At 29.6% G+C, this 53,623-nt stretch overlaps 3 protein-coding genes and 1 long non-coding RNA gene across 5 annotated transcripts; 3 read left to right on the plus strand and 1 right to left on the minus strand.

Moving 5' to 3' along the window:
- The first annotated feature begins 9,494 nt into the window (after window positions 1-9,494).
- Window positions 9,495-11,683, plus strand: LOC111292619 (NAC domain-containing protein 2-like). Its single transcript, XM_022885076.2, has 3 exons — window positions 9,495-9,806; window positions 10,153-10,430; window positions 10,836-11,683. The coding sequence occupies exons 1-3, from the start codon at window positions 9,647-9,649 to the stop codon at window positions 11,292-11,294; spliced, it is 897 nt and encodes a 298-aa protein (XP_022740811.1). The 5' UTR covers window positions 9,495-9,646; the 3' UTR covers window positions 11,295-11,683.
- A 3,039-nt stretch (window positions 11,684-14,722) lies between these two features.
- Window positions 14,723-21,710, plus strand: LOC149516423 (uncharacterized). The gene is made up of 2 exons (XR_016345775.1): window positions 14,723-15,790; window positions 21,081-21,710. It is a non-coding gene; the product is annotated as an uncharacterized LOC149516423 (long non-coding RNA).
- Window positions 21,711-29,870: 8,160 nt separating this feature from the next.
- LOC111292767 (uncharacterized) lies at window positions 29,871-34,423 on the plus strand. 2 transcript variants are annotated; one of them, XM_022885325.2, is made up of 4 exons: window positions 29,871-30,026; window positions 30,615-31,727; window positions 33,371-33,445; window positions 34,057-34,423. In XM_022885325.2, exons 2-4 carry the CDS (start codon window positions 30,822-30,824, stop codon window positions 34,171-34,173), a joined length of 1,098 nt encoding a protein of 365 aa, XP_022741060.1. In that variant the 5' UTR covers window positions 29,871-30,026; window positions 30,615-30,821; the 3' UTR covers window positions 34,174-34,423. The 2 variants fall into 2 exon arrangements, with proteins under 2 accessions (XP_022741060.1, XP_022741059.1); XM_022885324.2 differs by having other exon boundaries at window positions 29,879-30,026; window positions 30,542-31,727.
- Window positions 34,424-36,456: 2,033 nt separating this feature from the next.
- On the minus strand, window positions 36,457-38,640 carry LOC111293316 (uncharacterized). Its single transcript, XM_022886097.2, has one exon. It carries the CDS (start codon window positions 38,331-38,333, stop codon window positions 37,422-37,424), a length of 912 nt encoding a protein of 303 aa, XP_022741832.1. The 5' UTR covers window positions 38,334-38,640; the 3' UTR covers window positions 36,457-37,421.
- Window positions 38,641-53,623: the final 14,983 nt, after the last annotated feature.

The following is a 53,623-nucleotide window of genomic DNA, read 5'->3' on the forward strand; positions in this document are numbered from 1 at the left end:
CTCAAAACAATTTCAAATGACACTAGATAAAATTAGGTGTTTACAGTTATCAAATCAAAATGATAAAATTTTTTAGAATTATTTTAAGCCATAAAAGAAATTGTGAATTTATATATATTTCTTGAAAAAGAAGCAAGTATATGTGTTCTTATCATAAAATCATATTTTATGGTCCATATTTCATGATTGCATTTTATTGACAAGAGAATAACGCATGATTCATATTATTTAATTTATATGATATTGTTTAAACAAGAAATAAACATATTATCTAAGATAACTTTAATTCAATTGGAGAAGTTATGTATTTTATTGAAACTAGTTAAAATGCTTAGTGAAAAATTTCATGTATTTTATAATTTGGACACAAACTTTATAGCATTATGTGGTTATACATGAAATTATATATGGTGGTTCTTAATGACATAAATTGTGGTGGAAATGACTTTAGTTTCTATGATAAAATAATTTTTAAATATCCAAAAGTTGGCATGAGAGTTACAAAATGAGATTATAGAAAGTATGAGTTTAGTAAAAAAAATTTTTTTTAAAGGTAGTTTTATTTGATATCATATTTATTGATGCATATTCTCATATTGAGTTGAAATAGAAGCTCTGAAACTTTATGAAAAAGAAATATTAAGATATAAAATATTTACTAGTTATCTTTCACTAAAGGTAGATTTAGAGGTCTCTTACTAAAAAAAAAAACAAAAACAACCTCCAAATAATGAAAACATAAATGAAATAACAAATTGATTAAAATATATATGATATCTTGATAATTGAACGGAACATTTTTTTAATAAAAGAATGCATATTGGCACATGGGGAAGGTGATGATTTCTTATAAATTTTAAATAAAAGAAATAAAAAAAAATTGCCACCATAGTATTGTAAGATTTGGGTATAATTTTACTATGTGTAAATAATACAAGATAATATGTTTAATACAACTTATTAATGAAAAATCATTAAAAAGGTCATTACCTATCTTAAAAGGACTAAAATGGTTTGATCGATCTTTCAATTTATGCAATTGTACTAAAAAAATAATTGTATTAAAGATCGATAAGGATGTAGAAATATAATGGCAAAAATTTTTATATTAATGAGTATAGAGTTGTGGCTACAATCAATATTAGCTATTTCTTAAAATGACAAGAATAAGGCAATAGTATCTAAAGCATATAAATGATATGCAAAATGAAAAGTTTGAACATGTTAGCCTATGAAGTGATTATATTAGAGATTCAATCTCAAGTGATTGTAATTACCATAAAAGAAAATTAAATTCCAAGATATTTGGTTAGTAGTATTATAAGAAGAGTGGATTTAAACCCTTATTATTAAACACCAATAATGAGAATTCAACTTTGAATTGGAAACCTATAATTACAAAACTTAATTGATAAAAACAAATTATTGTTATGTGTATGTTAAGCACTAGTAAAACCCATTCATTACTAAAAAAACCATTTTTATCGATAGAATTTTCTGTCGATAAAAGTTAATTTTTCATTGGTAATACTTTACTGATGAAATTTTTTATCAGTAATAAGCAAGTTGACATTGTCTTTCTGTCAGTAAAATTGATTTTTTTTGGGTAATTTTTTGTTAAATTCTATAGATAAAAAGTTGGTAATTCGATGAAAAAACTTGTTAATAATCCATCGGTAAAATTCATCAATAATCCATTGGTAATTAATTGAAAAGCGATCACTAAAAGGAATTTTTGTCAGTAAATCTATCAGTAAATTTGTTAATAATCCATCGGTATCAATAAGTATTCAATCAGTAATCTGTCAGTAATCAGTCAGTAATATTGAAACTCTGTCAGTAATAACGAAATTCCATTTGTAAAATTTATCAGTAAAATTATAATTTCATCTATAATTATTTAAGAAACCTGTAAATTAAAATTAAAACATGTGTAATTGTTTAAAAAGCTTATTATTTATATATTATTAATAAAAATAAAAAATCTACATAATAACCATTAAATAAATCCAAATTATAAAGTTAACATTCTTAATATCTTTAACATCCACAAAATATAATATTAAAAAATATTCATAACTTTCATAAAAATATCCATAACATCCACAAAAGTCCTCAATAAGAGCTCACTTTGCTGCTACATCTCCTGTTCTAGAATCGATGCTCCCATCATCAAGTTTAGAAAATTGTGTTGACGAAAATTGTCTAGACCTCAATAATTGCATCATTTGATCCATGCAAGACCTAAGCTCAATCTTCAACCCAGTCCTCAACTCAATCTTTTACTTATCAATCTATTCTTATATCTGAGACTAAGAAGGAACTGATAACACACCATAAACAGAGTGAGACATTGCTACTGCAACAGTGGACTAACTTCAGAAAAATAGGTTCTTAGATCTATTTATAGATCCAAAGCCATATATATGAGTGTGCGTAACTTCAACCTCTCCAATAGCTTCAGTCTATGCTTGTGGATTGAAATTTGGATAATTGTAAGAGTTTTTACCATATTTTTGAGATAATGCAGTAGCATAGTTTTCTTACAAAAAGTTTAAAATAATTATCATTTCAACACATACACTATCATTCTAACATAGTTCAATACCGTTCGTCTTACAATGTTTAGGCTTTCAATTACTACACTATCTATTTCATCAACAATCATAACACACGACTAAAATCACAAAGCAAAACATGCAATAGTTTTCACCTTCACAAAGTCATTGCATCTCAATAAGCACAAAACATTATATAGTTTAATAACATTCATCTTACAATGTTTAGGCTTTCAATTACTACACTATTTACTTTATCAACAATCACAAAGCAAAATATGTAATAATTTTCACATTTCACAAAGTTATTACATCTCAATAAGTACAGTATACTGTATAGTTCAATATTGAATTTCCAATAATATTTAGTTTTTCAATTACTACACTATCTATTTTATCAATAATCACAATATATCACCAGAATCACAAATTAAAATACGTAATAATTTTTACATTTCACAACATTAATCTCATCTTAATACATACAAAACACTATCTAGTTCAATAATGAATTTCTTATAATGACTAGGCTTTCAATTATTACACAATCAACTTCATCAACAATCACAATACCCAACCAAAATCACATCACAAAATAAGCAATAGTTCTCATCTTTTGTAAATGTCATTTCATTATAATATATTATAAAGATAATTCATCAACAATCATAATACATAACCAGAATCACAAAGTAAGATACGTAATAGTTTTTACTATTCATAAAATTTTTGCATCTTAAAACATATAACATATTATCTATTTCAATAAAGCAATATAGCAATTTGAAAGTATTTACAAAGTTATTGGAAAGTCATATACATTGACAACTTTGGACTTGTTGTTAATGAAATCACCACGTCCTCTTAAATGTTTGTGAGTGCAATTGAAGATTTCTATAAAGATGGGTTCTTACTGCAACTCAAGGGGTTCCATTTGTTTAGATATATTCAATGAAATATGTAACAATGCAATTTATATAAAATTGACTATTGATGAAAAAATAACTCGTGAAAAAATATCATACCATTATCTTTTTATGAACAAGAAATACAACCAAGCCACTAATGTGCTTCGTAATACTCTTTTTTTTTTCTGACAATTTTGTTTGGCTTTAACATAGATGTTTTGCCATTTTGGAGTGCTCCATACATTCTCAATAAGAGCATCTAAATCAAAGTTGCAACCCCCTTCTGCTCTATCCTTCTACAATATATAATGTTATCAACTTCACATTTTTTCCTTATCAATTCTCTCTTACTGGATAACAAGCCTTTCAATCGATTTTTTAAAATATTTTCCATACCCGTTGAATAAGTGCATCATTTGACTCAGCCCACTAACATTTTTTCTAACATAAATAATAGTAAAATACAATAAGTGGTTGATAAGAATTTGAACTTTTCATTCAAATCAAATAAAAATATATACAAAAAAAATCCAATTATTAGCTTAAATTTATCAAACATTATAGATTTTACTGGCATAGGAACTTTACCCCATGTCAGCCAATAATCAGTAAAATTTGTTTAAATTATTCTTGAAATTGTTAAGCTAATCATGGATTGCTCAAAATAACTACCAATATCCATTTATTAGTAAGATTAGTTAAATTGCATGAATTTTTTAAAAAATAAATAACGATAAGAAAAAATTAATTATAAAAAGAATGCCATACCTTCTCTTAGCGAAGTAATCCACAATCGTTTGTCTGGATTTGATGAAATTGATAATCCTTTGTTTGTTCCTCTAGTCCTTTACCTTGTTATTGTACTTTTTTTCTCTAAGCAGTGGTTCGTCGACAAATAATGGATTTATGTGATTCTCCATGAATGGATCATCCATCATCGATGCAAAAGATGATCCGTATGATGGATCATGCTGTATTGATGGTGAAAATGACCTGTATCGTGATCATAATGTATCGGTGCTAAAGAAGATCAACATTAGGGATCATGTTGTATAGGTGTTGCTGATGACTCGATAGATGAATCATCTTTCATTGATCTTACTGTAAAACCTCTTCGATGAACATAACTCTTTGCATCCCATCATATTTGTCATATAGAACATAAACATTTCACAAGCATTTAAAAAGCATAAAAAAAAATCCAAAAGCATCTTTGTCCACTTTCTCAACCCTAATTGCATCATCATAAAGATTCAAAAATTATTACTCTTAGTATATTAAACTGAAAAATAAGCAATTAAAGTCTTAAAAAGCAATTATTGTATTTTAACACACGCACGCACGTATGTTTTGGAGGTGTGTACACGAACAAAGGCTCAAAAGTCACATTGTTTGTATTAACAATTTTTTTTATATGTAAAAAAAAATTATTTCGACATAAATTCTACAACATAAGTACTTATACAATAATATACTGTTTACAGTTAGAGATTGACATTTTACTTTTCAACAAGAGTACACAAATTCTCCAACACAAGCATAAAAATGCTTATTTCCACTTCAAATAAATAAAAAAAAATATTGATTTCAAAACATATTACAAAATTTCAACACATGACTAGTCCAACAACAGCAAAATTCAACACAAATTTTTCAACACAAGTACAATTTAATATACAATATTGAGATTTTATTTTACAACACAAATATTAAAATTCTTATTTCTAGTTCAACACAGTCACATAAATGCCTATTTCTAGTTCAATTAAATAAAAAATAAAAATACCCATTTTTAACAAAACAACAATATTTCAACACAATTTCAATATAAATACTCAAATTTAATTTGAATATTGATTATTGAAATTAATTTAAAAGATTTAATTTATCCAATCTTTCAATGGGTACAAAGTACAAGTCAAGATCAATGTCAAGATCAATCTTTCAGTTTTTTTATCATTTCAACATGTTTTTGTAAAGTGAAATTTCTAAAACTTTTTGGGAGTTATGTTGAATTTTCATTTGAATTTAAAGAATATTTATAAATTCATTCTTGTAAATATTAAATTTATAGGCAGGTAGTATTATAAGCAATTATAAGAAAGCTAGACCAAGCATCATGTAAAGAAATTGAAACTCGAAAAGAAACATTGATAACAAACACAAGTCTCTCAAAATTTCATCTCCAACCTACCAAAAGCTAAGGGCTCTTCACATGCAAGGGGTCAAGATAGGGATTTAAGGGCTTTAAAGGCTCTTCATAGGGAGGCAATGAGAAGAATAAGGTATGGACCGACAGTGAAAAGAGGTAGACTAAGCAGAAAGAAGAGAGGAGATGAGAGAGGAAAGGAGAGAATGGAGGAGAAAGAAACTGAATTAAAGATTTCAGTAGAGAAAGAAAAGGAAATGGGGAATGAAATTTTTATATTTAATTGACTTTTAGTGATGAATTTTTCGTCAATAATTCAAAATTTTTTTAACTTTTAATGATGGATTATCGACAGATTTCGTCGATAATTTTGACTTTTAGCAATGGGTTACCAATAGAATTACCAAAGAAATCCGTCGCTAATTAAAAATTTTTCCTCCCAATTTAATTCCAAAACGTATTTTTATTTTTTCCAAATTGAAATTTTTTTACCAACGAAAAAAATTCATCAGTAATCTGTCAGTATTTATTGATGGATTTTTTTGGTCGATAAATTGTATGTCAAATCCTTATTTTCTTGTTGCAACTTCACCTACAAAATACCAACAGATTATTTTCTATCGATAAAATCTGATGGTAAAAAAAATCTAAAATTTTTGTCTGTAAACTGTAAAAAATCCATCGATAATTACCAATGAAAATTTTTCATTGATAAAATTCATCAATAGTAAATAGAATTATGGTAGTGATTCAAATTTTAGAAACTAATGTGATCCATTACATAGGGAGGATGGGTTCTTATATTCTTAATGGAATTTATTATTTAAATGTTTAAAGTAATGAAAACATAAAAGAAACTCTACCTAGATAAATATAGAAGTAGTGTCACTTTAACAAGAAAAATCGATGTATCTCTTGTAAATGTTTATGAATAAGATAAGTACATACCCATAATAATACTAAAGTGGTTATAAACCTTTGATAGAAGATTACGTATGTATTATGTATGTTATATTTTTAATTTTAACACTAGGAGTTGAGGTTTAGTTTGTAGACACCATCAACTTCATTAGAATTTTAAGGTATACACATTAATTGAATGTTTAAATCGAAATATATCTTTTTGTTTTATAATATTTATTTGTGTGAAAGGTTAAAGATTAAGTACCAAGATTTCAAACTAGTAGGGAATTATTGATAGTTCAGAATGTGGTGTATACCACATTTAATAAAAAAAAATTAATTATTGATGAATAGACTTAATTTTTGTATTAATTTTATTCATATTCTAAAAAATTATGTTCGAGCAAAAATATTATTATATAATAAATGGTCATAATTTTTTTGAATATAAATAGATGATTGTACAAATGTTCATAACCATTTAAATAGAAATTTATGTTTGTTTATTTATTATAAATAAAATTTTCAGTATAATCATTTTACTATTTTTAATTAGAGAGTTTGAAGTTTTATTATATTTTGGAGGCATAACTACCTTTAAGAAAGTGTTCGTCTTACCTCAAAACCAAAATTCATTTTTATTGTTTATATCCTTTTATTTAAAATTTTCTAACATTTTATTTGTTACTATCACTTTAATTAAATTAAAATTGGAAATAAGGAAAAAAAAAGCTCATTTTAAGTTAAATATATAGTTCTTTTGTATTCAAGTATCAATCAATTTGCGTTTATACTTGGTGGGAGTTTGGCTCTTTTTGAGTTAAAGCATTTGACTTCAATTCCTTTGCCATGTTAATTAGAAAGTTTGATCAAGTTGAATTTTGGGTGGGTGAGACAATTTTTTTAAAAATACACTTTAGCTTACTAATCTTTGGAAAATTAATATAGAGTACATTTTATTCTTTTAGAATTCCAAAAGATACATTAATTTATTTCCTTAAAATTTGCATAAGTAGGAGGCTAAAGATTACTAGATGGAAAAAGTGACATTCCAATGGAGAAGTTAAGTATTAATTATCTAAAAACTGATGGAAAATGTAGTTGGATTATATATCATCAAAGGTTTCTTGAATATTCAAATCTGAGATCAAATGGTATATAAAAGGAAATTAGAAAAAAGAAAAAAAAAGGAGTTGTAAATTATGGCATAAGAAAGAATATTCTAACTTCCATGCTAATGGTCAATGGATATGCATGTTCAAACACTGATGCCTTTAGTCATTTCAAAATTCAAGTCAAATGAAAAGTTAATAAAAATTATATATATCACGTTTTTTAATCTAATGAAAGAAAATAATTGTAGGCCATGAAAGTCAATCCTTATCTTTATACCCAACGTTCATACCTTTGCTGTTATTGCTGTTCGGGGTTTGAATATACATTTTGAATGAGATTCAGTCATAAATTTTCCCTTTTTTTAATATATATATATATATCCACTTTTCCAGTCCATTAGGGGCGTGGCTACATTGATAAAATAATAATAATAATAATAATAATAATAAATGTTATAATTTAATTAATTTGAGTGATATAATTAATTCGCATGTGCTTAATACTTTGTTTTTAACTAAAAGTTCAATCTAATGCTGTAATAGTTTAAACTTTGTTCCAATTCTCCTACTGTATTATATGTTAAACTTATGTAACACACACTAAGTTCACTTATAATGCATGTGTAATTTTATGAAAATAATAAGAGAAAAAGAGAAGCCACTTTTAAACAAACCTTAAAAATGAAATCCTTTCAAATTCTTTTTTTTTAGAATAAAAATATACTATAAATGGATTAAAAAATATAAAACTAAGCAAACAAATTGTTGTAGCAATCGAGTAGGCGACAAACAAGGGCCACATGTCACCGCATATAAAGTTTGGGTGTTTGTGATTGGTGGGCATTAGTCGACCAGGTATGGGATTTGTCAGTAATACCCAGCAGAGGGATGACGTTTTTTTTTTTACGTGAGAGCCTGTTTGACCAATGACGTCTTTTCCAGTTCTGTTCAATTACTTTTCTAAATCTGCGGCCAATCACCTCACCGTTATCCATCTGCTCTCCTCACTCGTTTCCCCATGCTTCGCCTCCACGTAACTCATCCCCTCCGTTCATTTATTTTACTCTTTAATCAGCACTAACAAACTCCTTTCATTTTATTTTTTTATCCATTTTTTCTTTAGATGTTTTCTTTTTAACTTTCTAAACATCTAATGCTCTTTCTTTTTTATATTTTTAATTTGTTTTTATGATTTTTTTAATTTTTCAAAATTAAAAATTTTAATATAAAATGTACTAAAATATATTTTTAGGTAAAAAAACACGAATTCAATCGATAATTATTCTTTTTGAAAATGAAGTTAGATTTATTTGGATGCAGTATTGACGTGGCAGCAAGGAATTAGTATATAATAAAGAAAGGAAACGGAGTAGAAGATGGTAATCAATTTAATTAATTAAGATTATTATTTTTGTAGAATAAATTTTAAATTCAAATTTTATTTGTGATCATTTATTAAAATTATTTTAATTACATAACTTATAATTATTTATCTTAAATTATCAAATATAATATATTTTATTTTAATTTAAAAAATTAAATAATTTATCTGCTTCATATTTAAAAAAAAAAATTTAGAGTAACAACCCAACGACAGTCAACGAAGCTGAAGAGGCGTTGAGCGGACTTGAGGAAAAGTCCAAAGTCCGTGACGGAAGCGATGACAAAATAAATCTTCATCCATAGAGACGCATCCACGTCACCCGTTTTCTCTTCCCTTTTTCACCGAGGGCTGCGGCCGGTTCTGCTACGAAAAGAAAACGGTCGAACCGCTGCTTAACCCACGTTTTGGTTCTTAAGAGTTAAGACAGCTGCACGTGCCTTTTTTCCCTATAAAATCTCTCCCGTCACTTCTCTCTTCGGTTCAAGCTCCATCCTCCACCAAAGCAGCAAAGCAGAGGAAAGCAAAGCAACCAAAGAAACATTTAAAACAGAAAAGGAAAAAAAAAAAACAGAGAAGCTCGAGGAAGTTAGTCAAGAAAAAAAAGAGAAAACAATTTTTTTTTCTAGAGAATGAAAGGAGAATTAGAGTTGCCACCGGGTTTCAGATTCCATCCCACAGATGATGAGTTGGTGAATCATTATTTGTGTAGGAAATGTGCATCTCAGCCTATTGCTGCGCCCATTATTGCTGAGATCGATCTCTACAAGTTTGACCCATGGCAGCTTCCAGGTACTTTTTCTTTTTCATTTTTTTCTTTTCCTGATTTTACATAATTCGATTTTGGTAAATGGGTATCTGCGATTCGATTCTAATTTTCTCGGGCCTTCGTTGTTTTCATCATTAAGACTACTGGGTATTTCATTATTCAACAAAAGAAAAAGAAGGATTTTTTTCGCAATTTAGGAAAAATGCAGCCACTTTCGTGCTATTCATCCCTTCAAGTCCGTTCCCTAGTTGTGAAATTTGAGCAAACAAAAAATTTTCAATTAGTTTTGCAAATCGAAATTGGGTTTTTTTTTTTTTTCTGGGTTAATTTGGGAGAGTGATTTATTAATTTGATTTATATTTGGTGTAGGCATGGCGTTATGCGGTGAAAAAGAGTGGTATTTTTTTTCTCCAAGGGATCGAAAATATCCGAACGGATGTCGGCCGAACCGGGCGGCTGGAAGCGGGTATTGGAAGGCAACCGGGGCGGACAAGCCAATTGGGAAGCCCAAGACACTGGGCATAAAAAAGGCACTCGTTTTCTACGCTGGCAAAGCCCCACGCGGTGTCAAAACCAATTGGATCATGCATGAATACCGCCTTGCCAATGTTGATAGGTCCGCTGACAAGAAGAACAGAAACTTGAGGGTAACTTCAATCTTTCTTTATCTTTTTAGCAAATTTTGTTATTTCCAAAAGCTTTGCTTTTGTTTTAAGGGGGAAAATGGACATTGAATACTTTTTAGATTAAAGTTGCCACCTTTGAAAGCAAATATAAAAGTTTTCAACTTTCTAGGTTTTGGAGTTTTCAATATTTGGAATTGGAAGTCCAAAATGGCAAGTGGCCTCAATGGATTTTATCAATTGATGACAATTTGCTAAAGCCAATTTAACATTGGCTGTATTGCTTTTGCAGTTTGCACCTAACACCATTTGATTTTACCAACGAAGTACAATTTTTAGCTCTTCATTTAGATTCTTAGCCTATTGGTTGGTTATTTTTTTTTTGTTTTTCACTTTTTCTAAATGGTGTTTTGCGTGTTTTTATTGCAGCTTGATGATTGGGTACTATGTCGAATATACAACAAGAAAGGAAGCATTGAGAAACATTTCCCAAGTGAACAGAAAAGGATAAGTTACCCAGAGATGGAAGATCAGAAACCAAACATTTTAATGAATGGTCAAAATATGACAGCACTGCCACAAAAACAACCTTCATCAGTGTCCATTATGAATGATCTCTTTCAAACGGATGCTTCAGATTCTGTCCCAAGGTTGCATGCAGACTCAAGTTCCTCGGAGCAAGTTCTGTCACCTGAAATCACGTGCGGGAAAGAGGTCCAGAGTGAACCTAAGTGGAATGAGCTTCAGCCAAGCAATGCACTTGATTTTCAGTTCAATTACATGGATGATGGATTCCAAGATGACCCATTTGCAAGTCAAGCTCAGTACCAGATGGAGCAGCTTTCACCATTGCAGGACATGTTCATGTATCTACAGAAGCCATTTTGATCATTACATTATAAACACAAACCAAAAAAAGTGGTCCGAAACAATTTTAATAGATTTATGTCATATAATATTGGATTCATGCACATGTTAAACAAACGTGCAGGTGACATATTAAGTCGTAGGATTAGGAAGCAAACAAACAATTTGTCAAATTCAATGGGGTGGGTGGCTAAAAAGTGCTAGAGCAGAGCAGGGTGGCTTGACTAAAGAGATTGGGTATTTCGTGGGTGTAGCATTTATTGGTTCGTTGATCCAATGGCAACTGTTAAATTTCCTTCATGTGAATAGTTGATAAGATTATAGGAAATTCTTGTATGCGTAAGATTTATAGAAGAAATTTTTTCAAAGAACAATGAATATATACGAACTAGTATATTGCAATTCAAGAACGGATATTCCAATTGGATTTTTTGATGGGATTGATTTGAGTTTTGAATAGGAATTGGATTAATAGTCCTAATTTCGTTGCCAGTCTAGAAATTTGAAATTTATTCAGAGCAACAGTAATAGGCTTTGCATATGGTGCTTTTCTGTTGTAGCGCCATAATCAAAATACCCCAATGTTCGTTTGACAATTTTAATTGTTTTCAACTAATCTTCTCAATATTGATTGGATCAAAATGATTAAAAGAAATAGACCTGAATATTTTAAAACAAGATAAATTCTAATGTTCCAATTGCAGTTTTTGAAGGATGAACATGGACGGATGAAGAGATTTTTTAACTTTCCAAGTAGTGGCGTGGCAAAAACCCAGTTTGAATAACCCTCTGAAGCGCCTCTAATAAGATCATTGAGCAATACGTCGAGCAAGGATACATTATTATTATTTTTTTTTAAAGAGATTTTTATTATTCTTTCTATCTATTTTGAGGATCAAAGTGTTATACCAAGATGGATCGACATTCAAAAGAAATTATCCAACCGAGTGTAAATTTAATGACATTGTTAGCTCTAAGATTTTGTAAGGATTTTTTTTTTAATTTTGTTTTTTCAAAAAGATGAATATGAAATACCATATTGCAATTGAAAAATGGAGGAAAAATGAATTTATGAGGGGATGGAATTGATTCAATTTTGGAGGGGATTAACCTGGAGAAAACGATAAAAAAAATTTAAAAAGTAGTGGCATATATTCCAAATTCTGGTGCAGCTGAAATCTCAACCACAGAGTATAAATGGAGTTTGGGGTTGGTAGACATACAGTTGCCACTTGCTGCTTTACAAAATTGAAAATTCTGCAAGGCACCAAGGCCTTCCATTATGATGCTTTTCTGCCGAAGCAGCCGGAATCTGGAATATCCATGTTTGGCAATTTGACTGAAATTCAATTTCTCTTTGGGGACACTAATATGAGAAAAAGAAAGATCTTCTTGAAACAAGATATAATAATATAATTCAGATGCTCCAACTTCTTTCGCTTTCCATGACCGGAAACAAGCAGCAAAATATTGGATTTGCAAAATTAATAGGTTATTTATTTAATTTGTAGTGCCGATTATATAGTCCTTCACAAAGGCAAGGACCATGCTCAATAGACTTTTTATCTGGGTTATTAGGTAAAATGGCTTTTATATTATATAATTTTTATCACTTCAGTATTTTAACTTTTACCACCAAGTTAACAAAAAATTTTTAAAATAAAATCTGATTTAAAAAATAAAAAATAGAAGGAAAAGATCGGGGAGAGAGGGAGAGAGAGAGAGAGAGAGAGGCGGAACGGGTGGCATGCTGGTCGACCTAGGGCTAGATCGGGATCGGTTCGCCCTAGACCTGGTGGTTCAGTGCTAATCTAACTTAAACAAGTTAGGTCAGCATCGATCCAGCGAGTCTGGGGTGAACTGGCCCTATCCGATCTTGGGCCGACTAAAGGTGCCATTCCAACAAGTTTGGGGTGGACCAACACGATTCGATTTCGGGCTTGCTGATGGCACTATCTTTGCTTTTTCCTTTCCCTCTCTCTTTCCTCTTGTCTTTCTTGCTTCTCCATTTATCTTTTTCCCCAATTCTTTCCCTTTCTTTTTTTTTTTTATTATTTTTATTCTTAAAAACTTTTGAATAAAAAAAATATATTTTAAAATTTTTTGAATTTTTTATTTAAATGCTAAGATAGAAAATAAATAATATAACAATGATTGAATATTTATGTCATGTATAATGATTTTATTGGATATTAATACCTCATAAGTAATTTGACTAACAATATTAATCAAAATACTAAAGTACTTGACGGAATAAAAATTTGTGTATCAAAATAAAAATTTTATTTCTTTAAATACCACAGCATAAGATGCGTTTTCACAAAACCACTAGTGTTTTCCATTATATTATTCTAGTATAATAATAAATTGTATGACGTCCAAATTTGGGAGTTTTTTTTTCTATCATAAAGTAATTAATTTTTTATTTTCCAAAATAAGGCATTTTTAATCGTATTTGTTAAAATAGAGTTTTTTTTTTTTTTTGCCATGTAAGCACATAATGACCACATCAGCTCATGACCTTTTCCTTAACATTTGTTATCTTCCTCCAATTTGTTTTCTCTTTTGTCATCGACTGCCATGCCCAACCATGTATAAAAATCCATGTTAGATTGCTTTTATAGGCAGATTTATATACTTGAAAAGAGAGGGACTCGGATTTTTCTTTAATTAGATGAGATCAATGGAGATTTGTTTTGATAGTTGCTTCCCAAATGTAACTAATAATCTTCTATTTGTTTACAATTTCATCATGAATCTGTTGCTTTGAATATTTTATGTTTACAACCTCATCAATCATCATGAATCTGTTATTTGAATCTAACCAACAATCCAAATCTTGTGTTTTTTCTTTGAATATGTTGTTTTATTCTAAATGTTTTTTGTCTTTAATATATTTCTTGATTGTTCTAAAAAAACCCAAATGTATTCACCATTAAACAACCCCTAAAATTGATGTAAATATGTTTAATTCAAATTGGAAGTTTCGAATTGGTTCCACATACATGGAAAAATAGCAGCGTTTTCTTTTAGAATAATAAGACTGATTAAATTCATTGACGAACCACTTGGCTACAATCTGCAAAAATAAACAGTAAAAAATTTAAGACATTTTTCTACCCAACAGCAATTTGCTTCTAAGTTCACTCCACGCTTTGCTAACTCATTCGCTGCTCTGTCTTCTATTCGTCTAACATGAGATAAGTTACATTGTTGAAACTCTTTTACGTGCATACAAGCCTCATCAATGATGATGCCATTTGGGGATAGATCAATTTCATCATTTCTCAACCGACTTATCACTCCTAACGCATCTCCTTCCAGTATAACTTTTGTGAACCCATGTCTTTTGCAAAATCTAGAGCTTTGACTGCTACCCAGCTTTCCACGCTCCAGGGATCTAAAACTTCCTGTATTTTAGCAGCTATTGCCCGCAGGACAATGTCCTCCGAGTCTCTTATAACAACTACCACGTTTCCAGCTTTATGCTTTTTGTTCAACTTACCATCAAAATTAATTTTTACTAAAGGTGTAGATGGTGGCCTCCATACTTGCTCAACAGCAGAATCGAAAATAACAGTTTTTTTAGCAAAATATAAACAGGAAAACTAATACTCAATCAAGGTACAAAAATTAGAAAATAATAGGATTGGAAAATGAGTGTGCAAAACTGCAGGTGATATGGTGGAAGCTTTTATAATGGCTTTGATTTTTAATTTTTGTTTTAATTAGTTGTAATTCAATGGTGGTTGATAGCCGGCCATCTTTGATGAACCAATGATGAGATTAGGAAAAGAAAAAGAGAAAAAATAAAACGTGGCAAGTTTTTGTCACATAAATCATGACATGGCACTCGTGTTAGAGAGTACCTTATTTAAGGAGATTAAAAGTATTTTAATTCGAGAATATAGATTTAAAGTAATATTGTTTGGGAAAAAACTCCCAAATCTTGATGTTCTTTTTTTTGGGTTAAATATTTATTTGGTCCTTATATTATATAAACTCTGTTAGTTTGGTAGTTAGAAAAATAAAATTTTCATTCAAGTATTTGAATTTTCTTTTCATCGTACACTTACTTTTGACTAATACCGTTAGTCAAGTTGCTAACGTTGCGTGAATAAAGTCATGACATGTGACAACAAAATGCTACATCATTAGTGGGTCCATTACCATGTCATTATTAAAAACTTAGTAAAATTTAAAAAATCTAAAAATTTTAAAAATCAAAATATAAAATATAAAATTTTTTATTCAAAATTTTAAAAATTATAAAAAAAGAAAAAAGAAAGAAGGGAAATAAGCTAAGAGAGGGGTAGGGAAGGAAGGAGAAAAGAAAGAGTAGAGAGTAGGAAGGGGGAAAGAGGTGCCAATCTGGCTTTTTTTTGCCAGATGTTTGTGTTCTTTTCATCTTTGTTAGCCAGTATTTGTGGAGTTTTAGGCCAGACAGTAGAACAAGAAGGGGAACCATATATGGAGTTTGCCATCTAGACCTATTGTTCCTCAACATGGAAACAATGGTTGGTATTGTTTTTTTCTTTTTGTTGATTCTTTCTAGGTTTTGATCTTTGGGTTCATTTCTTTTGAATTTTTGAGAGTTTTTCACTGATCTTGGGATCTTTGGAGGATTCTCATTGTTTGCTAGTTCTGTTGTTTGATTTTGATGCCATTTCTTTTGGTTTCTACGAAATATTTCATTGAATCAACTTTAGGATTTTCAGGATTCAGACGAGTTGTTTAAATCACTAGTATTTTTTTTTTTTTAATTTTGAATGATATTCTAAGACTTTTGTAGTTCGATTTGCTGACTTCCTTTTGTTAAATGTAGAATTGTTTGATTAGTTTCTTTAGGCTCTATCTGGTTCATGAAAAAAAAAAAAAAAAAAGGAAAAGAAAATATTAAGTAAAATTAAGAACAAAAAATTCTTATCTGGTGATGCATGGAAAAATAAGGACAATTTTTTAAAGTTTATTTCTTATCTAAAACATAAGAAAAGAACACTTCTATAAACGTTAAATCAGCAATAAGGTTTATTGGGAAAATTATTCATTACAAAATCTTTTGATATGTTCTATGTTCTTGACTTTTGGGTTTCATTTTTTTTTTTTAATGTTGGAGACAACTTTATTTTTATATTGGTAGAGTTTTTTCCACAATTAGTATTAGTATATATGTAAGGTTTTTTAAATTTTTATTAGTTTTTCTTTTAATACTAATGGGGTGATGGATTCATTAATTATGTGGCATTTTTTACCATATGTCATAATTTTATTAGGTATTTATACCACCTCAGCTATTTAACTAACGATATTAATCCAAACTACTATAATGTATAATGGAATGGAATGAAAGTTCAAATACCTAAATGTGAATTTTATTTTTTAAATACTAAACTGAGAAAAAATTATAGAGTAGAGGGACTAAATGGAGAGTTCAAATCTCCAAACCAGGAAATGGCTGACCATCAGCCTACCACTATTTCCTATCGAGATTCCCTCATGGGAAATCAAGATTCATCACCATTCTCATCAGTTAGTCAACCGAACTTCATAGATGAAAGTTCAGACTAAGAAACCGATGAAGGGGATGAAATCCCAACAATCTTTTTTTCGAAAGAAGAAAAGAACAGAATCAAAGCCCCTAGAAAAATGCTCTCATTGAGAAGACTTTTGGAAAGACGATAGGCTAGAACTTTCTTTACCCCAAAGTCAAGGCACAACGGAGACCAAAATGAGGCATGGATTGCATTGACCTAGGACATGATTTCTATTTTAGATTCCATAACGTGTATAACTTTCAAAGTGCCATTGGTTTATGGGGTTACATTACCTTACAATGAGGAGGTTATGGGAGTCTAGATTCTTGCCTGATACAACTACTGCATACACTACTGCTGCAATGTAGGTATGATTACCAGGCTTACCCATTGAATACTTTGACAAAGGTATTCTGCAAAGTATAGGTAACCAACTTGGTACTATGTTAAAAATTGACATTTATACAGAATTGAATTCTCGTGGAAGATATGCAAGGATTTACGTTCAAGTGGATTTGGATAGGCCTATGGTGCCTAAAATTAGAATTGGAAAATTAGTACAAGTCATCTTATATGAAAGAGTTATTTCGCCTGTGGTTTCATTGGCCACAGAAAAGAAGTTTGTTCCCTTAGTAAATCGACAGAGGTCGATATGTAAACAACACAACAGCCACATGAACAACCCCAAGAACAACAGGAGATGACCAGTGAAGCAGGTGCCAAATGGGAGGAATATGGTTCAAACAAGGGAACGAGCATAAGTCGGGTAAGGCAGACCCAAAACCAAACTTGACCTAAAACCTGAAAGACAAGGGCAAGAACAAAGTGGTGGAACAACACGTGGCAGAACTCCCTTAACAGTTGAAAAATCAAACCTCTAGTTTTGTTGGGCAGAGTTCCAAGGACTTGCATGTGAGTATCGTCTCTGATGCATTTAATGCAACTCTTTTCCCCCAACAACTTTGCTTTCCTAACTCAAGTTCCTTTACTTCGGTCCCTTCTGAACTTAAACAAGAGGGCTCCTTCTTCTCATTCCAATTCTCTGGCTAACCAAAAAGCTTCTAGAAAGGTCCTAACAATAACTTTAAGAGCAGTAATTCCAAACCCAACACCACAACCAACGCCTCATCTCCTCGAACAATGGAGAACTTTCCAAAAATCTACTCAAACTTGGAACCAATATTCTTCCACCTAAGAGGAAAAAAAAATCAAGATCACAAGGACCATAGAAATTCGATTCGACCATAACCCTTAGAAGGGTTACTAAAGCAAAAGAGTGATCAGTCTAGCTTGGAACAACTTGTTGATCATTATAGATATCTCCAAACTCCAACCCCACCTGCACTTGGTAAAAAGCAACCCAAAATGTTCACCCCCAAGCTAATGGCGTCACTACCACCTCACATGGGCATGGCACTAACCCAAGTCTTCTGACATAGTGAGGAGATTGAATTTAGTAGAAGACAACAATACAGCTCTCTTGTTCAAGACCTTCTGATGATAAATCCCGTTAGAATGGTTCTCAGGTACTTTCGGAGGACAAAGGGAAGTATTCCGATCTATAAATGCCCCACCACCACCATGCAGTGAACTTCTTATGCAGAATGTCGACAGAGGAGGTGAAGGGCATCCTGGAACTAGCTAACTGGCTTCATCAAACAACATATGGAATTTTTCCCATGAGGTGCCTTCTTTGGAATGCTAGGGGTGCAAGAAGCTCAATCTTCAATGAACATTTATGGATCTGATGCACTTTAATAACCTAAGTATTGTGATCATTATTGAAACCAAAATTTTTAGGGAGAATGTAGGAAAGGTGTCAGCTATTTAGGATTATATACACCTAATTTTATCTAAGCAAATTCTAACAAGTTATGAGGCCTTTAAAGTCTGACCCAGTTTGGATCCAACATTGATAAATTTTCAAATTTGAATTCAAGATCAATTTGACCCAAATGCACCATGGTCAAACTTGATCAAATAAAATCAAACTTAACCAAAATCCGTCAAATTTAGTTGAACTTGGATCAACCCTTGGAACTCACAATAGAATAGGATTATTAAGCCTTAGAATTAATAAATTTATGATTATGATGCACTAAAACCTTGATTGTGCTTCGAATGGGGTAAAATTACTAAAATGTCCATAAGGGGGTATGCAACCAACTTGAAAAAAATCTTGTTGATAAGTAGGGGAACTTGATGCTTTAAAAGATGGTGTTGATGGTGAAGCGTAAGAAGCACTTGATTTTGGTTTAGAAGATTTACATTGGTATTCATGAAGTAAATCATAACAAGTTTTCCTAACTTGTTCGACTTCGAGGGCTGCATCATCACCATAAATTTCAGGAAAACAAAACTCCACAACTTTCATTTTAAGCCTAGGATTTCAGACAACTGCCACAGCTAATACAATATGAATAGTATTCCAATATTTCTCAAACTTGTCAAACATTTTCCTTATCATTGCACTAATTTCATCATTAGCAGAGCATTTCCATTTCACCAATACATTTCAAAATTGACAAATTTGAATAAAACAACAATTGGCATTCGGATACTTTTTCCCAAAAAACAATTCTGTGGCATTGTAAAAATTTTCCAATTTCTCAGCAATATTTTGTGCCATGTCCCAATCTTTCTCGCTAGGCACTCCAGTGTAATTTTTATCCCTAAGTTTCAACCTAAGAAAAAGATCTTTGTACCTTGTAGCAGTCCAAAACATTAAATAAGTTGAGTTCCACCTAATTCTACAATCAAGACTCAACTTTTTTTGACATAACACTTTTGCTTGACAAGCCACATCTTTAAATTTTTCCACTCTAGAAGGACTAGGTGACCAAAATGCAACAACATCACGAATATTGTTAATTGCATCTTTGATTATAGATAATTCATCTTTCACAATGAGATTCAAAATATGCGCACAACATCTCGGATGAAAGATTTTCCCATCAAGTAAAAGTTTAGAAGACAACTTAACTGCTATGATAGAAACCATACCATCATTAGTACTGCAATTATCCACAGTGATAGTAGAAAGTTTAGTCTCTTCTTGTGCAATAACATCCATTGTGTGAGGTGTGGGCACATAAAACAAACCTGCATGCTTAAAACCTAAACAATTAATTAATGTGCTAATAATTTTTCATAAAGACAATAATGAATTTCATGACACATGTTAAAGGATAAAAAAAAATTATTTACCTCAAAATATTGCTTTGCAACACCCAAGAGTCACTAAGAAAATGAGCTGTGATGGACATGTAACCTTTGTTTTGGTTTGAAGTCCACATATCTATTGTAATTGCTATTCGGCTTTTCACCTTCTCAAACACATCCACTAGCTTTGCCTTATCTGAATTATAAATCTTGAGAATGTCCCTTTTAATTGTATTGCGAAAAACCATCCTAAAAAGGGGCTGGAAACTAGAAATAAACTTCCTAAAACCAACATGATCAACAATAGAAATAGGATACTCATACAAGAGTATAGTGTCACGGACCTAAGGGGGAGTCCTGAATCCCACATCGAACATAATAGGAAGGTCCCTGGGGTATAAAAGGGTTCACACCATCTCCGCCTTGTTAGGCGCCTTTTGTAGGACAAAACCGTGAGGCCAGGGGGGCCAGAGCGGACAATACCTCACAAGGGTGTGAACCGTGGCGAAAGGCTGATCTGGGACGCCGGAAGGATGAATGCCCGGGTCCCAGAGCCGCACGGGTTCGGAGCTTAAGTCTCGACCCGTGACAATTACACCTCAAACTCGAATAACCCATTAAATGCCGAATGCCCTTATGCTATTGAACCAAATGCTCATTTGCATTTTTATAAAATCTTCTCTTTCTTCTTTATTGTGGTCTACACTTATTGGCTTGATTGCAATAAAATTTTAGTATTTTATCACATTTTTTTAGTGCAATTTCTTTTTAATATTTTTTTATTTCTAGAAAAAAATTGGTAAAAATACTTATAAATGCATAAATATTCGATGTGTAGGTAAGAATATGAAAAATGAGGAAATTGAGAGGTTTTGGACTTGTTTTGGAGGTATTTTGGTGCAAAAAGTTATGAATGGCTGAAATTAGTGTGTATGTGCTTCTATTATCATTCATGGGAGATTTTCTTACCTTTTTCCTCTTTGATTTTCTTCGCTTACTTGAGCTTAATTGAATTTTATTTCAAGCTTTAGTCTTTATATTTTTTATATGAAAATATATTTTTTAGCTCACTAGTGTTTTGTCACTTTTGTAATATTTTTACATGTACTAGAATGGTGATATGTGCAATGGTGCAGTTTTGAAGCCACAATTAGAGCTACAAGTTTTCAAGATTTTTCATGGTCAATTTGGCATCTAAATGGTCCTTATTTGGTTAAAAGTTGACGAATTAGTTACATTGTGCACCTAAAATGAGAGCAATGGAACCAATCCCAACCGTGTGATACACTTGATGAATGATCAAACTTGTGGCACCACTTCTTGGATTCAAAGATGAAGCAAAGGCACTACTTAGTTAGCAATTTGGAAGCTCCTTATTGGACATAATTTTGACTTTTTAAAGCTCACAAAATCAAAAGAAGAAGACTTGAAGTGAAGTGAAGTGAAGTAAAGAGAAGAAAATAAAAAAGTTAAAAGAGCTAGTTAAATGAGTTGGAAAACTCTAGAAGATGTGGTAGCTTAGCTGGCCTTTTTTTGCATTTTCATTGGCTGAGGCATCTCACCCTTGTACTACAAATAAAAGAGATGGCTAGCCATTTGAGGAGACTTTTCCATATTTTTCTATTTTTTAGTTTCTTGCATTTATTTCATTCTCTCCAAATAGTTTCCTCCTTGTTCTTTTAGAAGGTTATTAGGGAGAAAATTGCCCTTATTTTCCAACAAAGTTTACTTTTCTTGCCTTTATTTTACATGCATTTTAAGAATATTTCAATAAATGTTCATGTTCTTTAAGTTTTCAAGTTTAATTTTTTGCAATTTTACTTGAATCTCAAATCTATTTGGCAAATCTTGGTTTTGACCTATGTGCTATTTTTCCATTAAATCTTGATAAATTCTTGCGAATTTCAATCAAATTTTTTTTTTTTGTGGATTCTTAATTCATTGTTCTACAAATCTAAAAAATATCACATTTAAACTTGTTCTAATTTCTAGAAAATTCTTCAAAGTTTCAATTAGATCAAAGAGCTAAGTTGAAACTTGAGTGAGTAACAATACTTCAAGGCTTTGTTCTCCTAGTTGGGTGATTGACTTACTCTTTTCTCACTTTACACATCTTAATTTATGTATTTACTTGCTTAGATTCATTTGCTTGCTTTTAATTCCATGTTTTTCAAGACTATTTGGATGATTTTTTGTTACATGCTTTGTTTTGTTCTTCACTACACTTAATTTTTGTTCTAGTTCAGTAAGCTTGATTTTTCATTGTTTTCTTCAATTTTTTTGTTGAATTTGATAGTAATCTTTTAAATCTAGTTTGCTTTAGCTCAATTTTAGTTCATTTGATCTATAGAAGTGTAGATCTAAATTTTCCATGCGTTCGATTCAATTTCCATATTTAAATTCAAGTTTAATTTTCCTATCTTTTGATAATTCTTGCAATTTAATTCTTTAGTTGCACTTAAATTGTGTTTTAATCTTAATTTACTTACTGTTCTTTTCAATTTAGAAGTTGTTTGGATCAAATTTTAAGAAGTTTCTAGATCTAATTTCATTTAGAAGTTAGGAAGTAGTTATCATTGTTACAAGTTAGTTATTTTTAGTTACTTCCTTTTAACTACTGTTTGGATGTCATTTGAGCTTTCTATTTTTAGTTTCTTAGATTAGATTTACATTCAAAGCATGTTAGAATTAATTCAATGCAATTTGGCTATTGTTTTTTTTAGATTTTCAAATATGTTTTTCTTGCATTTAGTGAACATGTTTTCGATTATATGCATTTCGTTTCTTTGTTTTTCCTTTCCTGTTGAGAATAGCTTAGTAATGTTTCCTCTAATCAATTGAATTAACTTTAGATTGAGTGTGGCAATAATAGTTACATAGATTGGACTTCTTAGCTAATCATCGTGGGAATGATATCTTAACTTTAGTTAGGATTATTACTTGAACGATCTGTGTGCTTGTAGGAAATATTGCAACATGGCTCCATTCCACCATGATCACTTCATCTCTTTTAGCTCCTTCTCAACATCCAATGATCATTTATTTCTGTGATGAAATTCGAAAACCAAAATAGTCACTTTCTCTTGTTTCCTCTAGCATTGAAACTAAACCCACTTGTTTTTTTCAAGCAATGAAAGATTCTAAATGGCATGATGTAATGGCAGAAGAATTTTGATTTACTAATTGTAGACACCTCATTTTATCTTTATACTATAAAATAATTTTTTGAGTCCATTAGTATATTAGAGTTCTAAATTAAGCTTGGGAAAGTTTATTAAAGCTTGTATTGAATTGGGTTGTATTTTTAGTTTTGATCGGTTAATTGCGTTTGGTTTAGGTTTCAAACCCAAATCAAGTGCTAAGTCCATTTTATTTTATTTTATTTTGTTTTTGTTTTTATCTTATTTTATTCCATTAGTGTTATTTATTTTTAGTTAGTATTTTCAAAAAAAAAATAGAAAAAAGAAAGAAAAAAAATAGAAAACAAAAAGAAGAAAAATTTTAAAAAAATTTAGATTTAACTCTGATCATATAAGATAAAAGGTTGAATACAAAACTGGTCTTTATATTATATACTTTCTATCAATTTGATACCTAAAGAAATAAATTTCATAATTATGTATCTAAACTTTTATTCTATTATACACTTTGGTACTTCAAACTAACATTGTTAGTTATATTGCTGACATGACATCAATACCCAATAAAATCATAACATGTGTCAAAAACGTTAAGTTATCACTACACCATCATTGGCATATTAGCATTAGAAGAAAAATAAAAAAAAATAAAGGAACATCCAACTCTTTATTTGGTTTTTCATCCAAAAGCCTTATTTCAACACTTTCAAACAACATTCTTTGACACATATATAAGATATATGATTTAAAAACAAATGTTTTCGTATGTACGAGATATTATTTAAAAACAAATGTTATTCTATTATGTATGCTATATAAAAGAGTTTACTAATAAAGATTTGGGTCCATTTTTTTACTTTTTTGGTATTGAGGCTTTACATATTTAGTTGGTCTATTACTTTATTAAAAAATGTTATACTTTAAAATTTTTAGCTAATATTTATATGTAGGATGCTAATTTTTTTTCCATTCCTATAATACTAAAACTTCAATCTTTTTTGCATGATGGTGATATACTTGATGGTACTATAAGATATTATCGTATGTATAGTTGGAAGACTTCAATATTTGATATTAAAGGCATTTTAATGCACATGATTGTAGATATGATAGGATAATTATCATCTTATTTTATGTTTTGATGCTCTCATAAAGGGGAGGATTTGATTGTATAGAATATTAGTCATCCTAATGACTTAATCCTCTCCAAAAAGGAAGTATTATTTCTAATCCTAAGGGATTAGATATTAAATGCTTAAAAATTACCAATTTTCCTCTTAAAATTTATATTTAAAATTAAACTTAAACTTTTAATAAGTTAACAAATGTCATTATTTAATTGGTTAATCCAAATTATTTTTTTCCTTTTTTCCTTTTTTTATTATTTTTCTTCTTTTTTTGCTTTTTCTTTTTCATTTTCTTACTTTTCCATTTTCTCTTTCCCTTTTTAAATAAATAAAAAATATAGTTTTGATTGTCATAATGTATAAATCCATGAACCTATCACTACATACAACTCTAAAAGTCACCACCAATCTTTTTATTTAGGTGTAATTGGTCACCTAATTGAATTTATCCCATTTTAAAGAGAAGTCTTAAGCTTGATTTAAGTATCCTTAAAAGAGTAGATTCTAGTTTGCAAAATCAAAATTGAATTCAAAAATATAGTTACGCGTAAGGAAGGTATAGCACCTTTACAACGCCCATCCAAATAATGATACCAATTGATTTCGTATTATCCAAAGCTTTAAAACATTTTTAAGGTTTACCAAATAATTTATTGCTCTAAAATCAATAAAATGTTCTAATAGTTTGGTAAGATTTTATTTTAAAATTTAAATCATCAAATAGTCTATATACGATTGAAAAAAATGTGAATTTAACTTTCTTTTAAAAAAATATAATTAAACCTTCCAATAGTTTAGTAAGATTGATATTCAATATTTATTTATGAATTTCTTTAAAAAATTATTAAATTTTTCAATAGTTTAGTGAAGTTCAATTTGATATTTTAATTTTTCAATAGTTTGATAGGATTAAAAAATATATTTACTATAAAATTTACATCTAAAAAAATAATTTAAATACATAAAAATAGCAAATAAAATACCAAAAAAAAAATCGACTGGCTCAACAAAGGAGCGACTAGGCTCGACAATAAAGACAAAAAGAAGTGGCTAGGCTACTCAGCTCTACTCGATAGATGACTCAGCTTGTAGCAATAGGAGCAGGTTAGTAGGCAACATTACCAAAACAGATTTGCGAAAAAAAATTTTCTTTCTAATACTTTCATAAAAAAAATTTTTTTTACGCTCTTACTTTTTCTTCTTTGATTGTTCCCTTTATGTTAATTATGGGTCTTCAAATAGAAATTTAATCCTAATTTGAATAAAAGTCCAAATTTGAAGACAATTATTGTTGTAATGGTTTTGAGGACCCCTAGATAAATTTGAAAACAAAAGATGAAGTCACCAGCAATCTTTTTTGGTTAGGTGTGATTGGTCACCTATTAAAACTTACATTCTTAATAAAATTTTAAAACCAATTAAAATTTTTTGAAAGGATAATTTTTAGGTCTATGAAAAACTGTTTAGTTTCAGAAGTTGGTTACGAGTGGGGAAGGATTAGCATCCCTACAATGCCCATGTAAAATGGTACCAATTAATTATGTGTTATCTTTTAATATTAATTATGTCTTAATTTTGATATTTAAAAATTAATTTCCTCAACTTTCCTTAAAAATATATTTTTTAATTTTTAGTAAGCTATAAGGGGTGTAGAAAAGATGAAGGTCTTCAGCATCATTGTATAGGGTGACCTCTTCTTTTGCCTCATCCCTACCCTCCCTTTCAGCATGGTTGGACGTCCTCTATTTTCCTAAAGCCTGTTTATTTCTAAAAGCTTCATTGCTAGGTTGCTCAGTTTTTACAGAAAAAATAAGCCTTTGAACAAGAACAAGAGCTGGAACCTCCATTATGTTGAAGGAAGAAGAGGATGAAAAAGAGTCAAAGGACTCTTCAGACTTAAAAGATGAGTCAGAGTTAGACTTTAACCTTGGGTTAGGGGATCATTAAGAAAAAGAAGAAAGGTAAGGATAAGGTTAAGAAAGAAGAGGGTCTAAAGAAGAAGAGGGACGATCAGCTAGAAAAATTGGACTGAACTCTAACATTGGGGCTAGAAGATTTTGGATCTCGTAATCTAATGCAGCATGAAGCTCATCCATCCCATGATAAACCCATTCTCTCTTTACGCGAACATTGTCTTCATTTTGTTTCTAGCTCTTAGTAGACATTAGATTTAACTAATAAATAGCTCAGTTATAGTCTATTCTTGTAATTATAGACGGGACTTCATCATTTAAACAAAAAGCTTACCGGTTGAGTTGGTCTTCTCTTACTTCTACCTTAAAGTTTTCAAAAATGCTAGAATCAGAAGACATAATGAAAAAGGATAAAAAACATATTGAGAATTTGGAAAAGTGAGAAAAACGATTAAAAGAAGGTTAGAAGTATTGAAAGTTGATTAAATCAATCTGGCTTGAGAGCTAGAAGATTATGATATGAAACATGGAGGCCTTAAAGGGCTTTTTATATAGCTAACACAAAGATAAGATAAATGTTCCAGATTATGCCATGTAGCCAAAACGATTATCGATGATGATCTTTTATATTCTCAGCCTTAATTCATTTAATCGCTAAATTTTCTCTCTCCAATTAAATCTAGATATACCTTTAAATAATAGATGAATCTGTATAAGGGGCATGTTAGTCACTCTGGCAAAGAGTATTCATATCGACAAAACACCTATGACATGTCAGGTCAATCACGCACTAGTGCAATAGACAAATTCAGAAACAAAGAAAAAAACATAAGTCCCATGTTGGTGATCACAATAATAGACCAGTATGTTATAGTCAAATATGACATTGGACTTACAAAACATGTCAGTAACCACTCATATATCTGCACAATCTAATCCTTGTTCACATCGATACATGTGATCATCCATCTCAGCAACTTAAGATCAGACCAACTAGATTAAATTCTCAAAGCCTATGCACAAGAACTTAAGTATGGTATCTTCGAGTACGAATTGGATTGGTATTTGTCAAATTAGCCAAATTTACACTCAACAATCTAATACTTAGATCATTTGATGGAATGACAGAATGTTAGGAGCATTTTTAGATTCGAAGGGCAAAATAAGCTTTTTCCTCTTTAAAAACAATTAACAGAGAGCCAAGTATATTTTCGACTTTTGGGCCAAGCTAAAATGTCAAGTCAACTTGAATTCATAAGGCTACGTTAGCTCGACCACCTTATTAGCCTATCCATTAGAGCCTTCCTAGGTGTAAACTTGCCATTTCGTGACTAAGTGGTCAACATTTAGTCTAGCTCGGCCTACCAGGTCACCCTTGACCCTAGGATTGACCTCGAGCAGCCTAGCTTGCCCAAAACCCCCATTTTGCTAGTATAAATAACACTTTTATAGTACCATTTGATCCATCTTGCTTTGTTATGCTTCTTTATAATCTTTTTCCTATTTTTTTTTCCTTGACCAATCTTTAATTTGAATGTCAGAACACAAACATAAGGAATACTCTCAACTTTTATCTTTAAAAACTATATTTCTTTTTCTTTAATTTTTAGGTTTTACCCCTAACTCTATCTTTTTTTTTTCTATTTTTAAAGTTTTACCCTTAAGAGCAACTCGACACCACCAATAAGTATTTATGTTTTATAATGACACAATATGCATATTTACAACAAAATAAAAGAAGAACAAACTAAAATAAATACCTAAATTTTAAACAGGTGAATTTTTACAAGAAAGAAAAATAGCTTTTATAGTTATATAATCCAAAATATTATAAATTTTTATAACTAAAAAGAAAAAATATTTATAAAAAGAAATATTTATAAAAGGCTTTTTTTAATGAATTAATAGGATAATTCCAAGTGTTACCATCATATAACCTTTTTTATAAAAGCTTTCTTTAATGATTTACTATGATAATTCCAAATGTTACAATCTTATAACCTTATTTATAAAAAGCTTTTAATAAGATAATTCTAAGTGTTACAGCTATATAAATGTTAAAAAAAAAAAAAGAAAAAGTCAAACTATCTTTAGAATCTGTCTAAAACATCACAACTTTCATAAAAAAGCTTTAGAAGTTTTAAAATATGTACATTTTTTGGTGAAAAAATATGTACAATTTATGTAACATGTAAGACTAAGTAAATGATTAATTTAAAAAAAAAATAGAGAAAAGTAAAGGTAAAAAATGATTTAAATAGAAAAACATAAACAATAAAAAATCAATCCAATAGAATTTAAAATTTTGATATAGTGCAATTTTTATGTTGATAATATAAAATATTATACATCATATAATAACTTAAAAAAATCAAATTCAACGCTAGTTATCACTCTACTTATAATTTTACCATTATATTTTTAATTTTGGAGTAAATTTAATGGTATTTCTAATTTGGAGCAAATTTAATCAAATGTACAAGTTGAGAAACAAGCGCTATAATATTTGTGTTAAAAATAATTTTGTAATTAAAAATTCTTGAAAATAATATAAGTAAAAAAAAGCAAAGCAATTGACAATTCTATACTCATTTATAAGCATTAACGTCAAAGTACTCTTCGAATCATTTTTAAAACAAAATTGATGTAATTATATAAATTATAAGTATGAGATAACATTAATTATTTGTATAAATTATCTCAAAAGTTCTTTTTATTTAATTTTGTTAATATTATATCTTTTAGATCATTGTAACGCTTGTCGTTATTTTTTATAAATTTAATTTACGTTTAATTTAATTTTATCAAATTTTTATGTGAAAAAGGTTAAATTTATCTAATTAAACTATGTAAAATAATTTTTATGCATTTATTAAGAATTAAGAATTATAATTATTATTTAATTTTCATATTTCATAATAACTTACACAAAATCAAGTTTCAAGAGTAAAATTCATTAGAAAAGAAGAGTAATAAATGTAAACCAGAAATTTTTCAAAAAATGTAAACCAGAAAGGAAAGTAATAAGGGAGCTCCATTGACAGGTATTCACTGACAAAACTACTGCTCATGCTCGAGAATTTTATCATTCATATCATTTAGGTTTTACTATCATAAAAGCGCGATTAGAACATTTTATTAAAAAATAATATTTTTATTTAATTTTAACTAAAAATGTAAATTATGTTAAAAATAAAATATTATGTAAATAAATTAAACTAAACTCAAGTTTAATTTTAGAAAAAAAGTTGGATAGTACTGATCTAACTCAAATTTTGAACTTAAAATATCACTTTGGTCAATCTAAGATCGATCTCAACCAAATTAACTAAAAAAAATCAAAACCAAATTATGAAAAAAATCAAAGCTACAAAAGAAATTTATTGGTTGAGATAATTCTAATAAAGAATAATTTAAGTTTAAAATAATTTAATTTAAATTAAAAATAATTTAAATTTGATTTAAATTTAATATCAATTCGAGATTCGTAAAAACTCAAAAAAAAAAAAAATATATATATATATATAATTAATTTGAAACAAAATCAACTTGAAACGTTTGGAATCAACAATAGTTCAAACTCATGACAATCTTATTTAAGTCTAAAAAAATTTGGTTATGAATTTATTGAAATCTAAATCTGAATAAGATAAAAAATAATCCGAATCTAAAAATAAACCGACCCGAAAGCAAGTAAATCCGTGAAATCAGCAGATGAGGGAAAGTACAAGGGAAAGACAGCTGACAGTCCAACCCCAAAAGAAAGTAGTAAGGCAAAGAATATTAGAGCTGCTTCCCATATTCCCTTGGATGCATCTAATCTCCCACAAAACTTTCTCCGTCTCACTCATTTCCTGATCCTCCCCAATAACCATAGGTCAGTTTTTTTCTTTCTCTTTCAATTTTGTTTATTGCTTCCTCTTCTTTTCCATGATCTAGGATTTCTGGGTTCTCTTGGCTTTCCCTATTTGCTCTTTTATTTTTATTATTATTATTATTATTATTATTATTATTATTATTATTATTATTGCTGAACAGTTTTCTCTTGCGTGTTAAAGTTATGATTCAGTTGCTTTGCTTCTCATATGTTTTTCCCTCATCTTCATACCTATATATTCTTTTACTTGAATTGCCGCTTTTGGTTTGACTAAATTTGGACTTTGGAACATTTTCAATTATTAATGTATCTTTCCTACGTCTTTAATTATTCATATATCGTTTCTTGTATCTTATTTGTCCCTACTTCAAGTGTGGCTAAGAAAAATTATAATTTTTCTTATGCATTTTTTAATGATAAATTTGTAAGAATTCTGTTGTTTTGCGGATTTACAAGTTTTATTATTTGTTAAACAAGTTATGATTATGTTCTATTGTGAGCTTGGAACTTATCAGGAAAAGATTGTTCTATAATTTTGTCTACTCTCCTGTTCACTGTAAGTATTCCTTATTTCTATGTTGCATTAAGGCCCTGGATTATGCGAAAACAACAAAGCACTATTCTTCCATGGAGTGGCAGTGGTTCTGAACTGTCTGTTTGGTATGGAGATTCTGTTGATTCTTTTTACTTGCTTAGAAACTCACAATGGAGATTAGCCTCATGGAAGATTAAGATGATGCATCAAAGTAATATGCTGCTGTAATTGAAGACATCTTATTTAATTATATTTGATACATGATGGGTAAGGAAAACTTGCCACAAGCAGTCAATGGAGGTGTCAGCACTGATAGTAGCTCGAATGCTGACAATGATGATTCTGGGACTTACTCGCAATATAGTATAGACAAAGAGGCAGGTTCGGCTACTTGCCGTGTCTGCCACTGTGCAGAATCTGACAAAAGGGGGGATGCTGCTTTAGGATTTTTGGGCATCACTCCTCCCTTAGCAGAAGTGGTTAAAAGCAATGGAGAAGTTCAACCTAATAGCAAAGAAGTTCCGAAAGATGTTGAAAGTGATGAGTCTCATGCTAAGAGTCTTGGAAGAGAATCTGGGTTTGTTGAGTTCATAAGCCCTGAAGGAGAGGTTTTCATCTGTAGTACTGATTTAGAAATGGGCTCTCATCATCAGGATGCATTAATTGAACTTGGTTGTTCTTGCAAAAATGATCTTGCTCTAGTGCATTATGCTTGTGCTCTCAAATGGTTTGTTAATCATGGATCTACTGTTTGTGAAATCTGTGGAAATTCTGCAAAAAATATCGGGACTTCTGACTTTAAGAAAGTTTTGGTTTCTTTGAAAGATTATGAAGCATTGAGAGAAAGGACTGCTAGTGGAGATCCTAATCCTGCCCAAGTTCATACAAGTTCTGGTGTCGACCCTGATGCTGTTGCTGCTATTTGGAGGCAACGGCTAAGTGAGATTTCGTTGTGGTTCAGTCCACATAGTAATAATAGCAATAATTATAGTTCTTCTGCAGTTTCACAGTTTGTTTCTGAACAACCCCCGAATACTGTCACTGAAGAAGTTGCTCCCACTGAAAATCCTGCAACCAAATGGGCTGTGGAGGGTACTGGAATTCTGCTTGCTACGGGTCTACTTACTGTTACGCTTGCATGGCTCATTGCTCCTCGTGTTGGAAAGGTATTTTGTTACAAATGCTCATCTAACAGGCTAGGAAACTACTGCTTTTAGTTTTTTCCAATGTTTGTAATGAAATTCAATGTATACAAATATCAGCTTGCCTTAATTGCAAAGTTTTAAATGTTTGCTTAGGCATGAAAATTTGCAGAAACTATAATATTTTTCCAATTCTAAGCCAACGTGACAAGTGATGATTATACTAATTAATTGATGGAAAATGCCTTACTAGGAACAAAAAAAAAGAGCTCCGTAAGAGAGGAAATATCTCTATCTAATACGTCATCTACCTTTTTCCATACTGAGTTCGTTATGAACTTTATCCATACAAATTTGGTATTGCCAACTGAATCTTGCTGCCACACTGTGTACTGGCATATGTTACTTCTGTTATAGTTTCATATCAAATGTTAGATTAAATCTACTTGTATGTCCTTTTAGTAAATGGTTTTGGACCTTAGGGTGATGGTTTAGAGTTGTTATTGATGTGGCATTTTCTTTTGGACTATTTTATTTGGGTGGAAGGCCTCTATTAGTCTAAAGATTAAATATAAACTAGCTTCCTTAGATTTTTAACCGTGAGGTTCTTAAGGCTGTGAATCATTGAGTTGATACAGGATGCACAGTGGATGTTTCATGGATATGAGGATGTAGATATTATTGATAGGACAGGGACGTACTAATGGATATTCTTTCTTTTTAGATATGTCGATAAAGAAATATGTGTGTTTATGTATTTAGAGAGAGAGAACTAATGGTGTATAAAAACTTGAAGGAGTCTTATTAGGGGCTGATCGGATTTCTTAAAAAAAAAATACGTTTCTTTCACTAGTAAGTTTGAGAATATCTTATAATTATGCTAAATGCCAATTCACTTATAGAATTTAGACCAGGAAGGTTGTGAATGTCAACCCAGGCCCACACGGGTACCTAAAGGTGGCAATTTACTGGGTTGTGGGATGATACCCAAATGCATTAAGATGTCACACTTGTAAGCCATACTGGCATCCTTTGTTAGTAATGGCTAAAGTGTGAAAACATAAATTGTGTTATTAGTCGGTTCTGTATCTCCTTTCCTTCCAGGAAAACCATGTGGATCAGGTTGGGGATTTTAGCATGTTGGAAATGATTCAAAGATATGTTGATCTAGGATCCTCCATCTCCCAATAAATATTGATGAACGTGTAAAAAGAGTCGTAACTGTTGGACCTTGAATTCTTTGAATGTTTGTTATTTCCAGGGTAGAAGTCGACTTTTATTTTCAACCTGACTGAAAGTGTCATGAGTTTATAGAAACCATTTTTTGGGACAAACCTAACTTTATAAAAACCCATATGTTTTATTGATAACCAAAATCATGAAGGATAACAATTCTATTTTTCTTATCCTTTATCCCTTGATTAAATGGAATGATAATATTTTCTCTTATATCTTATATTCTATTACATATGCAATTGTGCAGCACCATTAGCTTTATGGTGCCCACATATTCTTGTCTATGAATTTCAATCAAGACATCAATATAGTTATATATAAATATATATATATATTATATTTCAATTACTTTGATTACTAGTAATGCATTTAGCCATCAGGGCATATGGTGTGCTTTATTTTATGTCACCTTTTTTCTTTCTTTTTTGTAGAAAACGGCTAGGAGCGGTCTTCATATTCTCTTGGGAGGCATTTGTGCTTTAACAGTTGTGGTCTTCTTTCGCTTTGTAAGTAACTTGGACAATATATCTGTAGTTGTTTGTTTACTAAACTCGTGCATTTGATTGGCCAAAAAAAAGCTTATATGCATTTGATTTGAGTAAATATAAATATATTTGTATTGAAGTTGTTGATACTTAGTGGTTCTTTATGTTTCTGATCCTTGACAAACTAATAACAGCTATCTTGATAAACCTGATTATACTTTCAATATATCTTCAAAATAGGCATGGCATTTTTTTGATGCCTTTGTAGTTTCAAATCCGTAGTTCAGTAACTTTTTCAGTTTTTTGCAGATTGTAGCAGCTATATTGGTAAATTCAATAATTCTTTTGGCCAATCTTCACAATAGGCATGACATTCATTTAAATCATTTAGTCTCATAATCTTTACTTTAAATTTGGAATTTGGTCTGAAATGACAGTACCAAGCATCAAAGTAATAAAAGCAAGAAAGCATTTCTCTTTATATGTCCCAGAAAATATATTCTCTTCAGGCTCGTGTGGCAGGTTCAGTATTGCTGTTGAATTCTGAATACTTATCTGCCTTCTGGTTCATTTGCTTTGAGATTATTAGATGCATGGTCTAATATTTTGTATAATGTGGCTGGCACTTGCAGATTGTGCTGACTAGGATTAAGTATGGACCAGCACGCTACTGGGCAATCTTGTTTGTCGTCTGGTTTCTTGTCTTTGGTATATGGGCCTCAAGAACGCATGGTGCTCATGCAACATGATTTGTTGATATATGGTGCATATAAATTCACTATATTCTTTTTTGCTGCCAAAAAGTAAATGTTGAAAAAAAATTGGGATTTTTTCTGGACTTCATTAATGGCAGTCAACTCCATTTGATAGTTCATGCTTCTTGCAGTTGCTTTTTTTTTTTTTTTTTTTTGCCATGAGCTGTGGATAGCGTAACATTATGTTTAGAACGATGTTAGCCTACTCGGCCCTTTGAACGCAATGTGATGTTCAGTTTTAACATTTTCATTCACAATCGTGCCATTCTAATGCAAGTGATTTGACCGACATTTGTAAGAAAGTTCAAGTGTCACGAATTTAAGGAAGATTTTTGAATTTCACAACGAATATAAAAAGGAGGGTCATTAGGGTATAAAAGAGTTCATATCATCTCTTTTTTGTGAAGCATTTTTTGTAAGATAAAATTGTGAGGTCAAAGAGGTCAGAGCGGATAATATCTCATAAGAGTATGAATCGTGACAAGAAAATTAATCTGAGACGTCAGATGAGTGCATGTTCTGTTCGGGTCATAGAGTCGTGTGAGTCGAAATTTAAGTCTCGATCCGTGACAAATGGTATTAGAGTCAGTCTTAAACTGTTCGATCTACGTTAAACGTTTCGAGAGAGGTAGGCAGAGTGACTAATCTTCGTGACGAGGGCGTCTCGAAGTTGGGTGGGAGAGAATGTCACGGATCTAAGAAGGATCCTAAACTGTTTGATCTATGCCAAGCTTCTCGAGAGAGGTAGACACCCTGTGGTCAGCTTTCGTGAAGAGGGTGTCACGAGGTTGGGTCGAAAAAAATGGCACGGATTTAAGGAGGGGTCTTGAATCCTATATCGAATATGAGAGTCAGTGAGATATAAAAAAGGTTGATACTATCTCTTCCTTATAAAGGTCCTTTCGTAAGATAAAATCGTGAGACCAATGAGATCAAATTGAACAATATCTCATAAGAGTGTGAACCGTGATAAAAAAATTGATCTGAGATGTTGGATGAATGCATGTCTCGATTCTAAAGTCGCGCAGGTCAAAACTTAAGTCTCGACCCGTGACACAAATAGATAACCGATTTCTTTTTGTCTGTTTCAACAATATAATCAGGACATGAAGAGAATTGAGAAACAATGTACTCTCATAGACAAAAATGAAGCATTAATGGAGATTACAAGAAAGATATAGATTACATGGATTTTATGCTGCTACCGTAGAAGATACTTACTTTACCATGATCAAAGCAACATGCCTGGTAAGTACCTTATCCACTAATCCTAGAATGCTACAGTTACAACAGTCAGTCCTTTGATCACATACTTAATAGTCTCAAAGAAACATATCAAAATAGACATTCCAAGGTTTTAGCAAATAAACTCAAGAATCTTCAAACAAGAGTATGGAATTGAACCATGTTGGTTGCTAGTTCAAACTCATAAAAGGAATGGAGTCAGGTGTAGACGCAAATGTTCCTCCACAATCTTCTATAGTCTTGAATAAGGCAATGATTCTCATACTCAAGATGATTGTAAATTTTAGGCAAAAGAATAAAAAAAAACAAAACCCCAAACAAAAATTAAATAATTATTTAAACTTATGATATTTTTTTACAATTAATCAAATCTTAGAATTTATCATTTTGAATTAATTGAATTCTTAAAACATTTATTTTTGCTTTGTTGAACTTTTAAACATATATTTTGTCCCAAATTATGCCATCAATTAAACAAAGATGGATGTTGATGGATGTTGACGGTTAATCGACTTTCATGTAATAAAAGCTCGAAAAATAGATGTTTAAAGGTTTAATTGATTGCACTAAAATAATAAAGGTTTAAATGATAATTGAATTTTTGTTCAAAATTTTTTTTAATCTTTACCTATATTCTACACTGAGAGAACAGAGAAATTCCCCCCCCCCCCCCCCCCAAGATCCTAGAATTTGTCCTGAAACATCCACATTTCAACCTATAAATGCAGGACGGCATATGCAAGTATCCCTGAACTCTTTGATGTCCTTAATATCAGTTCTTAATAATGATCTGTTTCTTGCGGTTTCTTCAGCAATTGCATAATTTAGCTCTTTTCCATTTACTAGCAATTTCAAGAAAAAATTCTCTATTTGATTGCCTATTATTTCCCTCTATCAAGATCAGTAGCTATTCAGCCTCTAAATAAAATCTAGTCAGTTTTCAAGCCATAGAGAAACAATCTGTTCGCAAATTAGAGCTCTTACAATATGAGCAAGAACTATGTTCTTTGGAATTTCATTAGCTTTGACATTTCTAGCATATGCTTCCCGTATGACTACAACCGGCATCATATTATATATTTATGTATCTTGCCAAAAGTAGGTATATTGCCGTTCAAAGATGTAGTTTTACATTGATATTGCTATACAAGAGTTTAGCTTCTTCCTGAACATATATTTCCATAGAAGATATTTAGGTTTTACTATTATCTTCAGACTCTTCTCTCAACACCAAGTAGGGTCCATCATTCAACTATTTCGTGCAACCATAAGGAAATTCATCTTTGGTGTTATGCCTGTTTCTACTTTTAACAATCATCACATGGCTCCTTCAACTTATCTAGTTCCTAAGCAGAAGCACTGTTCACAAGAACCTAGGATGCTTGTAGTTCCAGTCGAACTCCTACCTTACATGTCTTACATGTCTTTCTAACCCTTATTAATTACTATGCCAAGAAGGTGAAAACTTTGCAAGCCATTTTGCCTTAACACAACTCCAAAATTTTCGAAGTTGCATAAAATTCGTTGGCATATTTTCCTCAACACTTGAGTGCCTCTTTTTGGTAGAATGTATCCCTTATAAAACGTTCATAAACTTTCTTTCAATTGATGCACTGTTTCTTCCATAACCTTGAAAGAGACACTAGCAAAAACTTCATAAACAGGCCTGATATGGGCTAGATTCTAGTCTATCATTTTCAAGAGCGCATTGCAAACCATGTAACAAGCAATTTATGAGCTATTCTCATGAAATTTAATTGAAAGTAAAGGATTAACCAAAAGAAACATTCTATATACAAGAGCTTAACCAGTGTTAACAGGCAGTTGTTATCATTTTACTTACCTATAAAAGAAGTCATCATGTGAATTCTAAGAAATTGTTTTAACATTATAGTAATATTTCTAAATAAGATTTACATAAATTAGCAAAAATAACAGAGAAAAATAAATAAAACAAATAAAATGGCGTACCCATTTCTTTTCTTTTCTTTTTTTTTTTACCCAAGATAAAAAACGTCATCAGTCATCAAAACAACATACTGCAAAATCTTCAAAGGAGCATTCCTGAAATCCAATGAAGGTAACCTCAGCTCTCTTACCCTGCTCTCACCATTCCCTCTCCCTCCCCGAACCTGACACGAATCCACTTTTCTGAACAAGTAAACCGATTTGGTAGTGTTATTAGCAGAACTTAGAGATGGGTTTTTCCTTGTATTGAAGACGGTCCATCCCATTCCAGCCAAAGCCCTTGAAAATGCTTGCATCGACTCGATTCTATCTCCTGTCAGCCTCGAAAACAGAGAAATGGAGCAGCAATCCCAGTTACGGGAATCGTCAAATTTTGCATCATAATCAGAGCCGACAGTGATAAAAACCAGCTTGAAAAGGTCTTTAGAGAGGGAAACAAAGGAACGAAGATGGGAAAGGGAGGAGGAAGAGAGTGAAGGGAAGGAAATCAAAACTGCATCGTTGGGTAAAGGCATGGAAAAAGAAGAAGAGAGAGACAAGGCAGAGGAAGAAGCAGAAGAAGAAGCAGCGGCAGAAGAGGAAGAAGAAGGCGAAGAGGAAGAGGAAGAAGAAGAGGAGAAAGAGAAAATGATGTGAGAAAGGGAAGGAGAAGGGTAAAAATCCAAGCCCATTTCTCTTGCTATGGCGGCTAACCTGTATGTGTCGCTGATTAGTTCTTTGGTAGGGAGAAAGAGAAGCAATGGGGTTTTGGTATTGGATTTGGGTTTTGTTGGTTTTAAGGAATAATCACAAAAATTGTAAAAGCTGGGTTTGGAGTTGGAGATATCATCAACATCTCCTTCAAGGTTGAATTTAGTATGACGGTGATGATGGTTAGTTTTCTGAGAGAGAAGGAGAGGGTGTTGGGTAATGGCTTCCCGTACCAGCTTTAGTGGCAGCATGTTTTCTTTTCTCCTCTTCTTTTGAGTTAGTTTGTAATAAATAAGGCATCATTTGCTCATTCTTTCTTTGTTTTGAAATCTTGACTGCTAAACAAAGCAAGATCCAGTTTGATATTCTTTGTTTCGAAATCTTGACTGCTAAACAAAGCGAGATCCTGTTTGAAACTTGCTTTGGTCACATGACTTGTCTATCCCCTGTTACGTTTGGTTTTTTTTTTGTCCCCACGTTGCTCCTGCTCCATCTCCATGTCCATACGTCCGTAGTTATTAATGCAATGTTAAGCCCTTTGATTGATTAATATCCTTTTTCTCTCCATTTATTATCTACTCTCTCTCTCTCTCTCTCTCTCTCACACTTATTTTTTTATTTTTATTTTTTTATATCAATGGGCAACAAAATGGTCGACATCAATGTCCTAACGTTTTACATTTTTTTCGACCGTTAATATCTCCTAAATATGGGACAAAACAACCCAATGGAAGTTGAATACAAGTTTGGGCTTCACTGCAAGAAAACAAAAAATAGAGATTGAAATTTTTCCACGAAAATTCTCCGTTGTTGAGAAGCACTTTTAGCGTCGGAATTTCGATGAATTTTTTTATCGAATTCTAATAGTCGGTTTTATAGAATTATTGGAGGATTTAATCGATAAATACCCGTAATTAGCGATGGAACTCAACTTCATCACTAATTTCGTCGGTAAATAATGGCACCAAATTTATAAGTCTAGCATCACATTTTTTTGAAAACAATGGTGGATATCTATCAGAATTTTTAGTATAAAAACAATTCCTTATGAAATTATGAAATTATCTTTCTCCTTATTTATGTGAAAATGATTCAATAAATTATTATGTTCCCATATTATAATTATGAAAATATCTTTTTTTTATAATTATTTATTAAATAATTCTTTAAAAATTACCAAAATATTTTTTTCATTATATGATAAAAAGTTAATGTGACTAACTAAATTATTATGCCTTCATATTATAATTATAAAAATACCTCTATTTTTATAATTATTTATTAAATAATTCCCTTTGAAATTATTAAAATATCATTTTTATTATATGATAAGAAATTGATATATAATCAAATTAACTATTATATTCTTATATTATAATTATGAAAATATTCTTTCTTTTATAATTATTTACTATAATACCTTTCTTAGAAAGTTAACAAAATATCTTTTCTATCTTTTGATAAGAAATTGACATGTGATCAAATTGACTATTATACCTTTATTTTATAATTACGAAAATACCTCTTATAATTCTTTACTATAATACCTCCTTAGCAAATTACCAAAATACATTTTTTACTATTTGATAAGAAATTGACACGTGATCAAATTAACTATTATATTCTTATACCATAATTATAAGAAAAAAATAATTATAAAAATTATTCTTTTCTTATAATTATTTATTATAATACTCTTATACGATAATTACAAAAATATCCTTAAAAGATTATCAAAATACCATTTCTATTATTTAATAAGAAACTGACACATGTCCAAATGGACTATTATACCCTTATATCATAATTGTGAAAATACTTTCTCTTATAATTATTTACTATAATACTCTCATATCATAATTATGAAAATATCGTTTTTCTTATGATTGATCAAAATTGCTTTAATGTAATCCTACCAAAATTACGAAAATGCCTTCCTATCATAATTGATGAAAATTACTATTATACCATTCTCATCATAATTATAGAAATGCTCTTATAAATGCTTAATAAGAAGTTGACATGTGATATTTTATTTCAAAATCAATAACATATATTAAAATAATCCCCTTAATAATTACTATAATAGCATTTTGTTTGTTTGATATAATGTCAACACGTGTCCAAATTTACTACAATATATTTATACTATAATTACTAAAATACTTCTTTAGATATAATTAGCTAAAATTATTATAATACACTCCTATAATAATTATAAAAATATCTCTCCTACTATAATTAGCTAAAATTACTATAATACCTCTCTTACTAAAATTACAAAAATACCTCCTAACATAATTAACCAAAAATTACTATAATGCCTCTCATTTAATAATTATATAAATGCTTTTATGAGTACTAGATAGAAAGTTGACATGTGGCTTTTTTTTTTCAAAATTACTATAATACTTCAATAAAATGATATATTAAATTTTAATATAATGTAAAATTACTATATATTAAATTATTAATATATTCTTGCCATTGCTTTATAAAAATTTTATATGTGATATTTTATTATAAAATTACTTTAATACCTTATTAAATTACATATGAAATTTTAACATAAAATTAATTACGCATTAAATTACTAAAATACCTTTGCATTGTTTCATAAATACTTGACATGTGGAATTTTGTTTGAAATTTATTATAATAATCCTATTTAATTACTTATTAAATGTTAAATAACATATATTAAAACAATTCCCGTGGAAATTACTATAATGGCCATTTGTTTATTTAATATGATGTTAACACATATCCAAATTTACTATAATGCCTTTCTACCATAATTACAAAAATATCCCTATTTTCATAATTAGTCAAAATTATTGTTATGCCATTCTATCATAATTATAAAAATGCCTCTCCTACTATAATTGACCCAAATTACTATAATGTTGTCTTATCATAATTATGAAAATACCTCTCCTACCATAATTGATCAAAATTACTATAATACACCTCATACCATACAAAAATGCCACTTCACCATAATTGGTAAAAATTACTATAGTAGCATTTATAACATTACCATAATTATGAAAACACATTCTACTATAATTGGCCAAAATTACTATAATACACCTCATACAATACTTACGAAAATGCCCATAATTGTCCACAACTATTGTAATGTCCTTTATACCATAATTATGTAAATATCCTTCTGAGTTTTTCATAGGAAGTTGACATATGGCATTTTGTTTCAAAATTACTATAATGCTCCTATTAAATTACATATTAAATTTTGACATAATATAAAATTAATCACATATTAAATTACTAAAATACTTTTGTCATTGGTTTATAAAATTAGACATGTGACATTTATTAAAAATAATCAAAACTAAATGATCAAGTGAGTTAGATAATTATAATTTTTATTAAAATAAAAAATTAAATAATTGTATTTTTAAAATAAAAAATATTAATCCTAAAATATTCAGTCACTAATGTTTTTATCTTTGTTAAAATGTAAAAAGATTTAACAAATAACTAATACACAATCTCAATTTTGTTCTATATAAAAGCTATACATATTTTTAAATTTATTATTTCCTTTATATCCATATGTGTTTTCAACCTTTTGCTTATGGAAGCAAAAATCAAATAGCAAAAGCAATGATCAAAGAGTATTTGATTAAAATATATGGAGCTAAGGAAGCCCTTAGACTTTTATGTTAATGATTTTTTCTTAGAAAAATACTATGGACAGTAGGTTGAGTGGGCTCAAGTCGGGCTCAAGTTGTTTACCTTATCTTAGAAAATTGTGGATACCTCATTTTATTCGAGATCTTTTTAAAACTATTGAGCCTTGAGTTTTAATTCAACATTAGGCTTCTCGATTGTTGTTTAATTTTGCAAATGGTTTTAAAAGCCCATAGTTAGAAAAATCCTAAAGTTTTTATATTTGTTTTATTTCTCTTATTTTTATTTTGTTTATTGTTTAACTTATTTTTATTTCCTTTTAATTTGTAAGTCAAAGTCATAAAGTCAATAAATCAAAAATAAAAACATTTGGGATGATTTAGCTTGAAATTTTTTTACAAATTAGGATGAAATTCTAAGGAAAAATCTCTTTCAACCGAATTTGTTTGTATGAAAACTTCTTCTTGAATTAGGGTTATTTTACTAATTAGGACTCTTTGCTATAAGAACAATATAAATCAACCAAAAAAGGGAGAATGAGCATTGCAATTCACAAACACACATAGATTTTTAACTTCAAAGCAATATATATACATATATATCAAACTAAATTCCTATTAGAGTAGAGCTTGCTGCCTCCACTACCACCATCAATCACTACAACTATTGCCATCTCACCACCTTTGCTAAAGCACTACCACATCATCATTTTATTATGCCTTTCACCACTACCACTACCACCACCACCACCACCACCACCAAGCATGCACCAATAGCCTAATTTTTTCACCACTAGTACTTTTAACCCAAAACTTAAACCTAAGAGAGTAGCTAAGGGGTTGGTAGAGGTTATGACCCCCCCAAAATTTTTTTTTTAGTAAAATTATTATTTGGCCCCTCTTTTATCATAGTTCTAACTTGACCACTACTTAAACCACCCAAAATCCATACATCTAAAAACTATCAGACAATGAACAATAATAATTGATGAGAAACACAACAAATATAGAGAACCATAAAGAATTCACATAGTTTTCAACAAAAATTCATCAAGAAAAATAATGTCCTAGTTGAACAATAACTAAAGCCAAAAAGCCTAAACCTAAAATCATCATCCTCGCCATCATTATCAACTCCCTATCAAATAGCCACCCATTATAAATTTTGCCACACCAATGCAAATCTAATAAAGAAAAAAAAAATAAAGCAAAATAAGAAGCAAAATGAAAATCACAAATAAAAAAGACAAAAAAAAGTTCTTTTAGGTTTCGGTTAGCCCTCTTCCAAGGAATTTCATGCCTTTAAATTTGTTAAAGAAAAAGTCAAGAAAAGTAGGAATAACATACCTTGAAGCACCAATGTTTGGAGTGGTAGAGATTAATCTTTTTAAAAGTAGAGACTGTAACTTTTAACCATAGATCTAGGGCTTTATGAGCATTTTTAAGAAAATCCACTTTGTAAATAGGAAAGAAAAGCCCAAAAAAAGCTTTTGGGTGAAATTTGGGCTTTAATAGAGGTGGACAGTAGTGTTGCATGGTGACATGGCAATGAAAGGTTGGCAGGTTATGAAAAACTTAAGGCTACCGATAGATGTTTAAAAAAGGTTAGAGAGAAGAATGAGAGTTTTTATTTTTAAAGAGAGAAGCAATGAAGGGAAAGAAAATAAGGTTGTTAAATTTTTTATTTTTAACTTACCTTAAAATGTAGTCGTTTAAGGCTCTATTTGGATGTACGGTAAGATTGGCTTTGGTAAGATTGAAAATAGTAATAAAAGTTATTGAAATTATGATTGAAAAAAAAGTTACTATAGCTAAGATTGAAAAAAAATTCAATGAGAAATTTATACAGAATAGACCTCACCGAAATTAGCATTTGAATTTAACTGGTGGTGCAGTGAACTCAATCGCATCGTATCAGAGGTGTAGTGAAATCAAACCTAGGCTAATATAAAAGGAAAGAAAGATATCCACAAATGACTTGTGCATTTAGCTCATAAAGCATAACCTTATCGTGACCCATTTTAGCTATCAAACCATCAAGTTATAGTTTAAGCCAAGCCAAAAACATTTTTTTTTGTTTGTTGTATTTTATTTATATATTTTGTTTATTATTCTAAATAAAATTGTGCCTTTAAACAAAAATTTAAAATTAAATTGTAAAACCTTACCAATATAGTAGAATATTTTATGATTTTAAAAAATTATATTTTGAAAAATTAATTATAAAGTCTTACCAACAAATTAGAAGGTTTTGTGATTTTAAAAAAATGATTTTTTTGGAAAATAAATTGTAAAACCTTATTAACATATTGAAAGGTTTTATGATTTTAATAAAATAAATTTTTTTATTTTAAAAAAATTATTTTTTTTCAAAAATAAATTGTAAAACCTTACTAACGTATTACAAGATTTTGTGATTTTATACAAATGATTTTTTTTTTTGGAAAATAAATTGTAAAGCCTTACCAACATATTAGAAAGTTTTGTGATTTTTTAAAAAAATATGGAAAATAAAGTTTATAAATTCCTATTAACATATTTGGGGATTTTTATGGATAATGATTTTGAAAAGATTAATCCTACCTGCCTATTGAAAGATATTTTTGGATAAAAAAATCTTATCAACATATTAAAAAATTTTAAAAAGAGTAACCAAATAGTAATGATTTGTCATATGCACTTTTATCTCATAAAAATTGATTTTGAATCTTTCGATGACAAAATTACTAGAACATTAAAAAAAGCAATATTTATGTAGATTTTTAATTGAGGAATTCTTTCTTATCTTTACTAATATATTGGAGAATTCAGAAAATTGTATAATAGCAAAGTTTTACATAAAATTTGAGTTTTTCATAAATAAAGTTTTCTTCAAAATCTTAATAGCATTTTTAAGAGTGAAAAATAGTTTTTTTAAATATTTTTGAGGTGAGAAAATATTCCTAGATTGTTCCCAACATATTAGAATAATTTAAGAATAATTTTTAATATTAAATTATTTGAGAAAACATTTTTTTAAGGCTACAAAATCAAGCGGTATTGTCTTTTAAAAATAAGTTGTGGAGATGCTGTAATCTTCTTTACATGTGACCTTGCTTATAAACCTTACTTGGTTTGTAGACTATAAATTACTCTATTAAGAATCCTAAGTCAAGTTTTGGATCTCTTTAAAATGAGCTAGATTCGGTTAGGTGGTCAATCACACCTAAATAAAAAAGATTAGTGGCAACTTCTAGTTTTGTGTCTAGTGGTCAATTTTTTAGATATTAACGTTATGGCAATTTGGCGAGTCTACTAGGGACTGTTGAGTTAGGCTAGTAGTAGATTTTGTGTTATCCAAACCTTTATAAATTTAATAGTTTTACTTGATTTTTTTTCTTTTGTTTAGTTTTATTTTATTTTATTTTATTTTAAGTTTATTAGCATTTAATAGTCTTATTTGCACACATTATTTGAATATGCATGCTTGAACTCTATACCCGAGCTCCCTTTCAGAAATGAGTAAAATACATACGCTTTCATGAGGTTTCATGCTTCTGCATGGCTAATTGATTATAGTTTGTGATGGGTAAGAATTGTAGTGTCTTACTAGTCCATCATAGATGACAGTAGGAAACAATTTAAGAACCCTTAAACTGAAAATCCTAGTCAAGTATATAATGAACTTAGAGAACTCATCCTTAAAGTAGAGTTATGTTGATCACTTATGTAAAACATATTTTTATGTTGATCTTGTATTTGTTGATATTTTGTTTTTGTTAAGATGAATTTTTTTATTTAAGTTTTTCAAAAAAGAGTTTTTTACTTAAAAAAAAATGAAAAAGTAAGATTATAAGTTGGAATTTTTTGCATTCATTACATAAATGCATTTAGACATATTTTTCATCCATTTAAGCATTACTTTATTTCATTTTTTCATGCATAAAAAATGTGAATGCCTATTTGCTTATTAGGGGCAACATTTGTTTCCTTATTTTTGTACATAGTTTAGTTGAAAATAAACTTTTGTTTTATTTGTTTTAAAAAGTTTTTTAAGCATTGGGTATTAAAGCATATTGCCATGCAGGGTTGGATTGGATTTGTAAATAAAAGGAATGCTTTTCTTTTAAGATTGTTGAAGCCCACATGATTTTATTCTAAAAAAGGAAAAACTTTTGTGTCTACAATCTTTAAAGAATTTTGATCACTATTAAGAACAGATACACCAGTCGTATCACTAATTAATTTATGCCTTAATTTAGTCGAAACCCAAATCATTCAAAACCTTGAATTCTTAAGTGGCACAAGTTTGAGTTTTATAAACTTCACTTCCATTTTGGCAAAAATGATTTCAAATTCAATTATTTTCATTAAGGCTATAAGTAATGAAGACTAGCTAATTTACAAAACATTTTTAAAAAATTCCTTGTAAGCTAATACATGAGGCATTCTTTTAAAAATTATAGATTTTGACAAGTTGGTAAATGTTAAGGTTGTTTCAAACATTTCACTGCCCAAGGTTCCTTTATAAAATTTGAACTCTTCAATTCACATTCCATTATGACACAATTATCGAAAGCAGATGTTTTGTCAATATCTTTGTCCAATATTTTGATTTATGTAACACTTTCTTTTAATTATTTCTTAAAAAAAATTTGCCTATATCTTAAGGCAAATTTACCAAAAACGCTAAATTATTTGACGCTTACAAATATCCTTTGGTTCAACATTTAAATTTGTGTGGCATTCATTTCTTTTGTTATTGATTGAATATTACGTGATAGCTGTTGTGGGTTATGAAAATAAAGATTATTGCATTTGGTTTTTCGCTTGAAAGCTAAGATGACAAATTTTGATGCATAAGTTGAAAAAAAAAAAGATAAAAAGAAAGGATGAAAATAGATAATTGTAACATCATACTTGTGAGACATTCAAATAATTCCAAAAGCAATGGGAAAAATTTTTTCCAAAGGATTGCTCTTTAATGGAAGTATTTATTTTGATATGATAAATGACCAATTTTCATTTTTCCTTCACACAACAAAAAATTGTTCGTTTGCTACCATTTTTGAGCCTATTCATTTTTTTTCCTAAAAAAACTTTGACCAAATATCACCCTTCATATGGAGGACAAGTTCAAATGAAGATCTTTACAAGAAAATAAGTGATCTTATGTCAAGAAAAGAATGTCTATGTTCACAGGCAAGTTTGGAGTAAGCTAAGTTCCAAAAGTTTTGAACTCATCATGTCAAAATGGAAAAATACAAGGAAAAATAAAAGGAAAAAAAAGATGAAAAAAAAGAAACATGTTTGAAAGTGAAAAGGATGACGTCTTTATGTAAAAAAAATAATCCTCGATTTGATCACCTTTAAACATTTTTTAGGCATGTTATCCTCTTTTTCATAACCCTAAACTTTTGCCTATATTATGTCTTTTTAAAAGTTTATTTTAATCAAGTGTGGACACCTAAATTGGAAAACTTTTCTTTAGGAAATCATCATCATCATCATCAACATTAGTTTTTGAATGAATTTGAATTCTTAAATACATAGTGGAACAATCAATTAAAAAAAAATAAAGGAAAAAAAGAAATAAAAATGAAGCTCATAGTGAAACTTGAAAGGGCAATCTAGAGAAAGACTGGAATTTTGAAAGAACTAATGCATGATTATATCAAAGATGAAGCAAGAAGCATTATGATGATGACATTTTGAATAAACTAAGGGATACTGAAGACTTTTCAAAAGCCCAAGAAGATCAACCTCACATTAAAGATTCTCTCCAAAAACTTAGCCTTGTTTCTTTTTTCATTCCCCATATTTTAAGCCTAGTATAGTTGGTCTTGACATTTATTAAAATGTCACTTCAAGAAGTTAAGACAGTACCAAAATTAATTGTGTTTCAAATCTTTTTATGAAAATTTTATTATCAAAGAAGATGTTTTTTGGCATTATTGGACAATAATAGATACTTCATTTTATCTTAGGTCTTTTTGGCATTATTGGACTTCGAGTTTTCGTTCAATATTAGGCTTTCTAGTTGTCGTGCAATTTTGCAATTGGTTTTAAAAGCCTATAGTTTAAAATGTCCTAAATTTTTATTTTATTTTATTTTTCTTATTAGTTAGCTTATTTTTATTTCCTTTTAATTTGTTAGTCAAAATTATAAAAGTCAGAAAAACCACAAATAAAAAAATAAAACTAAAAAAATTTGGGATGCTTTGCTTGAAATTGTTTTGTAAATTAGAATGAAATTCCAAGGAAAAATCTCTTTCATCCAAATTTATTTGTATGAAAATTTCTTTTTTACTTAAGACTATTTTGCTAGTTAAGACTTTTTTATTTCAAGAACAATTAGAATCAACCGCAAAAGGGGGAACAAACATAGCAATTCATAAACACACATAGACATTCTCAATCACAACAAAAAATATATTAAACTAAAATTTGACTAGAGTATAGCCTACTAATGCCACTACCAACATCAACCATTACCTCTAGAATTTACAGTTGCTTTCATCTCCTCACCTCTACCAAAGCATTACCACATCATCTTCTAATTGCCTTAATCACTACCATTACCACCACTTTCAAATATGCAGTAATAGCCTAATCCTTTCACCACTAATAGCACCTTCAACCTAAAACTTAAGCCACCTAAAATCCATCCACTTGAAAATTGTCACTTAATGAACAACAAAAATTGATGAGATTCACAACACACATAGAGGGAGCCAAAGAGAATTCATACAATTTAAAGTAAAAATTCATCAGCAAAAAATATCTTAGTTAAGTAATAACCAAAGCCAGAAAACCTAAACCTAAAATCATTATCCTTGCCACGATCATCAACTACCTACCAAACAGCCATCCATTGCCAAATAAGCCAAACCAACACAAAACCAAAGAAGAAAAAACCAAGGTAAAATAAAAAAAACAAAAATGAAAACCATAAACAAAAAAGACAAAATAAAAAAATAAAGTTCTAATGGGTTTTAGTTTGGCCCTTTTTCAAGAAGTTTCAAGCCTTCAAATTTGGTAAGAAAAGAGTTAAAAAGAAGAGGAACAACAAACCATGAAGCACCAGTGTTTGGAGTGACGGAGATTGGTCATTTTCGAGGTAAAAACTGTAACTTTTAATTACAAATCTAGAGTTTTATGAGCAATTTCAAGAAAATCTATTTAGTAGATTAAAAAAAAGAGATAGAGATAAACTTTTAGTGAAATTTGAGCCTCAATGGATGCGAACAATGGTGGTGCGTAGCAACACTAACCAAGAAAGACTACCAAGTTACAAAAAACTTGAAGCTACCAATAAATGTTTGGAAAAAAGATTAGAGAGAAAGAGGAGAATTTTTTAATTTTAAAGTAAAAAAAGCAAAAAAAGGTAAAGAAAATAGGGCTATTAAATTTTTTATTTTTAACTTCCATAAAATGCTATCGTTTGAGATAAAAAGAAGAAAGGATATCAACAAATGACCCATGCGTCTACTTGTATAAGGCTCAACTAAGGATGGTAATGAATAGTTGTTAGCCTTAAATTGATCATTATTTTAAAATGACAAAACATTAAGCTAAATAAGCTTAATCAAGATTTTGAAAAATATTTATTTAGTACATGTTCTTAAGTTTTACATTCTGGTATTAAATAAATATTATAATTTTCAAAGTTTAAACAAACATTTCTTGATTTCATATTTCTCAAACCAAATCTATCTTTAAAGATTACTTATTTAAGCTTAAATAAAAGTCCAATTATTGTTTTTTAAAGTGAATTTATTCATTTTGGACATAATACAATTTTAACAATATTGGTTTTGAGAAATAGATTAACTTAAAAAAGTTGTTTTACAAGAACAAAGTTTTCCAACATTGAATTTATTTTATTTTTCTATATTAATTCACAAGGTTTTAATATTTGAATTTTATATGGTTAAAAATCTCTTTGAGTCTACTTTCTAATGGATCAAACAAAATCTAAATCTAAATTTTGTAAGAAAAGATTTTAAACTTTTACTAGACACTTTTATAGCTATTTAAAAACTGCATAAAAGGTACTTTTGAAAATTCACTATAATTCATACATAATAAATTAAGTGATGAATTTTATATGGATAGAAAGCCCTTTAAGTCTAGTTTTTAAATTTTTAAATGGTTTTTGATTTGGATTTGTATAACTTAAGATATGATCAAATTAGTGAGTAGAGTGCAAAATAAGAGACATTCACCTAGATGGACAAGATCAATCCTTTCAGGGAAGAGATCAATTGATTTTTCTTACAGAATGTAGGGTGGTGCTCCTAGTTGAAGAAGGGATTGATCACCTTAGCAAGGGGATCGATCACCCCCTTGAACCAATCGATCTCCTCACTTAAGAGATTGATTGGGTAGGCATTTTCAATGGTGTAATTAGTTTCAAAACATGAACCAATCGATCCCCTCATGGAAAGAATTGATCAGGTCATGATTTTTAAAACATAAATGGCACTAAACATGAACCGATCAATTCTTATATGGAAGGAATGAAGAAATCGATCGGGTATGCCTTGGAATAACTCTAACAGCTATTTTTTTATGCTTTTAATGGCTATTTTCTTCTCCCAAGCATCCCCAACAGGTAGCTCTTCAATTTCTTTATATATTGGACACTCCAACACATTAAGAATGTTGATAAATTAAGAGAGCAAGATCAAACAAGTCATATTTTCATTATCTCAAAGGAATCAAGAGTTTTAGAGCTTTAAAGTCTATATGTTTGTATTTGTTGTATCCAAATTATTGTTGTTCTTTATTCATCATATTTCTTTATACTTCATTAGGCAAACACTTAGCCTTTAAGAGGTGTTTTTAGTTTGTATTTTTATTAAGTAATTTTATAATCAAGAGGTAAGGTATCATCTTGAATTTATGAAATTAAAAGGTTGTTACTTAGCTTAAAAAATATAGTGTGTAAGGTTTCTATCTTAAGCCTTAGAGAGAAAAAGATAGGGTTGTAATTTTAATTCAAGATTAGTAGATTGAAGCCTTAGTGTAGACAACTAAGAAGAGAAGACATAGGTGCCTTGTGGAAAAGAATCGAACTTTTATAAATTCTTGTGTTTTATTTTCTATACCTATCTCTTTACCTTGCATTTGGTTTGAGATTAGCAATTTATTGTTATTTGCATCATATTTTGATATTGTTTTTAATTTTCCATTCAATTACTTTAAAATCATTATTTGGGAAGAATTTGAAAAAATCTAATTCATCCCCCTCTTGGATCACCATCTCACTTATAAAGCAAACAATTGGTATTAGAGCTTTGGTTTCTTTTTGTAGGTTTAATAACCTTGAGTAAAGATCTTATGGCTCAATTTAGGTTCCAAGATGGTGAGAAAGTCCTTAAAACTCTTATGTTTGATAAATTTAAATTTTGTGAATGAAGAAAGAGGATGAAGATGTTCATAATGGCTCTAAATTTTAAAGTTTGGAATATGATAGGGAAAGGGCTTGAAATTCCTTCAAATGATGCAAATTATATGAGGTAAGTAATGGATGATGCAAAGGCCAAGTGCATTCTCTATAAAGCTCTTGACTCCTACAACTTCAACTTGGTCTCAACATGCTCAACTTCAAATGAGATATGGATCAAGTTGGATGAGCTATATGAAAGATAAATTTTTAATCAAAATGCATCATGTCTCATAGCTCTTGAAGAGCCTAAGGTAACCTTTAACTTGATTGATTCAAATTCATATATTTTTGATGAATTGCAAGATGCCTTTGATGAGTTAGTTACAGAATTTAAGTCAATGAAAATGAAATACAAGAAAATGATTTCAAAATTGAATGTTGAAAATGATTTTTTAATAAATGCAAAAAATATTTTGGAAAAAAAAATGAAAAATTGAAAATAGATTTTGAAACCTCTCAAAGTAAAAATGAATTTTTAGAAAAAGAAAATATTATTTTAAAAAAGAAATTTGATGAATTGATGAATGAAAAACAAAAGTTTTTAAAGAGTTCATTAAGTACTAAAATAATTAAATGTAATTTTTGTAATTTTTATGGTCGTACTATACATATTTATCCTATAAAAAGAAACGTTTCATTTAGAATTAGGCAAGTATGAGTTCCTAAAGGAACTAGAGACTTGGTGACTAACTCTCAAGGACCAAAACAATTTGGGTACCAAAAATCAAATGAGATTGTCTCTTATAGGTGTGTTAGAGTAAGAAGCTATAATGTAATATTGAAGATTAAATACTCTAGACACACAATAGAGATGCGTAACCTCTAAATTTTTATTTAAAGAGAATTTTAATTTGATTACCTATTCTTAATGAAATTTGAATGCTTGATTGATTATGCAAAATTTGATTTACAAGACATATGTTGCATAATCTTGAAAAAGTGTGAGCTTGAATTGAATATGCATTTATTTTGCTTTTAAATATGGTTGAGATGCTTGTTGAAATTGTTTTTGGTGTTAAATTGCTTAAGCATAATTTTGTTGATGAATTTTTTATTGATGCTTGGTATGATTATTTGTGTGCTAAATTATTTTTATATTTATGCACAAACTTAGGATGAGCACTCAAAGCTTAATGATTTTGAGACTTCATGTTTTGCTTTGAAAATGATTTTTGCTAGAGTCAAGCCATAAAATATAAAATTCTGCTTTAGCAAGTTTTCAATTGTAAAATGAATTTGAATATCTTGAATTTAATGATTTAAACTTGCTCAAACAAAGAAAACTTGATAACTTGCATTGGTTTTAATGTTTTATAGTGTTACATGTAAGTTTCAAAGGATTTTGAAGCTCAAAAGGTCAAATTTTGTTTTTGAACAATTATGAGAATAAAAATTTTTTTTTGACTTTTTAAAAGTATGATATAAAACTTTTCTAAATGGTTTAAAGAGCTTAAATGTGAGTTTAAACATATTTATCCATTTTAATAGCCTTTTTCAAGGAAATATGGCGATTAAGTGTTGACTTTTTGATTTTCTTGTTTCTAATACCAAATGACCACTTGAACAACTTTGTTTTATCATTTGAAACTTGTTGAAATGGTTCAAGATGGTTAAAAATGAGCTTGACTAGTTATGAGATTTATTAAGGTTTTTTTTAAAAAAAATGAGCTTCAAAATATCAAAAATAAAAATCTTGAAAATATTAAGCTTTGAATGATTTATCCTATTTTATTTTACATAAATATATTTGTTTGAATGATTTTGGCATGATGGATATATTTTGTGATTTTTATACATATGATTTGTTTTTGTTGAAAATGATTATATGACCATGTTGATTAAAATTACCCAATTTGTTTTTAATGCTTGGGTAGTGTAAAATATTTTTTAAAACTTGATTGTTTTATTCTCAACTCTCTTAACTCTTGATTTGTGATTGATGAATTGATGAACTTTGTATGCTTAAATGGAATATATTGATTCTTGGTTCATATCTAGTCTTGGTTAAGATATATGCTTATATGATCATTAATTTAACTTGACCTTAATACTTATGATTTGAAAATACTTAAATTTTTTATCTCTTGATTTTTAAAATATTTTTAAAATACTTGCTCTTATGCTAAATTGATTCATTAATTTTGTGAAATATTTTGGATCTTTGTACTCAATTGATATATCTCTTGATTTGTGATTTTGAATATGATCAACTACTTGTTTGTAAATGAAATATGTTGTTAGTGCATCCACTGTTCTTGTCAAGTATATGCTTATGGGATAAATGTTATTTATCTTTACTTGACATGCTTACCATATAACTTAAGTGAGTGATTTTCTTATGATTTTTAGCTTAAGTCATTGTTGATTATGGCCTATAAAGTGTGTAGACATATTTATGCCTTTGTGCTAAAATTTTCTTAAATATGTTTTTGATGATAAATATGTCTTCCTT

Source organism: Durio zibethinus, chromosome 10, assembly GCF_047325235.1.
Source record: "Durio zibethinus cultivar Kanyao isolate XHJ-2024 chromosome 10, ASM4732523v1, whole genome shotgun sequence".
Taxonomy (NCBI): Eukaryota; Viridiplantae; Streptophyta; class Magnoliopsida; order Malvales; family Malvaceae; genus Durio; species Durio zibethinus.

Coding starts and splice junctions, on each gene's coding strand:
- LOC111292767 (XM_022885325.2), top strand. CDS start 30,822: ATGATGGGTAAGGAAAACTTGCCACAAGCAGTCAATGGAGGTGTCAGC. Junction 31,728..33,370: donor TTGCTCCTCGTGTTGGAAAG/GTATTTTGTTAC, acceptor TCTTTTTTGTAG/AAAACGGCTAGGAGCGGTCT. Junction 33,446..34,056: donor TTGTGGTCTTCTTTCGCTTT/GTAAGTAACTTG, acceptor TGGCACTTGCAG/ATTGTGCTGACTAGGATTAA.
- LOC111292619 (XM_022885076.2), top strand. CDS start 9,647: ATGAAAGGAGAATTAGAGTTGCCACCGGGTTTCAGATTCCATCCCACA. Junction 9,807..10,152: donor TGACCCATGGCAGCTTCCAG/GTACTTTTTCTT, acceptor TATTTGGTGTAG/GCATGGCGTTATGCGGTGAA. Junction 10,431..10,835: donor AGAAGAACAGAAACTTGAGG/GTAACTTCAATC, acceptor TTTTTATTGCAG/CTTGATGATTGGGTACTATG.
- LOC111293316 (XM_022886097.2), bottom strand. CDS start 38,333: ATGCTGCCACTAAAGCTGGTACGGGAAGCCATTACCCAACACCCTCTC.